The sequence below is a fragment of the Vitis riparia genome, chromosome 10, assembly GCF_004353265.1.
Source record: "Vitis riparia cultivar Riparia Gloire de Montpellier isolate 1030 chromosome 10, EGFV_Vit.rip_1.0, whole genome shotgun sequence".
In the NCBI taxonomy this organism is placed as follows: Eukaryota; Viridiplantae; Streptophyta; class Magnoliopsida; order Vitales; family Vitaceae; genus Vitis; species Vitis riparia.
In genome coordinates this window covers 14044522-14116610 of record NC_048440.1, presented here as the reverse complement: position 1 = coordinate 14116610, position 72089 = coordinate 14044522, and the positions used below count along the sequence as shown (strand labels likewise).

Sequence of the window (72089 nt, the reverse complement as noted above, 5' to 3'; positions counted from 1 at the left end):
ATATATATATATATGATTCATTTTCCCTTTTCAACTGTTGAATAGTCAATGGATTATTAAAGAAGCTTGAGTACCAATAATTTGACTTTATTAAACATTAATTATATAAATTTAATGTTGCATGCTAACCCTTTACCAGGCCGATTTAAGAATGTCTGCTTGATATTTATATAATATAAATATTTTTCTTACTTTCTAGACCGTTCATTCCTTGGTCTTCAAGTTCCAAAGCTCAATTTCGATAATGCAAGGTTCAATGCATTTCAAAGCAACCAAAATTCTTGACATTAAGAAACTACGTTCAAAGCAACTAAAATTGTATCAATAGTAACGGGACGGATTTATTCCATTTATCATAAATTAATTAATTTTCATCCCCTAGCAATGAAAAAGTAAAATGAGATGAGGTCGGACGAGAAATCATATTCCCACTCAAAATATTAAAACAAAAAAATACACTTATGGTCAATTATTATCCCTTAATAATGACAATTCCAGATCATTGGATTAAAACCCGTAATTGTTTCAAGGGTGACCCCTAAACTAAACTGTCGGCTTCGTTATTGCGAGAAAGTATCTCGTATAATTTTTTTAATTACATTAAAAATAAATATATTTTATATATAAATAAATATTATAATTTTTTATGACCATTTTTTTTAAATGTAGCTTTTTTATTATTTAATCGTATTTAGTATACTATTGCCACTAACAATGGATAAATATTGAGAATGTTTTAAAAAAATTTATATTATATATAAATCTTGTTGTAAATAAACCCATAAAATTGTTTTTCATATTTAAGTTCTTAAATAATGTTTCATTTCAGAAAGTAATTAACAACGGTTTTTAAAGACTATCTTTTGAGAATTATTTTTAAGACATTTCTCATCAAGTCTAAAATTTTTAAAATTATTTATTAAACAATTGAAGTTACTATTTTCAATTTTTCAATAACAACACGGATTATTTGATGAAAATGGTGAGCCACGTTTAAAAAGAGTAATATTCTTACTTTTTTTATGTTGTGGTTGTCATATTTATTAAAATACATATAAAACGATAAATTGTTTAATTAAAATGATATTTCTAATTTAAAATCAATTATTTAATGGTCAAATTTTTTAAAGATGTTATAAAATTTTATTTCGAAGATTATTATAACTTATTTTTCAATCGAATTCGTAGGTATAGAAAAAAAAACTGGTGAGTCACAATGTGGCATCCAGAACTTAGAAATTTCAGTTTTCCTTAAGATAATGAAACTAAAATTAATGGGGGCAGGAGGGTCTGAACTCTGAAGGGCCCAATGCCATTAATATAGAGGACGGAAGTTGATATGAATGACACCTATGTAACCACGAAAAAATAAGAATGTGGTCGGTGGGCCAACCTTAGTTGTCATTTGAGAAATGGGAATTATGTGACTTAGGTAAGGATGCGACTAGACTTATGCCCAATCTGAGTTTTAGACCATTATTTTTAATGCTCGGATGAGTTTGGCTTATCTTATCCGATTTTAGTTTAATTTAAATCTGATTTAATATTTTTATAATATTAATAATTCTTATTATCTTATATAATATATTTATTTTTAAATAATATTTATGTACTAGTTCAATTTAATGGGGAAAAAATGAATTTATTTATTTATTTTTTAATTGTTATTTTAAAATATATTATAAATATATAGGTAGGATGTCAATGGGGTGGGATTTTCGGTATCCATCCCACCCTGTCCCTTATGAAATGTGTTTGAAATTTAAATAAACGAGTTATGGCAGGTTTAAGACTTTTTTAAAAACCCAAGAAGGGTTTGGGATAGTTCGGATATTGCTTTATTTTGTCTAATTATATATGAAATTAATTTAATTTTTTAAAATATAACAATAATAATGAAAATAATAAAATACTTTTCTAAAAAAAAATTATAACATTTTAATTATTTATACAATTTTAATATAATTTTTTTTAAAATTAAATAATTTTTTAAAATTATTATTATTATTAATTTTTTTTTAATAAAAAGAGTTAAATGAGGTGAGATGAGGCAAACATAGGAAATTAGCATACCCACCTTTTCCCACTCCGTCTTATTTAATATTTTTAATGAGATGGTGATAAGAATTATTTTGAATAAATAAAGTAAGATTGAGATCAAAGTCATCGGTCCCAAACCTGTCTCATTACCATCCATGGTAAGACTAAATTTTAAAAATATAATAAATAAATTTAACATAATCCAATACCATTTAACCTAATTTTCATCCACATAACCTAATCAATCTAATAAATCTAAATTTAATTAGAAGTCAATTATGTCCAAATACATTTCCAAATGAAATAATTTACTTTTTGAAGAAGAGTATAGGCCCCTGTAGAAAATGTTTTTCACGTTCAATTTATAACATTATAATGATATTTACTTGGAAAAATAATTATTGAAGATGTTACACTCGTCCCACATGGAATCCACTTTTGTGGAAAAAAAAATAGAAAAAGGAAAAATATGAAAAACGTGGCAACAAAATTATTTCTAAAATTGAGGAAATGTCATTTTATTGAATACAGATCTTAAATGTTCTCTAGAAAATAAATACAATTTCACATCATTTGCCTGTACAATTAAATACGGAAAGTTGGGTCAATTCATAAAAATGGGAGTTATGGTTTCATATAAAATAAAATTAATTTTACAAAAAATGTAACATGTATGACAATGAGATGGGTTTTTTCGTCTTACGAGTTTGAAATTTAAATAAATTGTTAAAGGTGGATTTAAGATATTTTTTTTTAAATACGATATGAGTTCGGGTATTGTCTTGTCTTACTCTTATATATAAAATTAATTTAATTCAATTTTTATTTTTTTATTTTTAATATATAATAATATATATATATATATATATATATATATATATTTTTTACTAAAATAATTTATAAAAAATTATAATATTTTAATTATTTATAACATATAATTAAAAAGTTTAATATATATATATATATATATATATATATATATATATATATATTTTTAAATATTTAAATCAGTCAAGATAAGTATGATAAATTTGCATACCCATGTTTATTTTTTTAAATGGAACGAAGATAAAAATTATTTTGAATAAACAGTATAAAAACAACCTATCCCAACCCCCCTCATTGTCATTCCTATTCAATATCTTATATTATATTTGACTAACATAATTTGGTTTAATGGATACAAAACTTGCTTGTGTCATATAAGTTTTGTTCATTTTATAATATTCAATAATAATAATAATAATTATTATTATAATTATTATTATTATTGTAAATTATCTTATAAAATAAGTTAAGATAACATGCCAAAGAGTTAGTGATAAATTAAAAGGTTAGTGGCGGCTAACTATAAATACATCCAATGAGAGTTGTTTGATAAGCATGTGATATAGGTCATATGATTATATCACCTACAATAAACAAGGAACCCTACACCCAAGGGAAACCGCCAGTTAGTATTTGTCCTTCTTGCAATGCCTAAATCTTTAAAAGCAAATGAGGGTCCTTCAAATGGCGATGGCATCACATCAACCAACTAAATCTTTTCAAAGTAAACAAGTCGGCAATAAGTTGGTATATTTTGAAAAATAAGCCCATTTCCAACGTAAAATGGCGATCACTGTTTCTTTTTTGGAAGCCGCCCATCCGTTTTACCAGTCGCTGTGTCTCTCTTATGAGTTATGAGTTATGACCCTGCTTACTTCCGGTTCCAGCCGAAACGAGGAAGGAAATTTAGTGGATTGTGGAGGACGGAGTTAAAGTAACGACCATGTTTATAACCAGCTGTCACAGTCAGACTCCCGATCAAAATGAATATACCGATATTATTTATTCCACTTTGGTTAAAGTTTGAGGTTATTTGAAAGTAAAAATTTATGCACATCACATCACAAATTAATAAAGCTCTTAAGAGATTACGTGATTTACATGTGCATCAACTCCTCATTATAAAATAAATGTGTTTTAAAGTCGTTACTAATGGTATTAAAACTGATGTGAGTTCTTCAATCTTAAACGTGTAGTAATCTATAAGGGTCCATATTACTTTTTCTAAAATAGGACTCTCACACCATAAAGAGCTTTAAATGATTAGATGAATCTTGCATCAAGCAATTTCTTAAGTTGTTTTCATAACTCTTCTAGTGTGCACATCACAAATTAATAAAGCTCTTAAGAGATTACGTAATTTACATGTGCATCAACTCCTCATTATAAAATAAATGTGTTTTAAAGTCGTTACTAATGGTATTAAAACTGATGCGAGTTCTTCAATCTTAAACGTGTAGTAATCTATAAGGATCCATATTACTTTTTCTAAAATAGGACTCTCACACCATAAAGAGCTTTAAATGATTAGATGAATCTTGCATCAAGCAATTTCTTTGTTTTCATAACTCTTCTAGTGTGCACATCACAAATTAATAAAGCTCTTAAGAGATTACGTAATTTACATGTGCATCAACTCCTCATTATAAAATAAATGTGTTTTAAAATCGTTACTAATGGTATTAAAACTGATGTGAGTTCTTCAATCTTAAACGTGTAGTAATCTATAAGGGGTCCATATTACTTTTTTCTAAAATAGGACTCTCACACCATAAAGAGCTTTAAATGATTAGATGAATCTTGCATCAAGCAATTTCTTAAGTTGTTTTCATAACTCTTCTAGCTTAAGTTGTGCCATCTTGTAGGGCCCCATGGCAAAGGGCTTAACTCTTAACTTTAACTTAATCTTGTGAGATATTCTTCTCTCATTAGTGGGAGTTTCTTTGGTTGCTTCAATGTTATGATGCCCTTGAACTCTTCAAAGACTTCCTTAATCGCCTTAGGCATGGGTTCCCTTATGGTGTCTTACTTTTCCTTTCTTAGAGTAGTTAAGTAGTTCACTTATACCTTCTTTGATCCCATCTTTATCTGCATAGTTGATAGCAAAAGAGTATTGGGCATCCCTTCGATGATTGTAAGGACTACATATGGTTTTTCCTTTTCCAAGATAGCCATTTAGTGCAAGAAAGATAATTTGACTACACACGGTTTTTCCTTTTCCAAGATAACCATTTAGTGCAAGAAAGATAGTGATACAACTTTGACATTTCATAAGAAATCTATTTTAAGAACTACCTTAAAGTCATCCATGTTAGGATAAAGCCCTCAAAAGTAAGAGTGGTAAAGTTTAACACGATTCGTCAACATGTTTTTAAGTTTGAGTTGAGTATAAATAAGTTTAGGTCAAATTTGTGTCAACCAATATAACCCGTTTAATAAATAGGTAATTTTTTAGTCAACCTACATAACACGAATTTGATCAACATTGACTAATTTAATAATCTTGCTATTAACCCAATTATATTTTTAAATCATTTAACTCATATTTGACTCATTTTAAATTTGTTTTTAGATAAATAGGTCAAACTTGTTTAGTTGAGATATTAATCATATAGATATATAATACCTATTTCAACTTGATTATTAAATAAGAGGACCTGATTATTAAATAGGTTAAATAGGTTACACAACGTATTACCTGTTTAATAATTAGGTAATATTTGAGTTTATGTTTTTGACACAATTATTATTCATGTCGGATTGAGGTTGAGCTATATAGTAGAATACCTAGGCTTTAACATGACATGAACATGACCTACCAACACGAATTACTCTTTTTACTCAAAAATAAGACATGATGAACCAAAGTTAAATATGAGCTTCCACTTGTCTATCAGTTGTTTATATTAATATTAATTTACATTGTACATGATTTCGATGTATTAGGAATTGCTTAGTAGATTAAAGTCATGAGTTCCTTATAAGATAATAAGTAGTTCATAGTCAATTCATAGATTTGAGCAATCCAACAGAAACTATAGTGCACTATTTCTTAATTAGAGGGATGACTTTGTCTTGATCGTCAATATGAGATTCCTATGGTGAGTACATTAGTATGTATGGTTGTACAATAGACTAGATCTACGATGAATCCTGATGTAAAGCTATCAGGTTATCATGATTAACCAGACTACTATATTGCATATACTCTTAACTTTGAGATGATATTGAATCTATATCGAAATCAATAAAAGAATTTGAACTACAAGTGAAACCTTAAAGTGGTCATATATTCCCTACGGATTGGGTCACTATTCATGGAAGCTAATGACAATAAGTATTCTCAATAAAGACACCATGATATTTCATAAGATCAAGAGAATGTATTCTTTTGTGTGATCCTAATGACATGTGATTATGAAATCTCTAGTTGTAGTAATTCCTTAAATGAAATTTGACATATACTCTTTATGAGCTAGAGTATGTCACTTGATCATATAATAGAAGAATCTACAACTTAAGGATTGAAGAGGTAATCTTGATGAGTTGATAACATTATCTTGTTAGGTTATGTACACTAGTTCATGAGGAGTTTACATGCAATAAATAGTAGGTTACAAACCAAAGCTTTGGCTCGTTGTAATTTCATAGGATACTGAAATGAAGTTGACTTTCTTTAGTGGAGTTTGAGTCCACTTCAAAATTGGATTATGAGGGGGTCATTATTCTCCTATGGGTTGTAATGGTCACCACTCGAGTTCCTAGCTCATGGTGGCACATTTTATGTGAGAGATTTGGGTTTATAGTTCATAAGTGTGCATAAAAGCATTTTGGTAAAAATGCAAGGTCGTACTATATCTTATTAATGGTTTTTCTAGATTGATGGTTTGAGCTAATGAATTAATTAAAGTACATTAGGACTAATTAATTAATTAGGACCTAAGTGAACTAGATTAGGCGACGCAAGCCCAATTTGGGCTTAAGTGACTTAAGCCCACAAGGAACTCCATATAAATCCCCTTAGGGGTTTAAGGTTTAGGCTTTTTGGCATTTTCACCATTATTTTCTAGAAAAAAGTAAGAGAAACCCTAGCCACCCTTAAGAGAGAAAGATAAGTCTACTATTCTCTTGTGTTAGGATCCGTGAAGGAAGGGATTAAGTGGAAGATCATTAGGTAGACGAGCTCTACAATGCCCACAATATCTTATTCCAATTAAATTTAATCTAAGAATATCCAAATCATAGGTATGGTTCTCATAATCTTTAAATATACTATTTGTATTGAATTTTATATCATATATTTCCATTGCATTAGATCTAGAGAAGCATAGGAATAATATTGCATGCATTCTATATGATCTAGGGTTAAGGAATGAAGCAATCCAGGATTTCTCAACAATCCATTTGTGCTACCATGAAGTCAATCTTTCTTTCCCATATGCCAATGCATAGAGTCATCCTATTTGCCATATCTTGTAAAGGTTCAACATTAGAGTTTACTATCTTAAGCTATCCTCATTCCTTAGATTTTTGAAGTTCAAGTCTCTTTGCCTACTCTAAAGAAACGAAGTTGTGCATGACACTTGTTCACAACATGATTTTTGTGAGCTTCCCATTTATATAGGTTTTTTTTATATTTACATCAGTCATTTGTTTTAGGGCGTGTTAGGCACTGATTTGGCTTTGAGGGCTTCTAAGATTTGTATTAGCCTCACTTATGCATCACCTTCATTTTTCTTTTCATTTATCGTAGCATTAAGGGCCTTTCTTTTAGGGCAATCCATGCCTAGTGTGATTCGTCACATAGGAATGATTGGGTTCTAAGCATGAACTCCTTTTGTTTATCCTTGCCCTTACCTTCCTTGCCATTAACCATCTTATTTGATCATTCTTTACGAACATAGTAGGCCTTTTGACATTTTCTCTTCCCCACATTTGGTGTGGTTTCCCTTTAAGGAGGTTTGACTTCGAGGAGTATCCTCTCTTATACATGACTAGGGACTTTTCTACTACCATGGCCATGCCAAGTTCTTGGATATTACGACACCTCAACTCTTGCTTAACCTAACTTTATAAGGTGTTCATGAATTTGACTAGTAGTTCCTCATTGGTCATTGTTGGCAGATCAGAGGGTTAACTGCATCCATCAACTCTCCTTATGTTCACCGTGGGCGCTTGGGTGAATGCACTATAAGGTTAGGGTATGCGCCTTTCCTAACAGCAATTGCTTTTATGAGAATTGGTAGCATCTAAGGTCCTACAAGTGGTATCAGAGTTAGAACTCTTGCTTAAAACTTAATCCTCTAAGAGGAAATGACTATTCCATCAAGCTCATCTCAAACTGAAAATTTTACAAAACATAGAGTTCCATTTTTTACGGGAATCGACTATCCCTATTGGAAAACTAGAATGACTTGATATTTACAATCAACCGATTTAGACGTATGGGATGTCATTGAAGATAGCCCAACTTTTCCTACTAAACTAGTTGATGGAGTCTTGGTTCCAAAACCCAAACAAGAATGGAATGAGCTTGATAGAAGAAATTTTCAATTAAATGCTAAGGTTGTTTTTACTTTGCAATGTGCTATGGATAGAAATGAATATAATAGAATATGTCAATGCAAATCAGCTAAAGAAATTTGGAGATTACATGAGATAACTCATGAAAGAACAAATTAAGTGAAAGAGTCAAAAAATAATTTACTTGTTCATAACTATGAATTGTTTTCAATGAAAGAAAATGAAACTATTATCGAGATGATTACTAGGTTCACCGGCATTATCAATGGTCTTGAAGTTTTGGGAAAAACCTACAAGGAATTCAAGAAGGTGATGAAGATATTGATGTCACTCCCATCAAAGTGGCATACTAAGGTCACCGCAATTCAAAAAGCAAAAGACTTGACTAAGCTACCTATGGAAGATCTCACAGGGTCATTGATGACATATGAGATTAACTTGGCAAAGAAACTACAAGAGGGTGAAGACAAAAAGAAGAAGAGCATAGCTCTCAAAGCTACAACCAAGAAAGAAGAAGATGTTGAAGAAGAAAAATCAAGTGAGGAAGATGATGATTTAGCCCTCATCACAAGAAAGCTTAACAAATGCATGATGAGTGAAAGGTTTAGAGGAAGAAAGTTTACCTCTAGAAGAGACCTTTTTAAAAAGGAATCCCCATCTCATGGTAACAAGGAGAAATGGGAAGAGAAAAGAGATTTGGTGTGTTTCAAATGCAAAAAACGGGACACATCAAATATGATTGTCCTCTCTACAAAAGTGAAGCCAAGAGAAGAATGAAAAAGACAATGATGACCACTTGGAGTGAAAGTGAAGAATCTTCCGAAGAAGAAAATGAGAAAGAAGTGGCAAACATGTGCTTCATGGCAATAGATGATCTTGATGAGGTAAACTCTAACTTTAGTGATGAAGATATGCATGATGTTTTTGAAGAATTATATGAGGATTTTGAAAAACTTAGTTTGAAAAATAATTCTCTTAAAAAGAAAATTCAAGAACTTGAAGAAGTGAAAGAAAAATTTTCAATTTTTGAAATATCTAAAACTCATTTTGAAAAAGAAAATGAGATTTTGAGAAGTGAAAATGAGATTTTGAAAAAGAAAAATGAATGGTTGACCTCTTCTCTTTCAATTTTTTCTTGTGGACAAAAATCTTTTGAAATAATCTTAGAAAGCCAAAAATGTGTTTTTAACAAATAAGGGCTAGGTTTCAAATCCTCAAAAAATCAAAAGTATTTTAAAAACTATTTTGTAAAAGAATCTTTAAGTGCAAGTCCTTCTACTACTTGCAACTTTTGTGGAAGAGGATGACACATTACTAGCACATGTACCTTAAGAAATGGATCTCAAAAGAATTCAAATGCTAAAGTTAAAAAGGTTTGGATTGAGAAATCCAAGGTCACTAACCCTCAAGGACCCAAAAAGATATGGGTATCTAAATCAACTTGAATTTTATTTTGTAGGGTTCAAAGAAGAATAAGTGGTTCTTGGATAGTAGATGCTCAAGACACATGACCGGGGATGAATCCAAGTTTGCTTTCCTTACAAAGAGAAAGAGAGGATACATTACCTTTGGAGACAATGCAAAAGGAAGGATCATTGGTCAAGGCAACATTGGTAATGACACATCCTCTCTTATTGAAATTGTTTTATTAGTGGATGATTTAAAACATAATCTTTTAAGCATTAGTCAACTTTGTGACAAAGGTTTTAAAGTAATTTTTGAAGCATCTCATTGCATTATCAAAGATATTCAAAATGATAAAACCATTTTCATGGGCCATAGATGTGATAATGTTTATGTTATAAATATTTCAAAATATGATGGCCATGATAGATGTTTTTCAAGCATGCATGATCAAAGTTGATTGTGGCATAGGAGGTTGGGACATGCTAACATGGACCTCATTTCCCAACTCAACAAAGATGAACTTGTTAGAAGCCTTCCCAAAATAAATTTTCAAAAAGACAAAGTTTGTGAAGCTTATCAAATGAGAAAGCAAATAAAAAATTCTTTTATAAACAAAAATTTCATTTCAACAACTAGGCCTCTTGAGTTGTTGCATATGGATTTATTTGGTCTCTCTAGGACACCAAGCCTTGAAGGAAAATCTTATGCATATGTTATTGTGGATGACTTCTCTAGATACACTTGGGTCTTGTTTTTAAGTCAAAAGAATGAAGCCTTTTATGAGTTTTCAAAGTTTTGCAATAAGGTTCAAAATGAAAAAGGTTTTACAATTACTTGTATAAGAAGTGATCATGGGAGAGAATTTGAAAATATAGATTTTGAAGACTATTGCAATGAGCATGGTATTAACCACAATTTTTCGGCTCCTAGAACTCCTCAACAAAATGAGGCAGTTGAAAGGAAAAAAAGAACTCTTCAAGAAATGACTAGAACCATGCTAAATGAAAACAATTTACCAAAATATTTTTGGCCCGAAGTGGTTAACATTTCTTGTTATGTTTTAAATAGAATATTATTGAGGCCCATTTTTAAGAAAACTCCCTATCAGCTTTGGAAAAACAAGAAATCCAACATTAGCTAGTTCAAAGTCTTTGGGTGCAAATGTTTTATATTAAACACTAAAGACAATCTTGGAAAATTTTTGCAAAATCGGATATTGGAATTTTTCTTGGTTACTCAACTTCAAGTAAAACCTTTAGAGTTTTTAACAAAAGAACCATGGTTGTAGAGGAGTCCATCCATGTTATTTTTTTATGAATCTAACAATTCTCTCCAAGAAAGAGAGAGTTTTGATGATGATTTAGGCTTGGAGACCTTCATGGGAAAATTACAAATTGAAGATAGAAGGCAACGAGAAGAAATTGGAGAGGATCCCAAGAAAGAAGAATCACCATTGGCACTACCCCCTCCTCAACAAGTGCAAGGTGAATCAAGCCAAGACCTTCCTAAAGATTGGAAGTTTGTCATCAACCACCCACAAGATCAAATTATAGGTGATCCATCTAGTTGGGTAAGAACTAGATCATCTCTAAGAAATATTTGCAATAATCTTACTTTTATATCTCAAATTGAACCTAAAAATATAAATGATGCTGTAGTTGATGAAAATTAGATGATTGCTATGCAAGAAGAGCTAAATCAATTTGAAAGAAGTGAAGTATGAGAATTAGTGCCAAGACCTTCAAATCAAAGTGTTATTAGAACTAGATGGGTCTTTAGAAATAAAATGGATGAAAATGACATAATTGTTAGAAATAAAGCAAGATGGGTAGCCCAAGGTTTTAATCAAGAAGAAGGGATAAATTATGAAGAAACCTTTGCTCCTGTAGTTAGATTGGAAGCCATTAAGATGCTACTTGCCTTTGCATGTTTTAAAGACTTTATTTTATATCAAATGGATGTGAAAAGTGATTTCTTAAATGACTTTATAAATGAAGAAGTATATGTTGAACAACCACCCGGGTTTCAAAGTTTTAACTTTCCTAATCATGTTTTTAAACTTAAAAATACACTTTATGGTTTGAAACAAGCACCTAGAGCATAGTATGAAATATTGAGTAAATTTCTTTTGAAAAAGGGTTTTAAAATGGGAAAAATTGACACAACTCTTTTCATAAAGACCAAAGAAAATGACATGCTCTTAGTGTAAATATATGTTGATGATATCATTTTTGGAGCTACTAATGTCTCTCTTTGTGAAAAATTTTCTAAATGCATGCATAGTGAGTTCGAAATGAGCATGATGGGATAACTCCACTTCTTCCTTGGACTTTAAATCAAGCAACTAAAAGAAAAAACCTTCATCAATCAAGCAAAGTATATAAGAGATCCTCTCAAAAGGTTCAACATGGAAGAAGCCAAAATAATGAAGACTCCAATGAGCTCATCCATCATGATTGATAAGGATGAGAAAGGTAAATCAATTGACTCAACTATGTATAGAGGCATGATAGGTTCTTTGCTATATTTGACCACTAGTAGACCTGACATCGTGTATAGTGTATGCTTGTGTGCTAGATTTCAATCTTGTCCTAAATAATCTCACTTAAGTGCCGTAAAACGAATTCTTAAATATTTGAAAGAGACAATGGACATAGGCCTATGGTATCCTAAGGGTGATTAACTTTGAATTAATTGGATTCTCGGATGCCGACTTTTTCGGTTGTAAAGTTGAAAGGAAAAGCACTAGTGACACTTGTCATTTCCTAGGACACTCACTTGTTTCATGGCATAGTAAGAAGCAAATTTCGATGGCTTTGTCAACGGCGGAAGTCGAATACATAGAAGCCAGTTTGTGTTGTGCGCAAATTCTTTGGATGAAACAAACACTTAGTGATTTTAATTTGTCCCTTAAGCATGTTCCTATTAAATGTGATAACACTAGTGCCATAAACATTTCAAAAAATCCAGTGCAATACTTTAGGACTAAGCATATAGAGATTAGACACCATTTTCTTAGAGACCATGCACAAAAGGGTGACATTACGCTTGAATTTGTAAGCACAAAAGATCATTTGTCGATATATTTACAAAACCTCTAAGTGAAGAACAATTTGTTGATATTAGAAGACAACTAGGGGTGATTTCTTTATGATCAAATGATTGCTTGATGAATTCTTGTTGAATATACCTTATGATTGCATGAATTTCATATCATATGCATCATATAGAAATACACTTAGGAAAATGGTCAAATTTTGACCAAAAATCAAAATTCTCTTGGCATTGGACATAAAAAATTAGGGATTTCAACTGAAAAGGGTAGAGGAAGGATCACAAGACGAGAAAATTCACAAAAATCAAAGCGTTGACCGTTGACCAGGTTTATCATGGTGTCGTTTTAAAAACCCTTCCTATGCCTCATTTTTTCACGATTTTCCTTTGGTTCTTCAAGGGTTGTGTCGTTTCAACTGCCCAGAAGTGATTTTTGATGCCATTATAGCATTTTGAGGGGTTCGAATTGATTTTTGGAGGATAAGGCTTTGGATTTATGACATAGGGCTTCAGATTTGATTGGGTTCGTTTTCACTTGGTTGTGCTCATTTCTCTCTCTACCAACCTCGTTTCCTTCTTTTATGTTATTTTGATGGCTCATAGGAGGGAGACGACAACCTCTAGGGCTTAGGGCAAGCACCTTGCTAAGCCATCTCAGCCTAATTAGACGGAGGCTCGCCGAAAGGCGAGGTATGACATGACCCTCTTCAGTTCAGTAGAGGACTATCAGAGATACAAGCAGAAGTTCGCTCAGATGAAAGTAGTTCCAGGGAGAAGTATCAATTTCTCCCAACTTCAATATTTCGGGTTTGAGGGACTTTTCAGACGGATGGGATGGCTACCAATAGTGACGATTTCCGAGCCGATTTTCCCGACTTTGGTGCGTGCATTCTATTCACGAGTGACCTATGGACTTGGTGGACCGATCACTTCCAAAATTAGAGGTGTTGAGATCAAGCTGAGCCAGAAGAGCATTTGCCACATTTTCGACATCCCTTCAGTTGGACTCAGGGTGTATAAGTCCAAAGCTTGGCCCACTGTGCCGAGTTTCGAGCCTAGAAAGGCTATTTAGAGGATGTGCGACCTTGCAGATGCCTAGGGGATGGCCAAACCCTCGACACATAGCCCGACAGTGATCAACTGAGTCCTTCACCACAGGATTTGCTCCATCTTATTGCCACGAGGTAGACACCGAGATGAGGTTTCTTACCTTGAGGCATTCCTTATAGACTCGATTTTAACGGGGAGACAGATTCACGTGGGGTATCTGATGATGATGCACATGATATCGTGCTGCGAGAGCACGACCCAAGTACTCCTCTACGACCGCTTTCTTACTAGTGTATTCAAGGATGCTGGGGTTGATTTGAGCAGAGAGACAAACTTCAAGGCCCCTACCATTTATGACACTTATGATGAGCAGTCCTTAGGGCGGATGAAGTTTGAAAAGGCCTTCTATGGCTCCTGGATTAGGAGAGCTGAGCGACTACCAGCACAGGTCCGGGGACAGGGACAGATGTATCCTGGAGTAGAAGAAGAGGCCGAGATCCAAGATATGGAGGGTGGGTTAGACCATCAGAGAGACTTTGAGTAGAGAGGACTCGAGCTTGATATTCCTCCTCCACCCCAGTCAGAGGGTATTCAGTTTGAGACCACATTCTCTGAGCCTATGATGTCTGAGCCGACTTACACAACGGGACCATCCTCTCAACCATCATTCACCGAGCTTCCTCGTATATAGATACCATCTCAGGCACCTCACGCTCCTCATCATGCGCCTTTGATGGATATATTTGCTCAGATCAATTCACTTGGCACTCGTATGGAGGAGCTCGTAGTAGTCAATGATACTCGATTCTATTCTATGGAGGATCGCAGGGATCAGTATCAAATTGGCTTCAGCTCTCAGTTTGAGCATCTGCAGCAGAGATTTGAGCGTATGGATCAACAACAGACTATATTTAAGCATCTCCAATAAAGTTTAGAGCGCATTGAGAGTTGCTAGGAGAGTTAGTATGAGGAGATGATGGCTCACATCCGCTCCGTGTTTCCACCACCTCAGCCTTGATTTCATCAAGACCCCATTCGTTTCTTTTTTATGTTGCCTAAGGGGGAGAGATATTTAGGATCTAGGAGACCTATACATGCATATCATTATCATATCATTATCATATCATCTGTTTGGATTAGCTTTGTTTCGTGTACATTTGACTTTACTATATATGATATGCTATTTTCATGATTTACATTGTTTCCTATTGAAAATTCGCATGTTCTAATTATCTCGGTTTTAAATTCATAAATTTTGGATTGATTGATCCATGATTGGTTTGAGGGGGAGATTTCTTTTTCTCCTAGATAACCGAGGTTTGTCATCATCAAAAAGAGGAAGATTGTTAGCCCAAGGGTTCTCTTAATCGGGTTTTGATGATAATAAACCATAGTTAAGTGACTAATTGGTTTGAATGGTAAAGAATCTCATGTATAAATTCAGAAATTCATCAAAGAACCAAATAGATACAAGATCGAGACTTTTGGAAGTATTTTGATCATAGAAAATGAAGTCAGATGAATGCATGGGTGCACTTCGGTTTTTCATACCGTTTCATGCATATTTGAAAACTCGGTTTATCCTTTAAAATTTTGATTTCATTAAAACCCGAGTTTTATCAAATGTACTTTAGGCAAAATGTTTTAAAATTGACATATTAATTCACCTAAAGACCTTGCCTAAGTGTTAGAAAAGAAAGGAATTGAAAATGATAGGTTTTTCGGGGCCAAAAGACTGAACCGGTCGAGGCTCTGGCCAACCGGCTCAACCGGTTGGGGAACTGGTCGACCGGTTTCCTTTGTTCGATCAAGGAGTGCCAAAAACACTCTTTCTCATCTAGTAGCTTCCTCTTCCAGGTTGAGGTTCACCCCTTCCCAGTCAAGGTTTGGTCGACCTCCGGTTGAGGCAACGGTAACCTGCCAAAGTATTAAATGCTCTAACGGCTAGTGAATCGGTCAACCTTTAGCTCGATCCGTCGAGGCTGCCTTTTGCAGTCTTTGGCTCCCGAGCTTAGAAACCTATAAATTGAGAGCTCCACTTCATTTATGATACAGAGAACACTTACAATCAATTGTCTATCTACCTGTTTTTGGCCTAAAAGCTCTCATTTCTTTTTTAGTGCATTAAATCATCACTTGCATATCCTTTAGTGCACATTTGTGAGTCATTCTAACTTTGTTTTGTATTTGAGCTATCTTTAAGCTAGGTTGAGAGATTCATTCTTGTAAAAACTGAGTGTTAAAGCCTTCAAGAGGTTTGAATCTTGAAGAGATTGTGTAAGAGCCCATTGGAGCCAGAATCCAAGTGTAAGGAGATTGGAAGCTTGGTTGAACCTTCAAGTTAGTGGAACCCTCACTCAGTTAGGAAATTGAGGAGAGTGGACATAGGCAAGGAAGTGTCGAACCGCTATAAAACCCGAGTTTGAATTCTCTAACTCTATCTCTTTAATTTTTTATTATATTGTGCTTGAACTTGTTGTATTGAAAAAGTTTTTTTTAAAAAAAACCAATTCACCCACCATTTTGGGTGTTTTTCTTAATTAAGCATAACTTTTATTTTCTCAACTGGTATCTGAGCCAAGGTCATAGGTTCGAACCCCAGGGGTATTGCTGGGGGAGGAGATTGTTGGCAGATCGGAGGGTTGGCCGCGTCCATCAACTCCCCTTGTGTTCACCATGGGTGCTTGGGTGAATGCACTATAAGGTTAGGGTATGCATCTTCCCTAACAACAATTGCTTTTAGGAGAGTTGGTAGCACCTGAGGTCCTACAGTCATGTTAGGAATATCAAGCATAAGTGTAGAGAATTCTCTAATGTACTAATGGATTAAGCCTATGTGCTTAAGACATTTTATGTTTTTCCTATCCAGATAAGCCACGTTCTTAAGATAAAGTTGCTTCTTGATTTCCATCTTAAAGTCTTATTAGAGTCATAATTTATGCTCTAATGCCACATATAAGGAATGAATTATGCAAATATAAATGGTCAACTCATACAACTTAACTCGAATTGTTGCTAAGACCCTAGTTTTGGATCTAACTTCTTGGTTTAAGAGATGAAAAGAATGTTAAGTGCAAATGTCATTGTCAACCAAGGAAGTAGAAGAAGTTAAATATGCTTAAATGAGAGAGTCAAGGCTCATGAAACATGAGGAAAGGCAAGATAAAGGTATCACGAGCTTAAGAGATGATGAATGGCCATTATGAAGTAAGAAAAAAAGGCACACAAATATGGGAAATGATGCATGAAGCAAATTCATCAAGTTCACATGAAACTTTGGAACTAAAAAAATTTGGTAGCAACTTGTACTCGAAATTTGAGGTGAAATCTAAAGCACTTCCTAAGGTTAATTTTGGGCAAGCTATATATTTTTTGAAGTTCGTGAAGTCAGGAATCCAATACTTTAAACGGTGCATAAATCAAAGCTAAAACAAGGAAGTTATGCGTGTTAAAGTGAACTAGTAGTGGATGAGTTCGAAATTCACAATGAATTTCAAACTCATCACCTTGATTTTGAATTGAGCCTATTCTTCTACTTAAGAGTTAAAAATTGATTTCAAACTCACTCCAATTTCAAACTCAACCACTGTTGATTGAGTTTTGATTTATGAAACACATTGAAACGAGTTGTAAATGCATTCATCCAATTCAAAATGCATCACTCATTTAAAACTCGTAATATTTGGAGTTTTTTTTAGGTTGTTTATGATTTTTTTTTTTTTGTAGTAAGTGACCAATGAAAGTGTGTCACATGTTAGGTTATTGAATTTACTATATAAACTCTTTTAGTTCCAAAGTTTAGGGGTTCTCTTCTCGAAGTTAGACGTTTGTGGTGGAAAAAGACAACAACTTTGGTTTGTTTCATTTTTTCTTTATTTAATACATTGTTTTTAGTTTCTTTTGATTCAAGATATGAATTTTTACTCTATTATGGATTCTGAATGTGACATCACCCTTATAAGAGGTTAGAAAACCAATTTGGGGCTTGAAACATGAAAACTTAAGGGCTAGAAACTTAGAGGAATAATGAGTAAACAATTATAACAATGGGATTACTGAATGGTTGAATTATAATTTATGAATTTTTTATCCTATCCTTATGAGTTATATTAGGAAATGACATAGTAGGTTATTACCCAATACTAGTGATTTTTGGTGACTCTTGATCATTAGTTATCCTGGTCTTTCTTGCCGTTATCTACCATAAAACAAAGCTACAAAGAATAAGAAGAGTTAAAAAGTAGACCTTGAACAAATAATCAATCTCATTCATTTGATGATTTTAAGAATTGACTTAAAAAAGGAAAAATTAAGTTTCGAATGCAATTTTGAAGATTGATCATGAGCAACTAAGAATCCCAAAGCCCTAAGATCACCCTGCTTAAGAAACCCTTGTTCTCTCTAGTTTCTATACTTGAAGTTAGATTGTAGAAAACCCTAGACTTGAATCATTTGAATTAAAAATCAATATCCGCATTGTTATTAATTTTGTTTTCTTTATTTAACTTCATTTCATAAAAATCATTTTATATATTATTTTTCTTGTAAGACTTAAGTAAAAACAACTCATTTGACTTAGTATTAACAATTTTCATAAGCAGTCCCTGAGAGCGATACCCTTAATACTACAAAACTGTAGTAGTTCTTTCTTTGGTTTTTCTTGGCCATTAAGTATTTTTGTACAACAAAGAAAATTGATCAAAGTCCTCCCAGGTGTTCATGAGTGTTTTTTTCTACATCAGTAAACCTTCAATGCCACCATAGGTAGCAATATCAAACCTTGATAGTCCTATCGATCAATGTTATAGCCTCAAAGTACTATTCCATGCGCCATAGAAAATTATCTATCTCTTTACCGTACATGTGGCTTTGGCACCTTCACCATAGGTACGTTACGAGTGGTCATGACTCAAGGAAAAACCATAGTCTTGCAAATAGCTATCTCTTGATAAATCTCTTAGTCATGAGTCTCCATACATGTGGCTAAGGTCTTCATCCCTAATTTTAGGTGAGCAAGCATGTCCATTACCCTAGCTTGGAAAGACATGAACTCCTCATGTGACATTGGTTGGACTTGTGAATATATGTTCCCTAAGATCCTTTAGACCATTTTCCATGTTTTACTTAATCAAATCCATACCCTCCTAAGTGTTGGTTATGGCCAACTTCACCTTGGCTAGCCTTGCCCTGATGTTAGCAAAATCATCACAAGATTTCCCTTTCCTTTCCCCATATGTGGTAAGGCTAGTATATGTTCCATAGATTTGATAATTAATCATCTCTTTAATGTTAGAGCCCGACACACTTCTTTGTAATTATACCTGCCTTGCAACTCAAATTTTTATTTTTATTTTTTATTTTTTTTATAGACCTCAAAATATTTGAAATTGCTGAGTTAACCTTTCTGCAAACTTAGCTTACTTTGCTAAGCAATGCTACACAACACAAAAGCTAAGTGAATAAAGTAAGTAACATTTGGAAAGTTTGAAAGAATGGAAGCGTGTATCACATAAGAATGATATGCAAAGTTTGGAAGCACTCAAGTGCTTAGTGCTTTGGTTAAATGAGGTCATCACCTATTTATAGGCCTCATTGGAACTCTTTAGATCCCTTGATGATTCTTTATAATTCTAGAATACCCAAGAAACTACTACATACAAGTTGTTGAGATCCTAACTATATCAACCTAAGGTAATTACCCAAGATGAGGAGTGAATAAGGTAATGATGATCACTTTTTACTGTTGAGATTAAATCCTTAAAAACAAGATATGATGTAATAAATGAGGGAGAGAGAGAAAGCGAGAACGCGACGACGAGAGGGATGAAGATAGCGAGGTGTTTCGAAAAAGAAGAAAGGGGAGCAGATTCGTAGTGGAGTCCAAGGTGTTTGAGCTCGCATTAGTAGAGAGAATAGGAAAATCCCAAATCTACATAGTGGAGAGAAAGAAAGGAGTCTCGTCTTGGGTCCGAGTGGGAGTGGAAAGCTTAAGGTTTCTCCTGGAGGGTTTAAACCACTGCATTAAGGATAAGAAAGAAGGCAGATGGGAAAGGGAATGGAAAGAACAGGGGAAATCTTACTCTATGTTGCAAAGCGCGAATAAAGCGGGGTGTTTCCTCCGACTAGGGGTAATCGACTCGGAACGGAAGCAATACAACATCTACATTCCAAAAGGCAGAGGTGAAAAAGGGGGATGGGCGTCTATGGCTGAAAATCTACAACTAATGGGATGATCAATCGGCAGAAATGACAACATACAAGAAGAAAAGGTTGGTGGGAACTTTGCTTTGGAGCGAACGTACACGGAAGTGGTGAAGAGACCGATATGTAGAGATAAAAATTCAGTCAAAATGGAGGTACGACGGGAGGAAATCCATAGAAATTTACGGAAATTGGAACATTGCATCGTTGGGAGCTGGAACCCTAGGTCAGGTGGAGGAGATGATTTAGAGAAATTAGGGAGATTATTAGCGAATTCTTGGGGGCTGAAAGAAAAATTAAGGCTGGCAAGATTGGAGAGGAATAGGGTTTTGCTAAAGTTTGAACTATTGGATGAAGCCCAACGCGCTTTCTACTCAGGGAAGCGAACGATGGGAGAACTTCATTTGAGATTTGAGCAATGGAGTCCTAAGACTAGTTGTCGGGAAAATGAAGAACTAAGTAACGAAGTTTGGGTTAGAATTGTTGGGCTACCAGTCTCGCTATGGGACCCGACCTTTTTTAGAAGGGTGGAAATGAGTGTGGCGGCTTCATTACCATCGACCCTTAGACGGAAAAGCTGGAAGAGCTCCAATGGGCTCGGATCTTGGTAAAGACGGATAGAGAATTTATGTCAAGCATGCTGTAGATAGGGGTTGAGGAGGACGTTTACTCTCTTGTCCTCTAGTGGGAGCTTAGACCGTCCTTGAAAAATGCCAGGGTAGATGGTCGTGAAACAATCGGTCAAAAAAATGGGGAGGTCAGGGGTGACGACTACTCATGCGTTGGCTCACGCGTGGAGGAAGAATCGGTTTTCGAACAGCCCAAGGCGCTGCTTTTGTCAGATGAGGGAATGGGCGTGCAGGAGAGGGGCTTGGGCCGTTGATTGAAGCCAAAATATGTGCTCTAATGGCACATATTCGATATGATTTGTGCACCAAAGGACATTCAAATCACCCAACTTGACCTAAATCAATGCTAAGGCCCTAGCCATGAGTTTAATCTATACTTTGGAGATTTATCTTAGGTTCAAGGAAAGAAAATTGTGCAAATTGAATGACTTTAGATTTTGAAAGATCAAGAAAGAGCTAAATGAAGAAATAAGTGAGTCAAGACTCATTGAATGTAAGGAAAGGCAAAACAAGGATATCATGAGGTTGGAGGATGATAAATGACCATTATGGAGTAAGAAAGAAGGCAAGAAAGCATGGGAAATGAGGCATAAAGCAAGATTGAGCTGCATGGAAATTTAGAACTCAAAAATCTGATGGCATTATATACTCTGACTTTGAGGACAAATTTGGAGCACTTTCTGGAGTCCATTATATACATACTACATATCGTTTCGAAGCTCGGGAAGTCAGAAGTCCAATGCTTCAAACGGTTTGCAAATCAGAGCTGAAATGAAGAAGTTATGACCATTTGAAGACAACTGCACCAAGCTGGAGGGTCATTTCGAAATGATTTCGAAATTCAACTTATGATTTCGAAATTCAACTTATGAATTCGAAATCCACTTCGAAATGACACCAATTTTGAATTCACCAACTGCCACTTTGATGTTCCACCTCCTTTACCTCGGGAATTGCATCTAAAGCACTCCATCCGCCCTAGGTGGACCCCACACGACTAGAAATCACCATTTTATTATTTTTTAATCATTTTTAGGAAATTATTTTGTAATAAGTGGCCAATGAGAGTGTGCCACATGTTAGGTAATTGAGGATATTATATAAACTCTCTCAATTCTAGGTTTTAAGGATATTGGATTTTTTTCTGGAGAGTTTGACATTGAAGGTGGAAGAAGACGAGAACCTTGGTTTGTTTTCTTTTTCTTCTTTATTGAATATATCGTTTTTAGTTTCTTTTGATTCAAATTATGGATTTTTACCCTATTATGGATTTTGAATGTGACATCACCCCCATGAGAGGCTAAGAGCCAACTTAGGGCTTGAAGCATGAAAACCTAAGGGCTAGGAAACCTATAGGGACAATGGGTAAATTATTATAACAATGAGATTAATTATTGGTTGGGTGACAATTTATTATTTTTTTTTATCCTATCCTTGTGAGTTCGTTTAGGGAATGATACGGTAGGTTATTACTTGATACTAGTGATTCTTGATAATTCTTGATCATTAGTTATCCTCGCCTTACCTACCGTTATTTGCCCCTAAACAAAGCTATAAGGAGTAGGAAGGGTTAAAAAGCCAAATCTTAAATTGATAATCAATCTCATTCATTTGATGGTTTTAGGAATCTGTTTGAAAAAGGAAAAATTAGGTTTCAGATGCAATTTTGAGTTATAGAACCCAACTTGATCGCGAGTGGCCAAGGATCCCAAAACCCTAAGATCATATTAGTTAAAATACCCTTGTTTTCTATAATTTCTATACCCTATGTTGGATTGTGGAAAACCCCAAACTTGAATCAATTGAATTTAAAATCAATATTCATTTTCTCTTATTAATTGAATTTCTTTTACTTGGTTTCACATTATTCACATATTGTTTTTCACTTAAGGATTTAAACAAAAACAATTCATTTATTCTAGTATTGACAATTTTCATAAGCCGGTCCTTGAGAACGATACCCGGAATACTACAAAAGCCGTAGTGACTCTTTCTCTAGTTTTCTTGACCAGAGTTACTACGTAAAAAGGCTAAGTATTTTGGTACAATAGAGAATTTTCGGTCAACAGTGAGGTGATAGCAGACCGGGCCCAAAGATCAGCGACCACGGGCTCATTGAAGATGGCCTGTGGGCCTCATTTGCAAAGCCAATCAATGGGCCTAAAGCTAAAAGGAGTGGTGGCTGATGTTACTGGGTCAGAGGCTGGACCGTCCAAGAGATGGGTTGTTGATGAGGCTGGCCCAATGCCTGATCTAAATGGGGCTAGACCAGACAAGCCCATGGCCCAAGCCAAAGTTAGAAGCCCCCAGAAGAAGGATTGTCTCCTGGACTGCAGAATAGTTAGAAACGGGAGCGTTACAGAGGTAGAGCACTTAGTTTACTGGGAGAAAGAGGAACTAAGGAAGCAACAAGCGAAAACTATTCTCTCAGCAACAGACAAGGCTCTAGTAGAGGAAGCCATGAGGTATGCTTCTGGTCTAAAAATAAAGGGAAAAATGGTATATGGGTCTCTTCATCTTATCCCTTATTCTTTTGATCAGGCTCCGGAGAAGGAGTATTACGATCGCTCTGGGGTGCTATGGAAGGTAACTGAAGTTGGGCCCGGAGAGTATGGCAATGGCTGTTGGGACTTGGTAGAATTCACTAATGCTAGTAACATGGTTAGGGGTGTGGAGTGGGATTTAGATATGTCTAAGCCTCAAGACATCAGGAGTGAGAAAGATGACAAATGAGAGGAAAGTAGTTTGGCAAAGTTTAGTCACTTCTTGGGTTTTTCGATATAAGGTCTCGAAAAGGAAATTCTGAGACGGGAAAAGATTCATAGCAAAGAGTTGTTGGAGAAGTCAAAATTCGAAAGGGAATTAAAGAGACTAGAGTGCTCAGTTAATTATGAGAATGAGAATAAGCAAAAAGACCCATCACAGGGCAAAAGAGATTAGATTGCAGTAGATCGATGAAGCTAAAGTTGTTAAGCTGGAATGTGAGGGGGGCAAATGACAGGTCCAAAAGGAAAATCATCAAGACATTCATAAGGAATCAAAAAGTTGACTTACTGTGTATTCAGGAGACAAAAATCCAACCAATGTCGGAGTGTGTGGTGAGAAGTTTAGGTTCGAGGAGATTCTTAAATTGGAAGGCTTTGGATGCGAATGGGGTAACAGGAGGCCTATTGATTTGTTGGGATAAAAGGTCGTTGGAAATATTGGATTGGGAGGAGGGTCATTTCTCTCTATCCTGCAGATTCAAGAATGTGGAAGATGGGGTTGTCTGGGTGTTCACGGGAGTCTATGATCCTTTCACCAAAGAGGAAAAAGAATGCTTGTGGGAAAAGATTGGGGCCATTAGAGGAATTTGGGAAGATCCTTGGTGCTTAGGGAGTGATTTTAATATTACCTTCTTTCAAAGAGAAAGAAGCAAACAAGGGAGAATAACCCCGACCATGAGGAGGTTTGCTTATATTATTGATGATTTAGGACTGGTGGATCTTCCACTGCAAGGGGGAGTGTTTACTTAGAGCGAGGGCCTTAACAACCAGTCCTGGGCTAGATTGGAAAGGTTTCTTGTGTCTCCTAGTTGGTTAGATCAGTTCAGTGGTGTGCTCCAAAGAAGATTGCCTCGACCTATCTCCGATCACTTCCCTCTTCTCCTAGAGGGTGGCGGGCTAAGAAGGAGTCCTTCTCCTTTCAGGTTCGAAAACATGTGGCTAAAGGTTGAGGGCTTTTTAGATCTTATCCAAAATTGGTGGAGGGAGATTGGGGTCATAGGCACTGCTAGCTATAGATTGGCAGCAAAGATGAAGTGAATCAAACAGAAACTAAAAGTTTTGAATAGAGAGGTTTTTGAGAGTTTGGAATGCAGTAAAGTTTCAACTTTGCAGCAGGTGGAATTCTGGGCGAGGATGGAAAGTGAGAAAATTCTGTCATCGGAGAAAACAGAATTAAAAAAGGAAGTAAAGGAAAGTTATAAAAAATGGGTCATCATGGAAGAAACCTACTGGAGACAACTCTCAAGGGAGATATGGCTAAAAGAAGGGGATAAAAATACGGGTTTTTTCCATCGTATGGCAAACGCCCATCGTAGCAATAAATCCCTAGACATAATTAAAATTAATGGGGTATGGCTTTCAGAGGAGTAGGAAGTGAGGGAATGGGTTGCTAATGCCTATCAGCAGATGTTTTCTGAATATTCGAGGTAGAAGGGGGATATTGGGAGGCTTTAATTAGAACAAATCAGCCAGCAAGAAGTAGAGAATCTAGAGATTCATTTTTCTGAAAATGAGGTCCAATCGGCCTTGATGGAGATGAATGGGGACAAAGCCCCTAGGCCGAATGGTTTTACTATGGCGTTTTGGTAAAATTGTAGGGAATTTGTTAAAGAGGAGATTTTGAAAATGTTTAAGGAGTTCCATGAGCAAAGCTCATTTCTCAAGAGTCTCAATAATACTTTCCTGATTTTGATTCCTATGAAAGGTGAGGTTGATGATCTTTGGGTCTTTAGACTCATTAGCCTTTTGGGGGGGCTATAAAAGCTGCTGGCTAAAGTGTTAGCTAGCAGACTCAAAAGAGTGTTAGGCAAAGTGGTAGCCCCAACCCAGAATGCCTTTGTAATAGGAAGACAAATTCTTGATGCTTCTTTAATTACGAATAAGGTGATAGACTCGTGGCAGAAAAGAAAAGAGAAAGGCTCATATGCAAATTGGATATTGAGAAAGCGTATGACAGCATTAACTGGCAGTTCTTGTTGAAGGCCTTACAAAAAATGGGATTTGGATCAAAGTGGTTGGGTTGGATATGTAGTTGTTTATCTTCAGCCAAGTTCTCAGTATTGGTTAATGGGGTACCAACTGGCTTCTTCCCCAGTACTAAGGGGCTACGCTTAGGAGATCATTTATCTCCTTACCTCTTTGTTTTGGGAATGGAAGTGCTAGATGCTCTTATTAGGAGGACTGTTGCTGGGGGTTTCCTTTCAAGGTGTAGTATTCGGGGTGGTAGAAGGCCTAACCTAAAAATATCTCATCTATTATTTGTTGATGATACATTTGTGTTATGTGAGGCTAATAAAGAGCACCTAACTCATTTAAGCTGGATTTTATTCTGGTTTGAAGCTGCTTCAGGTCTAAGGATTAATTTGGCCAAAAGTGAAATCATCACACTTGGTGTGGTGAAAGAGATTAATGAGCTGGCAGCGGAGTTAGGGTGTAGGGTGGGTTCGTTGCCTTCACAGTATTTGGGCTTGCCATTATGGGCTCTTAACAAGGCTCATTCTGTGTGCAATGGGGTGGAAGAGAAAATAAGGAGGAGACTTGCGCTGTGGAAATGACAATATATTTCCAAATGTGGGAGAATCACTCTCATAAAGAGCACCTTGGCTAGCATGCCAATTTATCATATGTCTCTTTTCCGGAAGACTAAGACAATTGCTAGAAGATTAGAAAAAGTACAAAGATATTTTCTTTGGAGAGGGGGAAACTTGGAAATGAAAGCTTATCTAGTTAAGTGGGAGGTGGTTTGTGCGGACAAGAATAAGGGTGGGCTAGGCTTAAGGAAGCTAGCGCTTTTGAACAAAGCTTTGCTTAGTAAATGGATTTAGAGGTTTGCTTGTGATAAAGACAATCTTTAGAAACAAGTGATAATGGAGAAATACGGACAAGAAGGTCATGGTTGGAGGACAAAGAAGACTTATGGAGCGTTCGGGGTAGGGGTTTGGAAAGAAATTTTGAAGGAAACTGATTGGTGTTGGGATAACATGGCGTTCATAGTTGAGAAGAGTAGCAAAATCAGTTTTTGGACTGATGTTTGGTGCACTAGTACAGCGTTGTCCCAAAACTTCCCTCATCTATTTGCTCTGGCTTCCCATAGGAATGCTACGGTGGAAGAGATGTGGGATAAGAATTTTGGCCAAGGGGGTTGGAATCTAAGATTTCTGAGGAATTTTAATGATTGGGAGTTGGATATGATAGGGGACTTGCTCTATGTTCTAAGGGGTTACAAGCCCTCTTTGGAGGAAGACTCAATTTTTTGGAAGGGAGGAAGAAACGGACAGTTTAGGGTCAAAGAAGAGTACAACTTGTTGGTCAATCCCAATGACATTGTTTTTCCGTCAAGTTGTATTTGGGTGGATAAAGTTCCAACCAAGGTTACGTTCTTTTCTTGGGAGGCTACGTGGGGGAGAGTGCTTACTCTTGATATGCTTTAGAAAAAATGATGGCAGCTCCCTAATTGTTGCTTTTTGTGTGGGTGTGAAGACGAAACTGTAAATCATATCAAGATAGGTTTTCCGTGATGAGTGCACTAATGTATATGATGCACACTGGACAGGACTTACGGTATATCATGACACAAGGCTATCGATTGTCATGATTCATCAAGCTACTATATTGAATGGACCCTCAACTTTGAAAGGATATTGAATATGTGTCAAAGTCAATAGAAGACTTTGACTTATAGGTGAGACCCTATAGTGGTCATATATCCTTAAAGATTGAGTCACTATTAATGGAAATTGGTGGCAAAAGGTATTCTCAATAGAGCCACCATAATATCTTATAAGATTGAGATAGTGTGTCCCCTTGGGTAATCCAAAGAATACGTGGTCATGGAATCTATAGTCATAATAATTTTTTTAGTGGAATTTGACATATACTATTTAGAGCTAGAGTATGCTAGTTGATCACATAATAAATGGAATCTATAACTCAGGAGATGTAATCTTGATAGGTGATAATATTACTTTGCTATTACAAACACTAGTTCATAGGGAGTTCGCATGCAGTGAATAGTAAATCATGGACTCAAACTTTATCTTGTTGTTATTTACATAGGATGTTGGAATGCAGTTAATTCTTTGTGGTAAGATGTTGAATCAACTTCAAAATTAGATTATAAGGGATTTAGTACTCCTATGGGTTCCCATGGTCCCCACTCTGAGCTCATATGTCATGTTGACACGATTTATGAGAGTTAAACTGACTCTAGGTTCATTTTTGTACATAAGAGTATTTTAATATTTATGTAAAGTTATATAGGGGATAATGAACAAAGTCTTTGGATTAGGCTAATTTGTTAATTAGATGATCTTGTGTGGTTAATTAATCAATTATGAGATAATGAAAATGATTTGTATGGTGCTATAAGAATTGTTTTGTGATAATGAAGTAGAGGAAAAAGATGGGCAACGTATGCTTTCATACACACATATAAAATAAGCACAAAATGAGAACCCTAAAAATAAATTTTCATGCACTATAAAGTCAAATGTAATAACTATGATAGTCAAAAATAATATTTATATCATTAAAAGGTAGTGACTATGCGATAATTAAAGGTAATACATTTGATTGAAAAATGTATAAGATTTTAATTATTTTTAAATAAATGTATTAAACTTAGATTTTCCAAACTTGGGTACTTATTTTGTAATTTTTTTTCCCAAGGATATGTTGAAAACACACTTTTCTCAAAAAAAAAAACCGAAAACAAAAAAAAAAACATGACACTGAAAACACCTTTATTAACTTAGAAAAATATTTTCTAAATGGACAATTTTGAGAAAATGTATTTGATATTAAAAATGATAAATGCAATCTTGTTTGCAACTTATTATATGAAATGCAACCAAGATTCTTTTTTTAAGGTGTTGCTATTCTTGTGAAAAAAAAAGTATATTAACTTTCAATTTTAGAGGAAAATACTTATCTATGACAAATATCTCAAATGTTGGAGTTGCATTTGAAAATATAATAAGCAAATGTACATATTTGTGATGTTAACGCATTTATAGAAATTGGAGAATACTTGATACTTCCATAGGTAATGTCCTATTAATTTGTTCTTGAATGTGTAGAAAGCCATGCCACATTTAGAGGTAATCCACCCTTTGTGATTAGAGACTCTTGAAGAAGGTTCAATGGGGAAATAATCCATCCTATCTGACTCATAAGAAGCACTAAGTAGAGTTGTCATGAGGTCACAACTAGGGGATTAGCCTCATGTGATTCAAGATATCAAGGCATAGCCATTAATAGCTAACCTGAACCAAGTCTCACATCAACACTAGGTGTGTGACATCCTGAAGTTTGGTTCAAGGACCTAATTCAAGATATAGCTCAATCTAGATCCTCAAATGAAAACTATCTACACTATATATAGGTTCAAGTCTAAGATATATTTGTACTGATTGCATAATATAAAGTTCATCAACCTTGGTTAACTTTCAAGCAATCTCTTGAGTCTCCATGTGACCAAGGCTGAGTTAATCCCATACTTGTTGCTTTCAAGCACTCAAATCATTCTAAGCATCTCCTTTTCAATCAACTGGCCTTTAAATTAGCTTCCTACTAAATTGTAGCAACCTCCAAGGAGAAACCGTTAGGGAAGATAATTCAAACAAAGCATAGCCACAAGTTAAGAAACAAAGAACTGATTCCAATGGTTCACTAGAGTGAATCTTCGCTATACTTAGTCAGTTAGTCCACCTTACCCCCATATCCTACTAATGATCCAATCCATCCAAGGTTTCTAATGGCCATAGCCCCATGAGAAGAGATTTAAAGTCGATTTTGTGAGCACCATCGAAGAATACTTCATTCAACCCCAACAACCTACAGTCTGCCCAAACCCATCAACTAGTGGAGACGATTAGACTGCCATAACCTTCAATGCCTGCCATAGAACCCACTGGCCCATACCACACATGCAGGTCACTGGAGAACTATCACAAATGCGGAGAATGCGGAAAATAGATGTCTGGCGATGGGCAACAAGGGGTAATATTCACAACAAAATGCCCTTACAATGAAGGTGGTAAATTATGATTAGAATCAAGGTAATAAGTGCTAATAATGGCAAGTGGTGATGGTGATGCAACGGGCACGGCAGCATGCATTGATGCAGAAAAATTGAATCCTTATACTTTTCAGCTATGAGTTTTCAATTAAAAAACACATGAATTGAGTGGTTTCTTCATGCATAAACCACACACACATTAGTCTTGCCATGCATGCACAAACCACATCTTGGGTCACTAATAAAACTGAATCCACTGTCACAGCACAGATTAATAATCCAATCCATGGAGGTTTAAAATAAAATAAAACAAAATCTTTAAAAAAAATTCAAAAGACAGCTTCTAGAGTAGTTTCACAACTTGGTCTCTAAAGGAGCTTAAAATAAATCTATGGCCAATGCAATGTCAAAAACTACAAATTAAGTTCAACAATAAGAACTCCAGCAAAACTTCAAGGTACCATCAATCCATTATCAATAACAGTCACTGTGAAAACGAAGGCAGGACGTGATGGGATGAGAATGGCAAGCTTACAGCCTTCTCCCTCTTCTACCACCCTTTCTCCTAGTGCTGTCAGTTGGGATTGGGGTCACATCCTCTGAAACAAAATATCAAATTAGAATAAGTACCAGGAAGCTTAAGTTTCATGAGATAATGGAACATTTATCTTCAAAAACTAAAAGAGATGACATAACCATACACATGAGAAGCATTTTAAATTGTTGATTCATCACCAAAGATAGCTTAGAACCAATTGATCATTAAGTAACGGATCTTTCCATTCGAATACTCCATCTGAGAGCTAACAGTATTTATCAAATTCTTATCTATAAGAAGGCTGTATTCCTAAGGTCAAACGTAAATAAAAACTATCGGAGTAAAATTCTTGTAGATTCTCCAAATAAACAAATTGATGGCATGTAACACTAGACCATACATACACTAGTTATAGTCCAGCATTAGTCAATAATATAAGAGAACTAAGAATTTAATAGGCACAAAAGAGACAAACTGAGCAAGGAAACTATGTTTCATGAATTTATTTCGCTAAAATTTTTAGCCAAGTGCAAAACAATATGGTAAATTAATAACTTAGTGAATTTTCCCTTTTTCTGGATACACAACCCAACAATTCAGCCACATATTTGATAGAATGATCAAAAGAATCTTGAGATCTTGAGCTTATAAAACAAAACAACTTTGGATACTCGGTAACACCAATACTTTAAGCCATCATCTCATAAAGACATCGTTGCAGCAAGGATTAGCAACTCTGATATCTTCACATTGGTTGTGTTTCAACAAATTTCTTGATTTGTGTCATCTAAGGGAAAATTTTAAAAAGGCAGACATGAAGAGAAGCACATGGTAGGCAATTCTGTATCACAACTAATTTTGAGAGAGCAAGAACCTTACCTATACGACCAATTCTCATTCCAGAACGAGCAAGAGCCCTGAGTGCAGACTGGGCACCCGGACCAGGTGTTTTTGTTTTATTACCACCTGTAGCACGGAGCTTAATGTGAAGAGCAGTGATTCCAAGTTCCTGCACCATAGAAACTAATGATCAGTCCTAGCTTTGCAATTAAGAAAGGGGAATTAAACATATTAATTATGATAAATTAAAAGCATAAATTTCATCAAAGAAACATTTGAATCACCAGTCCACAGGCATTTGGTTTTAAAATCTTGGTAAAGTAGATAAAAACTTTGAAAAATGCTTAACTTAAATAAACATGGAAAAGACATTTCTTTGCTACTGGAAATCAACTAATCAAAAAATTTTAAAATCAAGGCATTATTGAAGACATTAAATAAAAACTGACTAGACACCTTGCATCTTTGGGCAACATCCTGAGCTGCAAGCATGGCTGCATATGGGGATGACTCATCCCTGTCAGCTTTCACCTTCATACCACCTGTGTTTAGAAAGACAGGTGAGATTACATGATATGTTATAAGGGATTTTGTGGTATGCAAATTTCTATATATGATATATAGAAATCAAAAAAAAAAAAAAAAGGTGCAATATGCAAGTGTATAAATATTTCCAGTCCAACCCATAGGCCCAACCACCCTCCCATCTATTTGTACGTATGATTCCACTCGGTCAAACATTGATATATGTGTCAGACCCCAATCCAATAAACATATATTGTTTCTTAGCATTGTTGTTCTGACAATGCATTTTATTTTGCAAAATGCCCCATCCCCAACACTATGCAAGGAGTTATAGTGTATATAGATTTAGCCTTTAAAGTAAAATTGGCCCTCATACCACCAGTAATGCGAACAAGAGTTTCTCTTCCTGACAAGTCAGTCACATGCTGCAATTGAAACGAAAGGCATACATTACCGGGCTTTGGAGAGGAAATTGGAAAAAGAAGAAAAGCAGAAGCTTTTATACTTACAATGAAAGTATCATTAAATGATGCAAATATATGGGCAACACCGAAAACATGCTCTCCATCTCTTACAGTGGGTCCAAGTGTCACATTTTCTTCCTTGGGTTCTCTAACCTTCCTCCTCGACTATAGAACCCCACAACATAATTTAAATTTAAATTGTCAACCTCCTTGAAATTCCAATAATGATAATAAAAATAAATCACATAGAAATATACAAAAAGTGACTATTTGAAGATTTATTATTCACCCAAACTAGAGTTACCATTTATGTTTCTATGGTTATTCCTTGTTGCATGGGTTATGCGTTAAGAGTTTTGTTTGGACTTTGTTGTAATTAGGCAACCTTGTGATTTTCTAAAAAAATTTATTTTTATTTTGTTAAAAAGTTCACCATGGATTTGTCTATATTGTCACATTTATTCGTAAAAAATATTAAATTTTAAAATCTTAGAATGGCCCTCTACATGTATCATCACCCCTCCCTAGTTATTTGAAACATTTTAGTAGCAAGTAAAATGTCATAAAGCTCCTTTAGTAATCACAAGGATGCCACCTCAATTTTATTTGCATTATAACATGTTCCAGAAAGCAACTTACCACTACCAGATAGAATCATCAAAACTTAAATTGGAGTAGTGAATTTAAAACTGTGTATTTTCATTTGACAGATGATAGATTTGAGCCTGTTTAATAAGCCATGACCTCTTGAAATTTAAGGACAACCTTGAAGCTCGATGTGACCTTGGGAAAAAAACTGGTATTGTCGATTACTTAAAAATTTCACAATCCATGTCACAAGCTTAAATAGCATTGAACTCTACCCACCAATTGGCTGAACAATCCCCGCCTAATTGACCCTGTTTGGAGCCAAAACCAAGTAGCTTGGCTTATCTTAGAGTGGTAAGACAATCATTCTTAGTAAACCACTTGGATGTGGATTTAGAACGAAAAGTTCACAGGCTCCAAATTAGGTAGAACTTAGCTCATATCACTGAAAGAATAATCTGAAGAAAACCATCTATTAAAGCTACGCTTGAGTAGACTGGTTCATCAGACATCCCCAATTGTCAAGCCACAGATATTTATATTATATAACAGTCAATTGCTGCATTTAAACAACATTGTTCTTAGTAGGAAAAGCTTTCATTCCACGCCACAAAAACATTCTGAAAAATACTAAATGCATTTTTTAGAAAATAAATAATTTGATTTAAAGGTGCCTTTTTACGACAAATCGAATAGAGCACGAAACACACTCAAACAGATGCGGAATCCAATCAAATTGAACTACTATTTTACTTCCAAAAGACCTAACAAAATGCTACGCAATTGCTAATCCTGAAGCTAGGATTGATTCAGATAAAGCTCCTAACGGTACACACACAAAAAGAAATGAAACAAAATGAAAAGCTTCAGTATCTAGATCGGAAAATGAAATTAGATGCACTTCAAACCTAGGGTTGTCCATACATTATCATCATTCAAAAACAAAAACTTCAAAGATTATGGTATCTTCATGGAACTGAGAGAGTAGGGAACGAGTTTGAAGATCTGCTTACCATGACTTCGACGAATGAGAAAGAGCTTGGGCTTTTGGGGAAGCTGTTCTGCCGAAACCCTAGAGTTGAAGGAGGAGAACACGGCTGCTCTTGGCTGCTTATTTATCCCATTGATGGATTAGGGTATTTGAATTTGTAAAAAGGTCCCTGCTTTTCTCGGAATTTCATTTAGGACCTGCAATGTGAATCGGGCTGGGCCAGCACGCTCTGGGCCAATATTAGGAGACTTGGACTGGCTCAACGGCTGAGACTTGAGCCCAAATACAGTTATACGTGTGAGCTTAACAGTTGTACGGGTGGAACTTGTACAACTAAAAACCACGGGTGGAACTTGTACGGGTCAATCCGACTCAACCTAAACTTAACTCGAACTTTGGCCAGGCTTAGGTAATCAATGCCAATATTCAGGTTGGAGTTGAGTTAAACTTCTTCAGCCGAGTTTGGCTGAGTCAAAATTCAAAATTTATTATTTTTATCATATTTATTATCTTATATAATAATACTTTTAAAAAAAAAAAAAACATCAAATTATAATATATCATATCCTTTTCATTTTTTTTTAAGAAAATTATTTAACTTTTTTTAACCTTTAAAAATTTTCATATATCTATAAGTTTTATATATATATAAATGAATTTTAAATTACACAACTTAATCAACCTGACTAACTTGAATCTAATCCGACTAATTCACACTTAATCTGACTTTAAAAAGATAAGGTTAAGTACTTGGAGTTAGAGGTCAGGTTAGATTGAGATCAAGTTGATTGTTTTTTAATTTTGGTTAAACTCAAATAAAGCATTAAATCATCTAAATTGCAACCCTACTAAAAACAAATTAATATTTAATATGAATTTTTAAAGTTTAAGATTATTTTATAAAATTTGATATTGTCTTCAATTTATTGAAAAGTTTATAAAATTTTGAATATTTTTAAGTTTAATATATAAAAATTACTTTTTGAAAGGTTTTTACATTTTAAATATTTTTATGTTAAATATTCATTTGCCTGGATCTTGAGATAGAATTTTTAACTAATAAAAAACTAAATGTTAAGGATGTAGCTCAAATGCTACAACCTTAATCACAACTTTCATAACATTTAAGATATTTCACTTTGTTTATTTTTCATTTATTCTTTTATATTTTTAATTAGATATAATATTAATGATGAAAATATAAAAAATTAACGGTATTGAATTTTATGGAAGTATAAGATAAAAAATTAGGGGAAAACATCAATGGAATAAAAATTGATAAAAATCTTGGAAATATTGGAAAAAAGAAAATGTAAGAGGTGATAAAATAAGTAATAATATATATATATTAAAATTATTTTAAAAACAATATATATATATATATATATATATATATATATATATATATATATATATATATATAAAATAAATTTTTTGATAATAGATAATAACATAAGGTGTGCTAATAATAAATAGGAATTTTGAAAATATATTTTCAATATATTAATATAGTTATAACAATTTTATTTGAATTTAATATATTCAACTAACGCATCCAACAAATACATTCTAAATCACAACATCGCAAGACTCAATCCATAGGATGGCAATCATGGAGGCGCAACTCAAGTCCAGGAATACAGGATTCCATGCAGGAATTGGAGAACCAGACGACACAACTATAAGATTAACAAGGAGCTAAGCATCCAAAGTAAGCCACAATAGTTGATGAATACCATCAAGAGTCTCTGTAGAATTTGATGAAGAAAGAAGAACTTGGTCTAATGAATTCATTCTCTACTAGTTCTGCTCTCCAGGGGCTATCATAGATCAAAAAGAGAATATTACACAGCATTTTCATTGACTGAAGAGTGTCTAGTGTGACTTAATTATTTCACTCAACCCACCTAGTGAATCTTCCATAGTTGCAACACATTTATCATGTTAACGTATGTATCCAAAATATCAGTAATTATAGATATATCGGTACTTCAATTTATGAATACATCGGATATATCAAAAATATACCTACGGATATTTTGATACAAAATTTCGGTGAGTTTAAAATTAATCAAAATTCATGGAAATATTAAGAAAATTTCTAAAAATGATATAATAAATAATAATAAATATTTTAAAGTTGGTTTTTTTTTATAAAAAATGATATATGCATATGATATAATTAATTATATTTGATAATAATATCTTATACGTTCATAAAAAACTATGAATTTTATAAGTTTATATTTATTATTAAATTACATCAAATATTATTTGAATAATATTGTGATATTTGATTATGATGTATTTAATTTTAAAATGTATTTAATATTAAAATTATGATTCATTTTAATTTAATTGTATTAAATGATATAAAATAAATAATGATATATGAATAAATTTTTTAATATTTATATTTTTTATATTTAATTAATATACAAATTTTATAAAAAAAAATTGTTAAGAAAATTATCACAATAATTTTTTATATTTTTAGTGATCAATTAAATGAAATTTAAAAATAAAAAAAATTAGAATTAATTTGTTTATTAATTTTTTTTTTTAATATTTTGTTTTATGAAGGTTTTAGTATATGTTTAGTCTGGTGCATATAATATGATAAGGAAGCAATTTGGCCCAGTGGTGAACCCAGAAAGTTTGCAATAAACACATCTAAGTGGTTACAGCTGGAAGTAATTATTACTACATATTGCAATAGAAAAGATACTTTTGTACTTATGCTTGGAGTTTCATACAATTGGTATAACTTCTGGTCAAAAATGGCATAAACACCAGTTATTTACATGAATTTTATTGCCTCTCTTGCACATCATCTAAAGCAACTAATAAAGAATATTAGCTGGAAAAAGAATAATTTTTAGATCAAAAGTAAGAAAGGAAAGTATAAAACTATAGCCTATGTGGTCCTAAAAGAAGGAGAAGAGTATACATGCTTCTGGAAGTTAGGCTGAAATAAGACCCACATATCCAGCAACTACGGCCAACCAACATGATATAACATATGCCCCTGCAACAATGATTGGTTCTTTGAGTCCACATAATTCAAGGTGGTGATGAAACGGCGCCATCCGGAACAAGCGGCGGCCAGCTCCCTGGAAGAATTTGGTGGTCTTGAAGTAGGATACCTAGGGCGTTAAGACAATCAGTAATCACATATAGGAAAATTGCCCCACCACTGTTCATTTCTTACTTGCAGTAACAAAATATGGGAAGTGAACTTAATCAAATAATAAATAAGAATCAAGTCATCAATGGAGAAATGCGATCTACTTCCTCAATATGTATATATGAAAAAGCAGAGCAGTACAGGTAACATTATGAATAAAACAGTGCATTGTCCAGTATCCATTTCAAGCATGTTCTTCCAGAAAAGCTCAATTTAGATCAAAGAAAGAGTATGCTCAACCTAGAATCTAGTCAAAGTAGCATCAAACAAAAGGGTAACAAGTGAATGTTCTATGTTTATTTTCATCAATGCATGGTTAAAATAGTAATCGAGAAAGGGATAAAAGGGCAGGAAGGAGAACAAAGAAAGAAAAAGATGGAACCAATCCAAACTACATAAGGTGGCAAAATTTGCAGCCATATCATGCAGGCTTTGTGGCAATAAAATAAGAAAGGTCAATGCCAAACCAGAGCAGGAAGAATGATAAGGGGGAAAAAAGATTTCAAAACTGCAGAAACTTCCAGAATGAGGCAGTCTGAACTTCATAGGTAGTTTTTGCAGCAAAAAATAAGTTCTCCCATGGAAAAAATGAAATAAAATGAATACCTGCATGATAACTGATACTGTTTCCAGGACAAAGATTCCAGATGAAATGAATAATGGAAAGAACATTCCTGTACAAGCAGCCATTGCTGCTAATGCTCCACCTAGTGCCAAGGATCCAGTATCACCCATAAAAACAGATGCCTTGTAGCGGTTGTGCAAAAGGAAACCAAAACAGGCTCCTGCCATTGATGCTCCAAATACAGCAAGGTCTGGTTTAGAATGAAAAACAATAAGTGAGTACTCAAAATATACCCAGGATGGTGAAGCTTAAATTTATTTAGGTAATACAGAGACTCAAAATAACAACTTACTATAATGATATAACTTCTAATCACCAAAAATTGAAAACAAAAGCAGCTAAAATTTTAACCAGGCATATTCCCTTGTATACTGCAATTGCCTTTTTTTGAACCATCATGATCAACATATAGGTGCAACTCCTTGGTTGGAGCATTGTGGTTATGATGCCTCCCAGATCTCAATAATTGATAGCAAAGTCTTCCTTAAAGATGAAGTCTTTAAATTATTTCAAATATCATGCAAATTTGCAAGTCCAAGTTGCATGGTTTACCAAGTTGAGCACAAGTTAAATTATTTGACAGTCTTAATATATGTTATTGTACAAGTAAAAAGGTTGTAAAGTTTACCGTCGCCTAAAACAGTAGCACCTTTATATCCAAGATATGAGTCGAATGTTGACAAGAATCCAATTCTGTCCTTCCACACATTATAACATTTGACACTGACTATAATTTTAGAGGAATTGCACCAAATTAAGCTACAATTTACTGTAAGAGGATCCATACTGACCAGGACATATTGGAAGCACTGAGATAGACATTCCTATAAAAGCCAATGCAGCAGTCCCTCCAGCCAGCCCATCAAGGCCATCTGTTAAGTTAACTCCATTTCCCATGGAAACAAAACAAAATGTAGTCAAGAAAAGATAACATTTTCCCAGGCACACAAGGCCCAGTGGAGCAGGCAGAGGAATCAACATTTTCCTGCATTACAAACCAACAACGGATCTCAGTAACAGCATATGTAAAACAGCTACAGAATACAGTCTTTATAGAGGATCATTTCCACAACAGATAAAAAATCCTGCTGTTAAATATACAAACACTTGAACAGAAGTTATATGTTTATGGCATCACTTCCGAACAAAAGTTTTGTGGTTATTAGGATCATAACAACATTGAATATCAACTTGAAAAGGATGCTTTCCAATAGTAAACAATTAATTCAAAAAGTATGAACATCTGGAGAAATGTTTCAGTTAAGAACAAAGTTTGCCAATCTATTAGAAAATGATAGAACTCTGGTAATGAAGGATAAAGTGATAATGCACGATAGAATAATTGTGCAAATCACACTTTTTCCCAAAGTTTCTGAACAAACCTAAACAATACTTGGAATTTTCACTTAGCAGATATATCAAAATTTTATAGCATATACTCCAAATACTTCACTTAGTAACTTTTAACGACTTACTTATGTTAGCATCTTGATAAATTTGCAGACTCAAATTATTTACTGAATTTAGTTTTTCTTAAATCTCGAATTTGATACTATGATTTTACACACCTAATTCACAAATGTCAACACATCACACATAATAAGTATACAAGTTTCTAGCTCAAGAAAAAGGATATAATAGGTAAAAGAGGTTCAAGATTAGACTTACAAGTTGATGTATATATACGAGTTGTTTAGTAAGCAAAAAAACTAAACTATCAGAACACTTCCATATCCCTCATTTTCAGAATATTGTGTGATTTGCTCAAAATGGATGTATTCATTAATAGTGTTTAAAGAGTTTTAAATTCTTATGTAGTTTTTCTTTCAATGCACGTGTGAAACAATTTCTTATGAATCAAATAGGTAAGTTCTCAATTTTTGCCTTGGTTAACTTGTATTTGACGAAATTTGTTTTTTTTTTATGGAGTGAAATATCCAATTATATCGAACAGAGAAAATATCAGGCATAGAAGTCACACACCAGTCATGTGAATTCTTGAACCATGCTACCTGCATTGGGGTTTTCTTTCTATCTTTCTTTCTTTTTTCCTATTTTTCTTTTCATTTTCATTCATTCTTATTTTTTTTTTCCCTTTTTTTTTTGTTTAGGGGTGGAGTGGAGGAGGTCAAGAAAGACAAAATGCCAATTACTTATTTTCACACGTGCTTAGCCATCAAACAAAATTGTTTTACCAGATTAATTAAGTTCCAATTGTTTAGTGAAAATTTGTCGTTATGAGAATAGATATGTGAGTTACCATCAGACAAATGTTGATCAGATTAGTTACAAGAAGGTATACATGCAGTAGGGTGATGACATATTTGTGGTATCCAACCAGAATGAAAACCATGTCCCAGCAGCTACCTATAAAGCACAACAAGTTAAGGTTATTGATGACTCATAACAATCCATTTTGAAGACAAAATAACTGAAAGCATTAAAAAATACAGGAAAATAACAAACAATAAAAGAAGCTTACCTCTAGCAAAATTCTTATCCATGCGGATAAACCACTATTGTGATTCTTGACATGGCTTAAGACGTCATCGAATAGGCCAATTGCAGCAAATGCCAGAGTAGCAGTTGCCACCCCGGAAACTTCAATAGAAGAAAAGCACATGCTCTTTGCAACAACTATACCAATTGGAACAAAAAACAAGCCACCCATCGTGGGTGTTCTTCTTTTAGAGGAATGCCTAACAGGCCCTTCTTTCCTAAGGAGTTGGTGCATCTTTAAACCATGAAGTAGTGGCACACAAATATAGCCCACACCAGACACTAAAACTGTGGATATAAAAAAGGGGCGGGTCAAGTAAAATGGTTCTAAAGGTAGTCTAACAATACGCCATGCACAAGAATCCACAAGTAAAAGAAGCATCGTCAAGAAGGTTATCAGTCCAGCATTTACTAAAATTCCATACTTAATCCTGCACATAGATAGTGAAAAAAAAGAAGAGGTTAAAATAAAGTCTGTAGATAGCAAAGAAACTCATGGTAATTTCAAACCCATATTGAGAAAATAATATCTGAAAGTAAGATGTCATGGTAAATTCAAGCCATGTTAAGCCCTATAACAGGATAATTGCGTATAATCATTTGGAGGGGAGAGATGTGACCTCCTTACATGAAAACTTGATAGAATCAAAAGCCATAAAACGAAGTATTGAACTGAGGGGTCTAAAGTCTAATGCAAGGTAAATTACCTCAGGAAGCTAAATACATTGTTATGTAGAAAGTAGACTGTCTACATGTGAACCTAATGGGGATGAATCTCCAAATCTGCTCAAGAAGTGAGGGAAAGAATTAAAAAATAAAAAATCCTAAATTACTTAATTAAGGGTGTTTAGGTAATTTTGTAGTTTTTTAGTTATCAATAATTAGTTAGTAATTGGTAGTTGAGTTTTATTTAGAATTTGGAAGGTTTTGAATTCTTTTTAAAAAAAATTCTAAACTTACTATTTTCTAAAATAAAAATTTTATTCTAAAATTTTTATTTTGAGTCATTTAGAAGTCTGGCCTCAATGAAATTCTAAGATTCTATCTCTTCTTCTTTATCTTTCTTTCCTCATATTTTATTTTATTTTTCTTCATTGCTATATATTTTTAATCTTTGTTCCTCTCTCCTTAAACCCTAAAGATTGAAACCCAAGCCCATTTATTTTATTGTAAACAATCATTCTAGGGTTGTCTTACATTAGTTTTGGCATCAAAGCAAAAGTTGTTGGCTTGAAGATACTACTAGAGGAGTAAAGCAACTTAAGCAACCATGATTGAAGAACACAATTTTTTTACACAACCATTAGTAAACATACCAAAGACAAATGAATGGGAAAATTGACAACATACTAGCATCTTCCAAACTCATGTTGTTTGCCAAGGGGGACTTCACACTATGATTCTTGATGCAAGTAGTAGTTCTAACTTAGCTTCACAAGATATTGTTGAGAAGCTTAATCTAAAGATAGAGAAGCATCCAAATCCTTATTAGATATCATGGGTAGATGACAACCCTATTTCAATGAGTTCTCATTGTTTAGTAACATTTAATTTTTCTAATAATTTTGAATTATCAGTATGGTGTGACATTCTATCGATGAAAGTTGCTTATATTATGCTTGGAAGATCATCACTTTTTTATAAAAGAGTACAACATGATGGAGAATACTTATACGCTTATGCATGATAGGCATAAGAAGATTCTCTATCCAATGAAGGAAATTTCACAATCTAACAACAATCGGAGAACTCAATAGTCTTTCAACCAAAATAACCATCAAATACTCCAAGTAAGAAGCAATTCGAAGTTACGAGTAAGGAGAAAGAAGTTGTCAATGATGACTCAAGAATGCAAGATATAATGGAACTAATCTCAAAATAGCCTGTAAGAGAGCCTAAAGAAGCAAAATAGATGCAAGTAGAGTCTACTAACTCGATTCTCATTATACAAAAGAATGTTTCAGCACTAATGCAAAATCCAAAGCATGGTATTGATCTACTTCTAGATTCTTCTCTACCAAATTTACTTGCCTAATATACACATCACAAGGAGTGCATTGATTATAAAATGCAAGTTAATAAGTTGTCTACTAAAGACTTTATTCAAGCAAAATTGAACCTTTATAGAATTTCTTGTCTATCAACTCCTAAAAAAATGAGTTATATGAATGGTTAATCATAATCTTTGGATTGACCAATGTACCAAGTAGATTTATGCAAGTCTTGACAAGTGCTAGTATTGAATAGAATATATTATACACTTATAGGTGGTCCTTTAGGGTTCATTTGAGCAATAGGAAAGGTAATGGTTGAATCTCCAAAGAGATTGTTACAACCAATTTGGAAATTCAAGAATCTTGCATTATTGTGATAAGGAATATCAAAGGACTATTTCTACAATTTCCTTGTTTAATGGAAGGCTTGATTGTCATGTTTTGAAAAGATTAATTAACAAGTTCCAACATCATATTTCAATCAGAGAGATTTTGAAATCCTCTATTACATTACCAAAAAATAAACTTGAAGAACACTTACAAGATCTCAATTAGTGGTTGCATCTAATAAAGAGTTTAAAAGGGTCTATTTAAGAGTTTTTTTGTTTTGCATTATCAATTCATTTGTGTAGGTTGACAAAGAAAGAAAGAAAGAAAGAAAGAAAGAATGGAAGACATTTTCTTGGGATTTCCATTGACCTTGTAGTCACTAAAACTCAAGGATGAGTTTTTTTCTTAGTTGGAAGGATTTTGTTTTTTTATTTTATTTTTTGATCGGTAAAATAAATAGAGAGACTAAAAAGTGCTTGGAAGAGGCACACAAAGTATACAAATAGTGCTGAAAGGCAAGCAAAGGGAAAAGAGAAACAACAAACCACGATCCAATACAAAAATATAACCCTAAAGATCTAGAAAAAAAAAAAATAGAGTCCCCAGATGAGCTTCTTACAAGCAAACCAAGACTGTTTACTACTAACTAACCAAACCCTTGAAATTCTGGTGCATGACACTGACAATAGCCCCTCAAAGATGCTAAGGGATAGATCCTAACATCTTCTACCTACTTCACTGATTTCCCACTCTCCCTTCCCACCCACTCTTTGCTTACCCCACACACAAGTTGGCCCAATCCACTCCTACCTACCATACTCTGCAAATGTTGTGACCACCTCCCTCTTAGCAAGAAACTTTTGCCCCCAGTCCAACATGTAATCTTCATCCTTTTCAAGTTACTCTCCATCCAAGCCCACACTCCTTCCAAAGCATGGAGACCTCACAACATTGTCCCTAACTTCTTGTCCTTTGGAATTCCTCTTAGGATCTCCCAAAATCACCCGTAGCAGAGCTGCCCACCACAATTAAATGGTTTGAAAGCCCCATCACTACTTGAATGGTAGAAGGAAACTTTCTCCCGTTGGATTTAACCAAGATTCTAGCTCATAGCTACAAGGAAAGGTTGTGTCTTCGTCTATAGCCACAAATTTCCATAAGTGTCCCCAACATTTAAAAAAAAAATAAAATGCTTTCCTCACAAGTGGAGAGGCAACTCAACATCCCTCACCCACACTTCTAAGGCACAAGCCCCACTCCTAAAGCAACCAACTTCTAAAGACCACCTCTCCAAATGCAACAACTTCCTTTTGTAATTTCTCACCATCAATCGCAAAATAAATGCTTCAAAATCAAATAGAATGCGTGAGCCTTCTTAAAACACCATATGAATGGTCCCCTTTAAGCGTAAATGGAACACTACCCATGATTTCAACAAAATAATGTTGGGAACCTTATTTGAGGAACCACCCTACACACCATTTGAGTCATTCCATATTTTTGTTGATTTCCTCCATTCTCATTTGAACCCACATTGTGTCTGCCACCTCACCCCTTCCCTTATCATTTCTACATAAGAAGAACTTTTACTAAGAATCCACTCCTCCTTCCCGATTTCAAGGGCAGGTAGCTTAAACCACATGCTTAATCCTTTGAGAAGGAGATACAACTTCCACCCCCCTTAAAATCAAGGTGAATCACTTTGCTTCTACCGAAACAATAGAGCATTGGAAGAATGTCCCTGCTCCATTGCTTCGCAATTCCAACTTGTAATCCCTCTTACCCTCCTTTCAATCTATCCTATAGAACTTCTAATTCTTCACAACAAACCTCTATACCATCTAACAAGAAGACAAAGTCTTTCTCACTGAACCTAATGTTGGAACACTGCCTATCATTTCAGTGAAATAATGTTGGGAACCTTATCAAAGGAATCACCCTACACACCTATAAGACACCATGTGAGTCATTCCATATTTTTGTTGATATCCTCCATACCATATGAACCCACATTGTATCTGCCACCACCTCACCCCTTCCCTTACTCACCATTTCTACATATGAAGAACCTTTACCAAGGAAGTCCAACCCTCCTTCCCAATTTCAAGGGTAGGCAACTTAAACCACATGCTTAATCCTTTGAGAAGGAGATACACCTTCCACCCCCCTTACAATCAAGGTGAATTTCTTTGCTTCTGCTAAAACAATAGAGCATTGCAAGAACCTCCCTACTCTATTATTATGCAATTCTAACTTGTAATCCCTCTTACTCTCCTTCCAATCTATCCTATAGAACTTCCAATTCTTCACAGCAAACCTCTACACCATCTAACAAGAAGATAAGCCCTTTTTCACCAAACCTAATCCTAGAAGAAACACCATGACTCCTCTTCAACATTTTTCCACCCACCTTGCCTTTGACCTCAAAATTTAGAACCAAAACCAAACCAACATCTTCCTTTGAATTCAACAACCTCCAAATTCAACAACCATTCTATCCACCATACTACTATTATGGAAGAAATTGTTGAGGATGAATCTTTAAGATCAACTCAAGAAATGAATTAAAGAATAAAAAATCTTAAATTAATTAAGGGTATTTAGGTAATTTTTCAGTTTTTTAGGCACCATGATTAGTTAGTAATTGGTATTTAAATTTTATTTAGAACTTGAGAAATTTTTTAATTCTCTTTTAAAGAAGTTTTAAAATTTCTATATTCCAAAATAAAATCTCTATTTTGAGTCCTTAGAATTTAGAAGTTTTCTTTATTAAAAACTTCATAACAAGAAGTTTATATAAAGTAAGTTTTTAATTCAAAAGAGGGAGGTTCTGATTTTTTATTTTTTATTTTTAAATTTTAGAAGATTTAATAGTTTTAAGAAAGAAATATGAATCCTAATTAGTTACTACATAGGTTGGGTTTACTCTTTCATAGTTTTATTCAAATTATTGTGTTTTCTAAAGTTTATAAATAAAGATAATTGACATGAAATGGGATCAAATGTTGAGAATCGATAATATTAAGTTTTTCTTAATGATGTTGAACAATTCAACCAAGCAATCAAATTCGATTTTATATATACTTTTGTGAATTAGGTTAAGGTGTATATAGAGGACAACACAACAACTATGATAGATTTCATAGATTAGTTGAGCTTAAAGTAAGGAGAGGGTTTTTTTTTGTTTTTGTCCCTCTTGTCTACATTGGGTGTTTATGTATACTTCATGTGCACTATGCTAAGCCTCCTATTAGGCGCTTTTAATATATCTTTTCATTTGCCTATCAAACAAAAAACACATTTAAGTTTTTCTTCACATACTTTGCAATTTTCAATGGTGAGACTCCATTGATTTTCTTCTAAGTGAAATTCCTTGACAAACTTACTTTTTTTTTTTTCTTTTTGATAGGTAAAGAAAAGATCTATTGAAAAGAGGTGCCACAAGAGTGACTCAAGGTATGCAATACCTATTCACCCACAGCCAAACTGGCCAATAAGTACAAGTAAACAAGCACCTAGTCTAGTCGAAAAACAACCTTAACTAGAGGCCTACTACCAAACCAGCCAATAAGTACAAGTAAACAAGCACCCATTCGGGTAAAAAAAAAAAAACCTTAACAAGTGCCCAATTGACTTAATATGAAATTCCTTGACGAACTTAGTGAGATTCTAAGATTCCATCTCTTTTTCTTTTATCTTTCTTTTTTTATATTTTATTTTATTTTTCTCCGTTGTTATAAAACTTTTATTCCTTGTTCCTTTTCTTAAACCCTAAAAAGTTGAAATCCTAGCCCACCTATTTGATTATAGACAACCATTCTAGGGTTGCCCTACATCATAACCAACAAACTAATTAAAAGGAAAAGTGGTCTAGAAATAGGAACCAAACTTGAACATTTTATATTAAAGAGCTTTCAGGCATGGGTAAAGTAAAAGGAAAGAATATTGAAGCATTTTAGCATTAGAACTCTCAAGTGCAGGAGTCCACTCACTTCCACTTCAAATTTTGACAATATTATTGAACTATACAAGCCAGCAATTAAGGGCCCCCAATATCATATGCACTATGAGGTTTGAATCATTAGGTGAGTCATAACTTGCAACTGTCAAGCCTTTCAGATGCAGTAAAAACCTTAAGCAATAACTCCACAAATAAATTGAGAGATTGGCAAGCAGTAAAATTCACAGCCTAGTTAAAGGAACATCATATGTTAATATAGTGTTTAACTAAGATCTACTTCAAGCTATATACATAGTGTTGAATAATGGAATAGTTCACCCTCCCAACATTTATTTTATTAGTTCTCAGCTTCAAATGAACCCTATCAACTTCATAATGTATATCAATGCAGGAAGATAAAGACCTTAGAAGATTTAAGCAAAAGAATAGAAGAACCACCATCAAATAAAGTTCAATTCATTTGAACTCTTATCAGTTTTTTTTCCCTTTTTTGATAGGCAACTCTTTCTTTTCTTTTGCCCTATTGAGACTTGAACCTAGATCCTCCCATATCCCCATCCAATGCCCTTGGCACATGAGCAAGGCCATAAGAACACATGAACTCTATCAATTTTGTAATTCATGACAATAAAGTAAGGCAAAGGACTTAAACGATTTAAGCAAAAGAAGGAAAGAACCACTCTTAAATAGAATTTGGTACAATACCTAACTAAAAGAAAGACAATTCTTAACATGAGCATCAAAAAATATCTGGTAATTAAAATGTGCATCAGTAATTAAATGATCAAGAGGTGTTCTTGCCTGTTTTTCTTGCGTCCTTTCCCAATCATTGCGAACCGGTGAGCAGCCATTGTTAAGGCATCATTAGATGAAACCAACCGCTCATTACTGGTAGCCAAATCAATATCAGAAACTGGATTTATTATGATTTCTCCATCACTATCTTCACTGTCACTTGATGGTAACATGTTCCCAGCAATCCCCTCATTGTCTCCCCAATCATCAAGTGAAGAAATATCCATAAAACCCTATTAGATGGCCAAATGCAGTAAGCGCAATAAGAAAAAATGGAACTTCAAATGCAGTGGGTGTTTATAAGTTGCTAAAGGTAATCATCTCAAAATACAATATTACATTGCATTTGTTTAAGGATATGTAAAAATGTGATGTGATATCCACCAGCCTACAAAGGGAAAGTTGCATTTCCAAATGGCAACCTAGCTTTCAATGATGAAGATGTGATCAGAGAGAGAATTTGCCTTCTATCTATCATAATTTTGGTGACATTTAAAGCATGTCTGGTTGTCCCTATGAACCAAGTGGCTTGACAGCATTTTACATAGCATTTGAAAATCCAACACAGACAATGGGGCCAACAATGAAAATTGGGGCCATTTCTATAATTAATGATCTAGTGTCTGCTTTTGAGAATCCCTTAGATGTCTACATAAAAGTTTGGAATAAAACACAATGGAGCAGTTTAATTTCTTCACTTTGTACTTTGTTACCGCAGCACGACAAAAAACCTGTAATTACCTCATAACAATTTTATGTCACAAAAAATCAGCATTATATTAGGATGAGAGTAACAAGGTAATAGTTGTTTTTTGGAACCTAAAGTTGTTACTGAAATAACTTTTTGAACTGAAGATCTTCTCTAGAGATAAGCTAGCATAAGAAGTATTGTTAAATCTTAACAACAGTTATATCATTCTTCAGGGTATGCATTAGGTTGTTGGGAATGGAGAGGATATTTTTTTCTGCAAAATCATAATTCATTTGCTAATATTATCTCATTAATTTCTTTTTATAAGTAAGCAAGAAAATATTATTAACAATAAGGAAGGAAGCCATACATCAAGGTGTACACAGGACATACACAATAGGTACCACAAGGCAAAAACAAAAAAGGGGGACAACACAAAAGATCACAGCTCCCTCTCTCATCTAGAGCTCACCCAATCTACAAAATCAATTAAAGGTATTGAGCCTTCCTCTATGTACAAGCTAACCCAAGATACAAGATTACCAAGAAAAGTGTGTTTTACCTCTTGAACCATCTGTTCCTTACTTTCAAACACCCAAGATACAAGAACTCATTTAATATATTTCCTGATAAAGGAAAATTGACTGGAACCTCAAGCTAATTGACTTTATCAAGGATTAGCTGAGTTAGAATTTGATAAATTAGAAAAAAAAACCTAGATTATATATTGACCACACCTTCTATTAGACCAAATCATATTTCCCTGGCCATGGCTGCAACAAGTTTAAGAAGAAAGTCCAATATATTGTGGTTTGTCAACTATTTGGTCCCTACCCGGATATGAATCACTTGACTAGGCCGAATTGTGACATAAATTGAAGTCACCATGATTTTTAAAAAAAAAATGAAAGAAACCCTGCATTTGATGGATATTGCCTACATCAATCAAGGAAAAATGACCAATCTTCAAGCTATTATTGACTTATTAGTAATGACAATTTTTTATTATTGTCATTTTTTTAAGTAAAAAATAATTCTTGTTTAGCAAGCTACATTTCCAATATGCTTTGATATACCAAGTATCAAAAATTAGCAACAGAGAAAAATGATTTTTCTTTCCTTGGTGCTTTCCTTTCGAGGGAAAAAAATAGAGACCAAAAACAGATACAAGAGAAAGGTAAAGAAAATTTATAAAACATTTTTCTTGCTTAATTATCCATGGAAAAGTTGAAAGAAACAAAATTAAATCGTCCAAGAATGCATTTCCTCAAACTTCTCCCTCTCTTTCTAAAGGAAAGTGGGGAGGAAAATCTTTTAACATTTTCTTTTCTTTCCTTTTTTTGCCCCTTAGTTTTTATGTCCCTAAGCATTTTTTACCCATAAAAAAAAATGTCCCTCAGCATTATTCCATACTATCCAAGCATAAGAAAATTATCTTGATATTGTTCTCAGTATTTCACAACTGCCTGAAAGCCACCTAATCATCCAAACAGGAATGTTAATTTTGATTCATTGGTTTGTGATACAGATATGTACCAGCTGACCAGGCAACTGGAACAGGCTTTACTCAAGCCTTAGAGAGATGCCAAAGCTAAAAAATTATTACCATTCCAGCAATTTCAAGCATGATATACGTATAAGCAAAGAAATACCTCGTCCATGGCCCTAATTCGGAGAAGCCTCCGCCGCGACTCGTGTCCATTTATTCGAACATTTAATAACTACACGTAAACAGCCAACTGAGCAGATCTACATTTAAATCGAAAATAATCTATTGAAAAAAAGACCAGAAAGAATGCAGAGAATGTGCAGAAAAGAGACAAATAGCAAAAAATTGAATATCAGATTTTCCATCAATTGAACCGATTCTAAACACAACTATATCAAACAAAAGATTCAGAAACCCTTTTTATTTTCTTTTTACTCGGTTTTTTTCGGGAATCAAACAGATGCAAATACCTTGAGAGAGCAGGAGCGGAAGCGGCGAGAATCAGATGGAAAGCGGAATGGTGACGAAAAAGAGAGGCGGTGGCGGGGGAGAAGAAAACTAAGGGTAGAGAGAGAGTAAGATTGCATGACTGTGATGGATGATGAATATGCAGCGATCAGATCGTGGATTCGTGGGAGAAGAAGCAGAGTGAGAACGACGCCGTTTAAATGCACCGAAAGGCGCTTTGCCGGAAGGAAAGTGGATTGAGCCATTGAAGACTTCGAAAATTTCAGTAGCATGAGCCTTTAGTCACGCGCGCGTTATAGCGCGTGTAAGATTGTTGTGTTGGTTAGGTGGCGCGGGGTTGACCCGTGGGCCTTTGTTTCTTCACAACTTCGACTCTGCATGACACGATGGTAACGGCTTTCGAAATGCATTTTTCCATTGGTTTTTTTTTATAAAAAAAAAAAAAGACGAAAAAAAACAACTTGGAAAAAGGTGCAAAAAAAAAATTTTGTATATACATTTTTTCCGTTTCAATTTCAACACGCGGAAAATGATACTGAAGGTAGCGGGGTGGGGCAGACGTGCTGTGTGCGGGTGGCGGAGGGGATGACTTTGTCTCTTTTCTCGATTTAAGACAACGTGATGTCTCTTTCTCATCCTTTTAAGCCATAGGAAAGGCAGGTCACACTTCAATGTAAAGTAGCACTTGTCACGTTGATTTAGTAATTTTCTTCAGGCGAGGTTAGCCGTCAACTTCAAATCAATCAGCTGTTATAATTATGAGTCTTGCGACCCCTGCTCCGTTTTCCACCTTGCATTTCAAATTTGAATTTTAAGCCACGTTAAAGAAAAAAAAATCAAAAGCCAATTCCATTATCGTTAGTTAATAATGTTCATCCATTAACATTTTCAAACACACTAAAATAAAAAAATAAAAAATAAATAAATAAATTGATTTCATCCTCGTTGATTCATAAAATTATGTTTGAAAATGAAAATAAAAATAAAAAATGGGAAAGAAAATAAAAATAACAATTAAACCAAATCTTACTAATATTTTGATTTCTCTTTTCTTACCTTCATTACTATCCATTCCATTCCTATTGTGAAGTTCCAAAGGCACCATAAACCGTCGAGGCAAGGGACTTCATGAATACAATTCAGCAAGTATATTACACATTTAACAAACTATAATCCACAAGCAAACCCAAAACTTGGTGTCTAACACTAGAATTCCTTTGCAAACCGAAAACACCACAAACATCAGACATCCCAATACAGCTCACATTTGGATCAGTGCACACATAAACACACTTTCCCTTCATACTGATCACTGACGGTTTGGGAGAACTAGTTGAAATATTAGGACTGCCCAGGCTCTGGTGATTCGAGTACTTGCTAGTTTTGGCTGGAAACAGGAGGTCGCCCACGCCCCATTGTGAAACCTCTGGTCCCATCCGGCATTTTTGGGCCGGGAGGTGGCTTTGAGCCTTCAGCACCATAACTAGATGAGAGAGTTCCATGACCTAAAAATTTTAAAATAATAACAATCAGTACTGAAGATATTGAATTTGATGGAACTAATGATTTAAAAGGGCAAGGAACCGAAAGCAAGAGCAGTGGCCTGTTTAAATACCCTGTCCATTCATACACCGGTATTTCTGTCCCCTTGATCGCCCTCGGTTCCGGCCCCTTGGGCCATTTTTCTCTTTCGTCAAATGCTCTCCATCCTGAGACAAAAGAGAAGCAGCACACATGACTGCATGCTGGTAGTTGATTCGAGTAGTTGACCTATAAAGCTAAGTACAATAACATTTCATGATGCATCAGCTGCATGGGAGGAAACAAGTTCTTTGAATATAACTTCATAAAATGAAACAAACAACAGTTTCCTTGGCACTACCCTACAGTCACTGAGAAAAGAGATTGATGGAGGAAAATGATGCTAGGAATACAATCATATGGTGAAAATTCATGTCAGTGGAAATACTACTGATGTGTACATGATGCAATAGTAAGAAGACAATTCCATATCAAAATGTCATACGTAAGGTAAGCATTCTTCCAAAATAGTAAGTGTGAAATATCTTAACATTATGCACTTGATGAACAATTTGGATAGCCTCCTTAAGGGCCCAAAAGGAAATATCAGTAACTGGCTAAAAGGAGTAACAAGACTACTCACTTCTTCATCAGGTGTTTCATCATGACGCTCACTTGAGTTATTCTCCTCATCTCCTGCTGGATGAGCTGCTCCAACACTGCTATTTTTCTCCATATCAGATCCCTTCCAGCCTTTTCTTCTCTGTCCATACTTGCCCTAAAGCAATAATAGAAAATTAATGTTTGTGCTCGTTACCGAGACTTAAGGGTAGAAAAGACGTGACAGAACCAAGTACCATTTGCTTGTGAAGAAGCTTGACCCGCATTCCATTTCTCCAGTCTTGTTCATTATTTAAAGTAGCCACCTGTTAAAATTACAAGAAAAGCACCAAGTCTTGACAATTAATCATCCACAGATCATAAGTCAAATATCTAATAGATGTCTAGACTAGTGAAAACTTGGATACTCACAGCTCTCTCAGCAGCCTCCACAGTCTCATAATCCACAATAGCATGTAACTACAGAAAGAAACCAGAAGGATAAATAAAGTTATAAATGAAATTAATACACCATTCAGTAAATAGGATGCAAACTACAAAAGCAGTAGACAAGAAAATTCCCACTCCCCCTTTTCTTGTTGAAGTGTATTTCTGGTTACTGGTTTTGCTACTAAAAAAGGGCTTCTAACTTGGACAGTTGGAACAAAAAATGGCAGTGTTCGCAATTTTAGAAAGATGCTACCTTTTAATCAAATCAAGATTCATACATTAACATCTCTTATAGGGGTGTGTGTGTGTTTGTGTGTATGAGGCCCACATATCTACTACATATTCATCTTTATGGCACAGGCCTTGGGGCATCTCCAGAAATTAACAACTCAATTTAGTGCTCATTTGAATACACTTCATGTTTTCTATTTTTAAAAAATAGAAAATAGTTGTAACCTTTATATAAAATACAGTAACTCTCATATAAAAAGTATGAACTTACCTCATGTCTTTAAAACTACTATATATTTTTTGAAATTTGAGGTAGTAGAAATATTTTTAATGCCTTGGGTTTTTTCAAACAGTTTTTAAAAATCATCAATTTTTTTTTTTTAAGTCTCAAAAAGCTATTCTACCATATATGCAAGTTACTACCATTTTCTGTTTTTGAAAACAAAAAATAAGAAGTAGAAACAACACCTTAGCAATTTCATTTTCTTTTCTATAAAAGTCTTTCCCAGAAACATTGAGAACAGAGTGTCACATTAATCTTTGTGACAGGCAAAAACATTTCACATTATGACAAAAGTCAATGATGCTTCATATGTTGATAAGGTTAAAGATTGCATAGAAATATGCTTTCAATGAGCTTCACAGGATTAGTGTTTTCTATTTGACAGTATTAAGTATATAACCTTGAGTTTTTTTGGCTTAGCTTCCTTTACAGTTTCACCATAAAATTTTATAATATTCAGCCTTCATTTCATTGTGGGTCAGTCTTCCACCTTATGCTTATAGAAATTTTATCAAGTCTCTTCTGATGGATCTTGGGAAAAGCAAATCATATTCAACTCCATACCTTACCACTTATCAGCTTCTCCACCCTGCTGTCTTTTGTTGACTCTTCTGTGGCATATGGGTCATGAATGCAAATTTTTTTTATGCTGTACATTTACAAAGCATCAATAGTTGTTAAACATTAAATGCAGAAAGCAGAAACCAAGGAATAAAAGAAGAAAAGGGTGGAAAACGACGTACTTTCCAGCTGCCCCAAATATTCTCTGAATGTTCTCGGTTGAGTGGTCTTCTGGTAAATTTTCTATCAAAACAGTGCATATCTAGGGTTGCACAAATTAGATGCTACAAAATTGCTTGAATAAAAATATCACAGTGAAAAATGAATGTCCACAAGTTAAATACCTTTGAATCCTTGACCTCAGTGAGTGAAAGAGGATGAAGTCGCTTTACCTTCTTCCCATCTGAACTCACAACCTACAGTTTCCAAGGAAATAAATTCATGGTTATGACTTGTGTAAGGGTAAAAAAAGAGAGCTTAAATCCCTAAATGGTAAAATAAGTTTCCACGCTTTCTATGGCCCTTACATACCTCACAGAGGAAACACAAAAACAGGAGTTTAATCAGGTTCAAATGGAGAATAATCTTTTTTAGTTAACAAAGAAGTAGCTTACAAGCTGAGAAGATTCCCTGAGCGCAGCAACTATTAATTGAATGTCTTGGGTGAGCTTTTTCATCTTCCTAAAGGAAGCAATAACTGCAATCGGAACTGCAAGAGCAATATGCCATAGATTTGCAGTGCCATTTCAATTAAAGAAAAAGTATGAACAAATATCAAATATGGACACATAATTGGTACTTCTATGCATAATAAATAGTAGGACTGAAAAAGCCATCAGGACTATATAGAAAAAGCTACAAAGCAAAGAAAATCCAATACTTTAACAATCGCAGACCAAAATTCTTGACCAAAAATTGAAGGGAAAAAAAAGGAAAAGAAAAATAAAATAGGTTTCACAATGCTTTCATATCAAGTCCAGTAAAAATTCCCACGTTTAACAACACTTAACTTCCTCCATAACTCAATTAAACAATACTTGAGGCTACATTCCTTCCACTTGCATGTTCATCTTCTGTTTCAGAGGGTTCTCTATAAAGGGCATTAGTTATTACACGCATATGAAGGGAAGAAGCTGATTAGCAGGCATTCCACCATATACCATCAACTCATTTTACATAGCATCACCATCAATCTACCCTTGTACACTACAGAAAAAACCAAAGCACTTTCCAATATTCACTAACAAGCAGCACCACAAAGATATTTCATATAATTTTGGAACCAAACAGAATAAAAAAAGGCATAAAATTTAAATTGTGGTTAATCATCACAATGTTTGGTAAAAAAGTTGTGAAGAGATTCCTGTTTCTCGCCTTTTGGTGATCTCTATATGCTTCCTGTGTACTCAGGTTCAACCCCCCTTTTTTATTGGAGTTTTTAATAAATTGTTCATTTGCCTATCAAAATAAAAGTTCTATAGAGATCCAGTTACAATAATTTAGAAACAAAAAAACGAATGCAGAAAAAAAAAAGGGCAAATGAATACTAATGTGAAATTGCTAGTAACTGCAAATCTATCATGAGGTTAACTGAGAAACAAACACCACAAACATATCATGAATACAAAATATGGGGACGAGAGAGGAAGAGAGAGACTGAAGATAATAGTTTTTTGTTCAGTTTTGTAATTATGATATTCTGATTACAAAATTGTTTGAGGGTTCTAACATGATCGTTCCATCAGTTGAATTATTGTGCAGTTTTAAAATCAAATTTGAACTAAAAGGTTTTTTGGCCACAGGTTAAAAAGAGGGGCATTTCCAAGCCAATAAAGAGTTAAGCAACCAGAGAGGAATCAGTCAGCAGTTTTCATTCAGACCAATCCCAGACGCTCAGCACAGCTACAATTGACTGCACCAGGAGAACATCCAGGGTAGGTTACATGTCAGAAGTACCTGCTTTACTTCATCACCTTCATAATCTCTGTTCTTTTCATGAAAACTTTCGTTGGTGATAACTAAATGCCATTAACCCCATGTAGAGGTAAGCCACTCAATTATCAGGCATGGTCTGTTCAATGTCCTCTATTCAGACAAATGACAGCAAGCAACAGTCTTGGCATGGCACTGTTGTTTTCAGTTTAATAATTGTTTAGGCAGCAACCCTCATTTATAATGATAATCAGATTAACAACACTGATTAGTTATTGTACTACAAGCACACTACCCAAGTTATCTTGTTCTTCATATTTCTTGCATTCACAAGGAGGAACATAGAAGGTGTGAACATCCTCATCACTTATCTCCCAGAAGGTCATACTTCTTGCTTTAAGGAACAGCCAACCTGAACCAATTTAGAGTTTGGTAAACCATAACATGTTTCCTTTAGAAATTATATTCATCCAAATAGGATGCTTGCCATATAGATTAAAACATTGTTCTGAAATTGTTTCCAGAACTAGGAAATTAGAAAATTTTAAGAATTCTTTGAAAATTTCGCAGTTTTTGGGCCAAAAGTAAATTGTTAGTGAGGAATTGCTTGTGATGTAATTGTCAGTCAGGTATTTCTTCAACAAAATCTAAAAATGTACATTTAAAGAAAAACCTTAAATAACAATGACATACACCAGTAGAGGACACAATGTGCACATGAGAAAATTTAAAAAATGAAATAAAAGGCTCTAAGAAACTTTTTTTTTTTTTTTTAATAGACAACAAGAGCATGTATTAATAAATACCAAAAAAGGAGGTGGTGCGCCCTACGTATACAGGTTGTATACACAGAAACAAGCCAAACACACCTCAACCAAAGAAAGACCACAAACAAACAAAGCAAAGTTAACCACAAAAAAGAGTATCAAGGGAAATCAACATAGAGGGGAATCCGGCTCCAAAGGATCCCTAGTCCACTCAAAAAGAGTCCGAAAGAAGAGATCCTTTAAACCCTGGTCGGAGAGATCTTCATCTTTGAAGGTTCTTCGATTACGCTCTTTCCAAACACACCAAAATAAACAAATGGGAGCCAAGCGCCACACTGCTCTAATCTTCTTTGGCAACCCCTTAACTTTCCATTGAAGAAGGAGATTTCTTACTAAATCTGGAAATACCCAAGTCACTCCAAAGAGGCTAATAAAAAGGTCCAAAGCTCTCTTGTCTTGATGCAATGAATTAGAATGTGATTGGCTGATTCTTCATTCTCTTTACATAGATTACATCTATTGACCATTTGTCATCCCCTCTTCATTAAGGTGTTTATAGTTAGGATCTTCCCCCAAACAGCTTCCCAAGCAAAAAAGCAAGTTCTGAGAGGAGCACAGGATCTCCAAACCTCCTTCTCCGGAAAAACAAAATTATTCTCCCCACTTAGAGAACAATAATAAGACTTGACACTAAAAATTCCTCTCCTATCTTCTTTCCAACGTAAAGTGTCCTCACCTTCTTGCACTTTTAACGGGTCAAGAGAACCCAAAAAGCGGGTCACCTCCTCTACCTCCCAATCTTGGAAGGGTCTTCTAAAATGAACCTCCCAACACCTTCATCACCTTCTCTTTTCCAAGATTCTGCAACTGTAGCATTTTTATGGGAAGCTATCCTAAAAATAGTAGGGTAAACATCTTTTAGCTTGAAGGCCCCCACCCACATGTCCCACCAAAAGCTTGTACGGCGACCATTTCCTATGCGGATAGAAGTTCTAGCAATAAACTCTTTCCAGCCTTTTCAATGTCCTTCCAAGGGCTCATCCCAAATGACTCCCTCCACACTCTAGTAGTCTAACCCCCCTCCACCTCCCCAAAATTTCCACAAATGATCTTCCTCCACAAACTTTCACACTCAACAAAGAATCTCCATAGCCATTTGCCTAGCAAAGCTTGATTGAGACTCTGCAATCTTCTTATCCCCAAGCCTCCAAAATTTTTAGCCTTACAAACATCTGACCCTTTTACCAAATGGATCTTGCTCCTATCTCTAAGACCTCTCTGTCCGTTGAGTCAATGCTCTTGAAGTTGAAAAGCATTTGAGTAGCCACCCTATGTAGCTAGGATAAGGCTTTGTCAACTTGAGTAGTAAAAAAGATAGAGAAGTATTTTTTCACACTAAGCATAAAGAAGCTTCTCCAACCCCCCCTTCCTTCTCTCTTCCACCCCAATAGGCAAATTAGACAAAATATATGAAAAGTGCCAAAAAAAACTAGCGCACCAAAGTACATGGGACGAGAACCAAAAGGCAAACCAAAAAAAAACAAAAAAAAAAAAACTACTCCCTCCCTCAACAAAAACCCAACCAATCTACAAAATCAAATAAAGGCATAGAGCTTTCATCTATGTACACCTTGAGCCACAAGAGGAGATTACTAAGGAAAGTGCATCAAACCATCTTTGGTTACTTCCCTTCCAAATAGTCTAGAAAATGCATGAGGGCTCTCCACACCTTCTTTCACCTTTTTCCCACAAAAGAACCATGACACTCTAGTAGAGTCTCCTTGCTACAATGAAGAAAACTGTGGTCATTAGATTCTCCCTTAACTTTGCGGAGCACATTTGCTGACTAACGACCAACCTCTTCTTTGAAGATGGTCTAAAGTCAACAGCTTACCCCTACAAGCCTCCCGGGCAAAAAAGATCAACTAAGACAGAATCCAAGGGTCCCAATATCCCTAACGGAAAAGGAATGACACAATTTGGCTCCAATATGGAATAAAAGCTTTCACATAAAAAATTCCATTGCTATAATCCATCTATACTACCCTATCCTCCTCCCTCTTCATCGACTTTCCTTGGAGTTAAAAAAGAAATTGCTCCAGGATATCCAACTCCCAATCATTTGAATTCCTCCACTAAGCAGAAAGAAGTATTGAATATTAACGCAGCCACATCCCATTTCCAGGACCAACACCTTGCAATAGTGTCTAATAGCAACACCCTGTAAGTTTCCTTATGAAAAAACATGAAAATCAGAAAAGCTATAATTGTGCCAGAACAAAAAGAACTTACTTGACAAGGACAAACAGAAAGACAACCAACTGGCAAGGGAAAAAAATTAAAAACTAGATATTAGAAGAGTAGGGACATAAACACCTTATTCATTTGAACCGTTACCATTACTAGTTATCATCATCAGAAACAGCAGCTCAATCATCTATAAGGAAGAAAAGTAGTGAAAAGGACATCATAATGAAACCCAAGGTTGGTCATATACCCACCCACCAAAACTATATGATCACCCACCATTTTTTTTTCTTTTTTTCTTTTTTAATTCAAAGCTTGATGTGAAAGAGTAAAAATGGCTCATCTTCTTCACCCACTATACCCAACCAGAACTCTAACCTAACTCCTTTTCCTCTTTCTTCCCTTTTCACTTTCTTTCCCTTTCTTTTCCATTCCCCTATCCTTCCCCTTCATTCCGTCTTCAATGTTTTTTTAACTGAAATATAAAATAAAAATAAATAAATAAATAAGAAAAGAAAAGAAAAATCAGGGAGAGCTCACTGTGTAGCCATACAGCGCCTTGCTGGTGTCAGCAAGGCATGCATGCCATGGTCACGCAATGAGCTATCCACCTTTTCCCTTTTTTTCTTTCAGTTTAAAGAAATATTAAAGAAGAAGATAAATGGAAAGGTGAAGGAAGGAAAGGGAAAGGAGAAAAGAAGCGGAAGGGTGGTTAGTTAGGGTTTAGGGCGGGTGATGAAGAAAATGATGGCGTGTTTTCCCTTTTACATCAAATCTTGAATTTCTTTTGAAAAAAAAAAAAAAAATGAAGTGGGTAAAGAGATGGTGAGTTGGGATGTAGTTTCCCAAAATCAAATCCAAGCAACTAGATGGATGGAAGGGAATTTTACTCTGAATTAATATGTTTTCTCTGTAACTTTTGCTGTTTGACCTTTACTTTTTGTGTCTGTATTGCCTTGAAGAACATTACATCCCTCTAGTTTTTATCAATAAAAGAAAAGCTTTTCTAAATTCTCAAAAAGTACAGAAAAAAGTCCAAACACCAAAGCCTTCTGCCATGCTGCAGATAAAGAGGCTCTCTGTGTCACTTGTTGCCTTTCTGATTATGCTGTCCTGATTATTTGGTGCTATTCCCAACTTTCCATATCAGACTTACAGTATTATTTTCTCATAGGTAATTTTCAGACAAAGAATCACATCAAGAACCTCCCTCATCCACATCTCAATCCCTTGCCATATGAGATATGCCTCATGGGCATATCAAACTTCTACAGTTTGTATAACTGATAATACACTGGAGGTGTAAACTTTGCTCTTCACATTCTTCAATTCAATAAAATATTTATAATTTCTCCAAAAACATCTGAAATGATGATAATTTGATACATAATCAAATCTTAGAAATTGAATGTAGAAAGGAGCAATATCTTCTCAATACACAAAAACTGCACACTTACCAAATCCATTTTTGTCCTTCTTCAACAAATTCATCAAATACTTGTCTGTGGGCAAATTTTCATCGCTAAAATAATATTCTACCTGCATAAAAGGAATTCATTTAGTGACATTTAAGAATGAAACAGCTTAAATTTTTAATCAGTGAAATTGTCAAAGGAGTTCTGACTTATAAGGCATAAACAAACCTAAGGCCATAGTTCCTACAAGACCAGTCATTTAAGAAGTTCAATCTAGAATAGATTAATTCATTTAAGTTTAATCTAGCAATAGATTAATTATAGTTTTGTTCATAGATAGGCAAATCCATGATACACAACACCGCCTTAGGTTGTAATGTTGCAATCATGTGTGAAAGAAAGAATCGATTTTTCAAATTATTTAAGAAACCAACCATAAAAATTCTCATAAGTTTCAGTCACACAATAATATAAGAAGTATTTAATGGAGGTGAGTGCATCTAAAACTCTGAAGTGCATATACTGCATTTTTAACAATTGTGCATGCCAGAAAACGTGTTTAATGAAGTACATGATAAATAATAAAATAAAAATTGAATGTACAATTAACTATAAAATAGCACACAACAATAAAAATTAGATGTAAAATAGCCAAATTAATGCCTTTTTCACTTCCCAAAATGATGCAAAACAGTTTATAAAAATGTATTGATTCAAACTCATTTCATCTTATAAACTTGCCCCTTCACATGCTGATAACTGATAAAACATTACCAAAATTCAGCCATTGATTCCTATATGAAAAATCTACACAGTGAAAACTAGGTGTTTAAATGATGCTTACCTATCTGTTTTCCTTATTCGTTTAGACAACTAAGATAGTAAAATAACAGTACTAAGCAAACCCTGTGTTTGACCAGAAATAAGAAGCATCAAATATTCCCTAGCTTTTAGCTGTCCTTGGGCAGCCAACACTGAAAATTTCATGTGGCATCAGACACTTGGATGCTTAATGTCATAATCTGATCCCTTTACTAGAGGCAGTGACTGAAGACTATGTAGAGGCAGAGCCACGACTAATCTATAGCCAAGGACAGATAAACTTGCTCCAGTCTTGAGAAAGACAATCTCAAGTCAAAGAGATTTGTCAAGAAGAACTAGAAGCGCAACTTTTCAGGTGCAACCTAAGCCCAAGCAAATTTTACCATCTTGGTTAGGTTTGGCTTGCTTTTTTGAGATATCATGTGTGATGGACCTGTATTGGGCTTAATCTTGTACATAGTCCTTGAAAAGATGTTAACCAAACACTTGCTACATGGCAGCTTCTTTGAGCCCAGATATCAAGCTTTAACCAATACATCCTGCTAACCTGTTGCCCTACTTTACATGGTCAAACTGAGAGTGAACCCTCCCCATGCAACTCACTGATTGAAGCTGAATAGGACAGCATATGTGCATCTGCAAGCCACATCATGATTTGACCATGGAGGATGATCAGATTAAGGGCATGGTCAGTTATTCAGGATGAATCCCCCCTCAATCACAATGACTTGCCCAGAGGATAAATAGCACACCAACAATGGCCCTACTTTGAGAAATCATGTGGCTTGTATAAAGGGCTAGTCCACTGTACGAAGGTCTGGCCTCTACAAGCATTTCTAGAAATTGGGTAAGTAACCAAGCACCATATTGGTATGAATGCCAAGAAATCTGCACCCTAGATGTGTACAGTGAACTCAGATAGTGGATGGTGGTAACTCAACTCTAGTAGATCCAACCATAGTTGAACTAAAAGGGAAATCAAACAAATCCTAGCCATCAGGAGTAGTCTCTTCAACTAAGAGCATTCCTCACTCATAATCCATCATTTGCCACTCACCATACAAGGAAAACCTTCATAGAAGAGCACACCAAGAAAAATCTTTTTGTCCCCCCACTCACTTGACCATTGGAGGAGCTTTACTAAAGTCCTAACCAGTGAGCTTGTTGCAGGTGCAGGAGGAGCTGCAGGAGCCTCGGGAGTTTAATCACATGCATATCCACCCAAAGCCTATCCTCTGCTCCAGAAGGCTCACCCACTTTAGTCCGCGCTTGGTTCTCTATTCCAACTATCTTGGTTGATGTGATCCTGGTCAAAGGGTCAGATAAATGAAGCCAACCCCAGACACCTGCTTTAGGTAATGCACGCAATTGTATCAGGCAAGTAAGGCACCTTAGCTATGGATGAGGGATGGAGTTAAACTCCTACCAAGGTGGAAAGACTAAAAGCTTCCCAATAGGATTATCGCTTGTGATGGCATCATTCACATGAATCAGAACTTTCTAAATCAAATTTAGAGAAGTATTGAATTTAGTAGAGCTTCTTTGCTTGAAATTCTCCATATGAACAGGGTAAGTTTACTATATAGCATCATTTGCAAAGGAATAACATGATTTCTCTATTAATAATTCTACTCATGTTTTCTTAAAACAATGAAAGAAAAAAAATAGAAACCAAATCAAACCAGCCTAATAAGTGTTACTCTGGTAATTTGGCTTGATGGAGATACATGGTGCATTTGGCATCAGATTCAGCACAACAACCTTCAAGTTAACATATCAAATCAATAAAATCACAGAAGTCACATCCTTCCAGAAGCAAATTTTGACCCCACAAACACCAAAAGCCATGAAAAATGAATTCCAAGCCATTTAGAGCCAAAAAAAGGAAAAAAAATGAACATGAGATTTCACATAAAAGCATTCCGAACCCAAAAACAATAAGAAAACAAACCACTGGTTAGTTGCCGAGAAAAAAAAAACTATGAATTGAATGATAACAGAAAGGAAATTTTCTAGATATCATGCTTTCAGTTACATTAATTCCTAAAATTTAAAAATCATAAGAAAAACAAACATAGCAATCAAGCTAAAAGAACTTATCCACCCAAACAAACAAAACCTAATATTCAAATTTTAAATCTATCTCATTCCACGCATTCCTCAGCAACCAAACGCAGAGTCAAGCGTTCTACAATCCAAAATCCAAAGCCAACACACTGGAAACAGAACACCAAAAATTACCTGCTTGATAATCTTGCCTCGGATATCATCAGCAAGAAGGGCGTCGTTTGCAGACAAGTGAGTGTCATCTGAAGGCGGAGGGGATCCGGGGGCAGAGAAATGAGGATCATGAGGAGGAGATGAGATCTCATAGGATTCCATCTGGAGAGGAGAGAGGAGGGGAGGAGGAAGAGGCAAATGAGAAAACCTCCCGCCCGTTTCTTCTTCTTCTTCTCTCTCTCTCTCTCTCTCTCTTCAGTCTGCGTTTTGGCAAGGGCGTTTTATAGCGGTCGATGCCCCTTGCTCGGGTCATTTCTGTCATTTTCTGGGTCTAACGATGAACTAAACTTTCACTTTGACTGGACCTCTGGTACTTAAGACTTTGGATGTATGTGCTGCCTTGTAAATTAAATTAAATTACCCTTTTGCCTAAAAGCAAGGGTAGTAAAGTAGGCTAAGGTCTACCAAAATTACTTGATACTTGAATATTCATGTGCATCTTTTTTTATATTGACAAAAAGATTCTATTAAGAGACTCCAAATAAAGGACACACCTCACACTAGTATACACCAAAAAGCCAAAGAAAAAGCTTAGACAAGAGTAGGGTTAGCCACACTAAAGAGCCTCCAAAAAATTTGGAAGAGAGAGAATTTCCAAATTCAAAAACTGTTGGGACCACTCCACGAGGAAACGGAAAAAGAGTCACTCAGCCTTTGGTATGACAATTCTTTATTTTCCAATTTCCTTTAATTGCATTTTCTCCAAATACATCAAAATAAATAAATTAGAGTCAACTATCAAATTGCTTTTTTTTCTTCCCTGATCCCTTAAATTTCCATTTTAGGATAAGATTTTTCACTGAAACGAAGAACACCCGAACCAAATCAAAAGTTCTTAACAATAATGCCCAAAACTTTCATATCTTATCACAATGAATCAAAATATGATTAGTTAACTTTTCACCATCTTTATAGATATTACATCAATTAACTAAAGATCATCCCATCTTCATCAACATATTCCCGAGCAAAAAAACAAGTTCATTCATGTGCATTTTTATAACCCATTTTAAATTTATTTTTAAATAAATATGTCAATTGAATTATAGACACGTTTAATTGAAACATTAATAATACATATATATATATATATATATAATTTAACTCAATTTGATTATTAAATATCAGAATTCGATTATTAAATGAGTTAAATGTATTACACAATATATTGCTTGTTTAATAATTAAATAATATTTGAATTCATATTTTTTACATGATTATTATTTGTGTCGGGTTCAGATTGACCTATATAATAAAATACATAAATTTTAACATGTACGAACATAACCTATTAAGACGAATGTAGTATTTTATAAAAATAAATTACAAATTATGGGAAACTCAGAAGTAATTGGATGTTTTCGATAAATAAAAAAAAAAAAAGTAGTTGCGTCATTATATTTAAAATTAAAAGTAAATATTTTTTAATTCTATTTAGAAAAACAATGTGGAAAAACTTGCAAAAGATTCCTTAAGGAACACTATTCTCTCAATATTAACGCAATCCCCCTGTTAGTAAAGATGGCAAATCCAAATTTGTCGAATGCTTCAGGAAAGGCAACTTTGAAAATGAAGTTACAAATGAAAGAAATAATAAAAAATAAAAATGGATTTGAATTTAATTAATTTATTTATTTATTTTTTGGCCCCTGTAAAGCTCACACGCAACCTGTGATCCTGGGTGGACGGCCTAGCTTTGAACATGATTGTCTAGTAGTAAAGTTTTGGCAGTTTTTGCCATGGCTCATATTTCCGTTTTGGTCATGCCTTCAACTATATTTTAAGATCTTTTCCCATCTGTGTCACGTGGCTGGGATACGAAATGGGTCAAGACACGTCACCTGGAAGCTGGAATCAGATCGTTTAGCATAAGGGGCGGCTTCTTTGCGACTTTGCCTTCTATCGACTCTTCTCCTCTCTTCTTCAGTGTTGATCCGTTACGTGTTGGTTCGATTTAGGAGAAATCAAAAACCTTTTTTTGAACAAATAAAATTTTTTATACATATTTGATTAATTTTACACGAAGAATTTAATATAAAACCAAAAAAAAAAATTATTATTTTATGTTGAAGTTTTATTTTAAGTTGTATAATAAATTCTTATATGTTTAATAAAATTTTATAATATAAAATTATTTTTTAAAAATTGTGACTTTGATTGTGTGGGAAATTGTTGTAAAAAAAATTTGGCTTTCAATATGATGGATAAATTTATTAGAAACCCCACATGTTGTATTTTTAATAATTAGATAATTGAGTTTTACAAAGTTTGATGAAACGGAGGTTTGATTTGAAAGTCTTCATAAATGGATGAAATATATATTAATTTGTTCTTGAAATATCTCACTTACTTGATTCAGTAATTACTTGAATTAGTTAATTACTTGAGTTTTGAGAAAGCAAAAACTCATTTGTCTCTTAGTTATATTTTTATTATTTTTGTTATTTTTATTTTAGATTCTATAGTTAAGTGTGTTAATAAGATGATTTTTCTTGTTAAGGAACTCACCACACATGGTAATCCCATTCATGATAAATTGCAAATGTCTATCATTCTACGCAGTCTTCTTGATTCTTATGAACCTATTGTAGTTGTTTTAAACATTAGCAACACTTCTATTTTTGTGAAAAATCTTCCCAAGATTTAGTGAATCACTTTTAATATCGGGAAGGTCCATCTCAAGGACCCTCATTGTTTAATCCTAAACAAAATCAAAAACCCAATGAGAATGTTTTTAAAATATAAAGGTTTGAGAACCCATGTAAAACATAGCTGAAATCCTCAATAATTATTGAGGTAATTGTTTCTCATTATATAGAGTGTATATACAATTGAAAGATCCTACAAACTAGGAAAAGATAAACATACATAATAACAAATAATCTAAGATCAAGGAAATAATCAATCAGAGTGTATATACATTGAAAGATCCTACAAACTAGGAAAAGATAAATATATATAATAACAAATAATCTAAGATCAAGAAAAGAATCGATCAGGAGAGGATTCTACCTTATCACCCCCCTGCAAGCTAAGTGTGGGAGAAGGAATAACATGAAGCTTGTTATGAAAAAGTAGGAACTAAGGCTTGGAGACGTCCTTGGTAAAAGAATCAGCAAGCTGAAGATGGGAGGGAGTAAATGCGACTTTTAAAGAACCATTTGCAATCAATTCACGAACAAAATGATAATCAATCACAATGTGCTTAGATTGAAACCGAGTGCTGGATTGACTGCCATAAAAAGAGCACTTCTGTTGTCGCATAATATCTTCGGAGGGAAAGGCAAGGGAATACGTAAATCACAAAGGAGCTAAACAATCCAAGCAACTTCAGCAGTAGTAATGGCTAAGGATCTATACTAAGCTTCAGCACTGGAACGAGAAACAGTAGATTGTTTCTTAGAGCACCAAGAAACAAGATTAACGCCAAAGAATATAAGATAGCCACTGGTAGATCGTCGTGTATTAGGACAGCCAACCCAATCAACGTCAGAATAAGCAAACAACTCATGAGAGGAAGTGCGGTGAAGTTGAAGACCATGATGGACTGTGCCTTTAACATAATGAAATATGCGTTTGAGTGCTCGAAAATGATCTTCAGTTGGAGCATGCATGTATTGGCAAATAGAATTGACACTGAAAGAGAGATCAAGCCAAGTGATGGTCAAATATTGCAAGGCTCCTGCAAAAGACCGAAAAATAGTGGGATCCGAAAATAGCTTCCCTGTAGTGGAGAGATGTTGACCAACAACAAAAGGAGTAGAAATGGGTTTGGCCTCAATCATGTCAGCACGTTGTAGTAAATTAAGAGCATACTTGGTTTGGCTAAGAAATAAGCCTTGAGAGTTATGTTGGACTTCAACACCGAGAAAATAGTGTAGAGAACCCAAATCTTTCATTGCAAATTCTTTGGATAGTTGAGTGATAAGAGTCTTGATCAAAGCAGGATTGGTGCCAGTAAGCACCATATCGTCAACATAGAGCAAAAGATAAACAGTGCCTGTTGTGGTATGATGGACAAAGAGAGATGAATCAACCTGACTGAGAATAAAACCAAGTTTCATCGAAAAAAGAGCTGAATCGTTGGAACCAAGCACGAGGGGCTTGTTTGAGTCCATAGAGAGCACGTTTCAAACGACACACATGTTATGGAAATTGTGGATCAATGTAGCCGGGTGGTTGTTCCATGTATACTTCTTCAGAAAAATGACCATGAAGAAAGGCATTCTTAACATCTAATTGATGTAAGGGCCATCCAGAAGTGTCCACAATGGATAGAATAATCCAAATAGTAGCAGGACACACCACAGGACTAAACGTATCTTCAAAATCAAGGCCATGAATTTGAGAGAAGCCCTTGGCCACGAGATGAGCCTTATGACACTCAATGGAACCATTAGCATGGAGCTTGGTCTTAAAGATCCAACGACAACCAACCACATTACGATTGATAAGGCGAGGTATAAGATCCCAAGTATCATTCTTCTTCAAAGCTTGTATTTCATCATCCATAGCCGAGAGCCATTCAGGGTGTTTGGCCGCAGACTTGAAACCCCGAGGCTCTTGTATGGCAAGAAGGACCTGAAAAAATTGAGACGAAAATGAAAGTGTCAACGCATGATAGGCCTTAGGTTTAAATATACTAGCTTTTCCTCTAGTAACCATTGGGTGAGTGTTGGTAGAAGTCGTCGGTATGGAAACAGATGGTGACAGAGGACTAGAAGAAGGAATGGTAAATATGATTGGAGATGCATGAGAGGAAGCATGAAAGTCATCACTGCATGGCAAACAATTAGAATTCGAAACAGGAGAAGATAGCAACAAATCAGGAGACATATTATCGTGAGACTCGAAAGAATCAGAAAAAGTAATATAAGGTGTTGAATTATGAATTTGTTGCATATCATCACCCGCATAAGGAAAGATAGTTTCATAAAATTGGACATGTCGAGAGACATAAAGACGTTGTGTCTTGCGATCAAAATAGTGAAAACCCTTGTGAAAAGAGCTATAACCTAAAAAGACACAACATGAGGATTTGGGAGACAATTTGTTAGGAGCATAATCTCGCAAATAAGGAAAGCATAAACATCCAAAAGTACGAAGCATAGAGTAGTTTGGTTGTTTACCGAACAGGAGCTCATAGGGAGTTTTGCCATCAAGAGTTTGTGATGGGAGTCAGTTGATGAGATAAACAGCTGTTGAGAAGGCCTCAACCCAAAGAAATAATGGAACACAAGCATGAAACATAATGGTAAGACCCGTTTCAGTGACGTGTCGGTGTTTACGTTCAGCAATCCCATTTTGACTCAGTGTATAGGGGCAAGCAATGCGTAGCACAATACCACAAGATGTAAGGTGAGAGCGAAATTTATTATTTATAAATTCAGTTCCACCATCACATTGGAAGGACTTAATTTTAGAAGAAAATTGAGTCTCAATATAATGTTGAAAATTGATAAAGGTATCAAAAAAATCAGATTTGTGTTTTAATGGGAAAAACCAACTGAATTTGGTACAATCATCAATGAACACTGCATAATAACAAAAACCAGTAAGAGAACAAACAGGTGAAGGGCCCCATAAATCACAGTGTAAGCGATCAAAAAGCAAAGGACAACGATTATTATTAAGTGAAAATGGTAAACGATGGCTCTTGCCAAGGTTACATCCAACACATAAACTTGAATCCAAACCCATCAATTGATTACTACAAGAAATAAAACCAAACTTAGAAAGAGAGTTAATGGTATGAAAACTAGGGTGGCCTAGTCGAGCATGCCACAAGGGAATAGAGGCACACGACTTATTTGAAGAAACGATGGAAGCAAGGGTATGATGATTTTGATAGAGCACATACAAGCCATTCTCACATCTGCCGATCCCCAACACTACTCTTATGACCCGATCCTGTATGGTAAAACTAGAGGGAGAAAAAATGACACAACAATTATTATCCTTTGTAAGTTGACTAATGGAAATAAGATTTTTCTTAATGCCAGAAACAATTAAAACATTGGATAAAAATAAAGAGCTTTGGGGAACAAGAGTGGAAAGGGAACCAGTGTGAGAAATGGAAAGGGACTGACCATTACCAACCATCACCCGTTCATTACCAGAGTAGACAGTAGGAACATCTACACCCTCGGGATCATTTGTCAAGTGAGAGGTTGCACCAAAATCTGGATACCATGTGGAGTCGTTGGAGTCCGGAATTGAGCAAGTTGCAAAAGCCTCAGCAACGTTGGCAGATTGCTTTTTCTTAAGATTAAGGAACGTGCAACACCGTTTAGCCAGGTGGCCCTCTTTGTCGCAGATTGGACAATAAACAAGAGAAGAAGGGGATGATTTTGAGGCAGAGGCAGTGGAAGGTTTGGGCTTCCCACTCTTGTTGCTTTTCGGTCTAGTGGAATTATTTCGTTGAGCGTAGAACGCTGAGTTGATAGATTGTTGGTACATCGATCGTTCAAAGATCTCATGACTCAAAGCTTTTGGAATGATATTTGCAAAAGAAGGTAATGGAAGCTGAGAAAGCATTGTAGTTAAGAAAATTTTATAATCGGGACCTAAGGCTCTCAAGAACCAGTGGACTTTATCCAAGTCGTAAATGGGACGACCAATTGCCGCTAGTTGATTGTAGAGCCTTTTGAAGAGTCGAGAAAATTCTGCCACGGATTTCGAGCCTCGCTACATCAGTTGAAGCTCATCCTTGAGTTGGAGTTCTCGAGTCTTGGATCTGTGAGAAAAAAAAGGCTTCAAGAGTGGTCCAGGCCTCATGTGCATGACTCGGACCAAGTACCTCACTCATAGACTCCTCTGTAAGAGAAGACTGAGGAGAGTCTGATCAGTAGTCAACCAAGAGGTGTAGGCCAGATTCACCTGGGTGGTGCCATTAGAACCAGTAACCTTTGGAGAAGGAGCTGGGACACTACCATCCAGAAATCCAAGAAGATCTTGGTTGGTCAATAGAGGAATAAACTGATTTCTCCATAACAAATAATTAGAGGAGGTCAGTTTGATGGTGAGCATATGCACCATCGTGTTGAGTGGGAGTGGAGATGATGAGGATGACGATGCAATCATGAAAAGGATCGGAAAAAAAAATTTAGAACCTGCTCTGATACCATATAAAGGTTTGAGAACCCATGTAAAATATGGCTGAAATCCTCAATAATTATTGAGGTAATTGGTTCTCATTATATAAAATGTATATACAGTTGAGAGATCCTACAAACTAGGAAAATATAAATATACATAATAACAAATAATCTAAGATCAAGGAAAGAATCAATCAGGAGAGAATTCTGCCTTATCATAAAAGTGAGGTAAAAATTTCAAATCCTTTAATGGTAATTGCTACAATTGTGTAAAACCTGTACACCTCAAATTTAGTTGTCCAAAAAATAAAAATGACAATAACAATAATGGAAAAAGAACTCATGATCTGGTTCTTCAATAGTGACACTAGTGCTTAGTTTATTAATTCTAGATCTTCAAGACATGTGTCAAAGGGGAAAAACACTTTCTTAAACTCAAAGAGATGAAAGTCGACAATCATCATATTTACATGGGTAACAATACTTTTTGTGATGTTTAGGGAGTTGATTTGTGTGATATATGAGTCTTTACTTGCTCATAGTGACACTAACGCTTAGTTGATTAACTCTGGATCTTCAAGAAATGTGTCAAAAGGCAAAAAACACTTTTTAAACTCAAAGAGATGAAAGCCGACAATCATCATATTTACATGGGTAACAATACTTTTTGTGATGTTTTGGGAGTTGACATTATAAGACTCCACTTGCTTGAACAAAGAAATCTTCTCCTCATTGATGTGCTCTATACACCAAACATGAGAATAAATCTATTGTCTATGTCATGCCTTGATGAGAAAAGTTATGAAACTCAATTTAGGTCTAGAAAGGTGTCCATGGGACAACATGGAAGAATTTTGTTTCAAGGGGTTAAATGTGATGGTTTTTATCGTTTGATTGTTAATGATTTTGCTATGATTAATAATATTTCATCATCTTCTTCTTATATTGAGAATGTATATGATACAAAAGATGATAATGATATTTCTTTTTATGGCATGTGAGACTAAGTCATATAAGTAAAATTTATTTAAAAAGAATGAGTGATTTAGGTTTAATACCAAAAATTAATTTTAACTTTGATATTTGTGAATCCTGCCTTAGTGGAAAAATGACTAAAAAAACCTTTAGCAAACAACAAAGATATGAAAATTATTAAATATTATCCATTCTAATATATGTGGTCCATTAAATGTTAAGACCCATAGAGGCATGCATGAAATATTTGTTACATTTATAGATGATCACTTTAGATACAGATATATCTATCTAGTTAATAAAAAATCAAAGCCTTATATAAATTTAAAGAAAATAAATCTAAGATGGAAACTCATTTAGGAAGAAATATTAAAACTCTACGCACTAATAGAGGTGGTGAATATACATCACATATATTTAATTCTTTTTTGAATAAATCATGAAATAATACATTTAAAAATAAAAAATAAAAAAAACCTATAGCTTATACCTCACAAGAAAATGGAATTGTTGCAAGATGGAATGGGACTTTACTTAATATGGTAAGATCAATATGAAGTCATTCATTCAAATTTAGATACTATCTTTTGAGGAAAGGCATGTATATATTAAATAGGATAATATCTAAATCTATTAGTATGATTCCTTATGAACTTTGGACCAGTGGAAAACCAAACTTAGATTATTTTAAAATTTGGGGTTTTTCAGCCCATATATGGGTACCAAGTCATTAAAGAGGTATGCTAAAACTATTAAAGACACATTTATAGGATATTATGGGAATTCTATTAGATATAGATTTGCTATTTTTCATGATGGTGGTTCAGTGAGAGTTATAGAAAGTAGAGATGCTATGTTTTTAGAAGGTATGTTAGATATAAGAAAACTATGATATTAGTAGATTTATTTGAAATTCCTAAAGAAATGAAATTTATAAATAAAGAAGTAGAAGTATAATCTAATACTAACTCACATGACACTATAACTAGTATGAGGAGAGAAAGACAACTCTCAACTCATTTGATAGACCTTTTTACATTCATTAGTGATGAAGAATTAAATGATTCGTTAGCTTTTTCTCAAGCTATGTCCTCCCAAATTCAATTAAATGTAAATAACCTATAAAAGAAGAATTAGAATTAATAAATAAGAATGACATATGAGAATTAGTTAATTTACCAAAAGAAAGAAAATTTATAGGTTGTAAATGGAGTTTAAAAAAGAAATTCAAATTAAACAGAACATTAGATAAATATAAGGCAAGATTAGTAACAAAAGGTTTCACTCAAAAAGAAAACATGGATTATGAAGAAACTTAGTCACTAACTGCTAAATTTGCTTATATAAGAATTATAATGCTTATAGTTATATAGTCAGATCTAGAATTACGCCAAATTGATGTAAACA

General features: G+C 34.7%; 3 protein-coding genes across 6 annotated transcripts; all 3 read right to left on the bottom strand.

Annotated features, from left to right (window-relative positions):
• Positions 1-29731: 29731 nt before the first annotated feature.
• On the bottom strand, positions 29732-33591 carry LOC117922830 (40S ribosomal protein S14). The gene is made up of 6 exons (XM_034841014.1): positions 33485-33591; positions 31929-32048; positions 31799-31844; positions 31351-31436; positions 30934-31063; positions 29732-30115 (listed from the first exon to the last, which is right to left on the bottom strand). The coding sequence occupies exons 1-6, from the start codon at positions 33485-33487 to the stop codon at positions 30048-30050; spliced, it is 453 nt and encodes a 150-aa protein (XP_034696905.1). The 5' UTR covers positions 33488-33591; the 3' UTR covers positions 29732-30047.
• Positions 33592-36172: 2581 nt separating this feature from the next.
• On the bottom strand, positions 36173-49842 carry LOC117924189 (phospho-N-acetylmuramoyl-pentapeptide-transferase homolog). 2 transcript variants are annotated; one of them, XM_034842769.1, is made up of 8 exons: positions 49504-49842; positions 49197-49265; positions 46860-47086; positions 39757-40204; positions 39577-39641; positions 38066-38259; positions 37256-37464; positions 36173-36608 (listed from the first exon to the last, which is right to left on the bottom strand). In XM_034842769.1, exons 1-8 carry the CDS (start codon positions 49771-49773, stop codon positions 36426-36428), a joined length of 1665 nt encoding a protein of 554 aa, XP_034698660.1. In that variant the 5' UTR covers positions 49774-49842; the 3' UTR covers positions 36173-36425. The 2 variants fall into 2 exon arrangements, with proteins under 2 accessions (XP_034698660.1, XP_034698661.1); XM_034842770.1 differs by having other exon boundaries at positions 49197-49293; positions 49504-49595.
• A 685-nt stretch (positions 49843-50527) lies between these two features.
• On the bottom strand, positions 50528-62799 carry LOC117923684 (la-related protein 6A). Of its 3 annotated transcripts, none has more exons than XM_034842093.1 (12): positions 62572-62799; positions 59551-59632; positions 55375-55491; positions 53762-53856; positions 53492-53563; positions 53330-53409; positions 53151-53235; positions 52055-52102; positions 51880-51948; positions 51666-51800; positions 51117-51279; positions 50528-51006 (listed from the first exon to the last, which is right to left on the bottom strand). In XM_034842093.1, the coding sequence occupies exons 1-12, from the start codon at positions 62710-62712 to the stop codon at positions 50879-50881; spliced, it is 1215 nt and encodes a 404-aa protein (XP_034697984.1). In that variant the 5' UTR covers positions 62713-62799; the 3' UTR covers positions 50528-50878. The 3 variants fall into 3 exon arrangements, with proteins under 3 accessions (XP_034697984.1, XP_034697985.1, XP_034697986.1); XM_034842094.1 differs by having other exon boundaries at positions 51117-51210; XM_034842095.1 differs by lacking the exon at positions 55375-55491.
• Positions 62800-72089: the final 9290 nt, after the last annotated feature.

Coding starts and splice junctions, on each gene's coding strand:
- LOC117922830 (XM_034841014.1), bottom strand. Junction 31,845..31,928: donor CATTTAATGATACTTTCATT/GTAAGTATAAAA, acceptor TTTCAATTGCAG/CATGTGACTGACTTGTCAGG. Junction 30,116..30,933: donor AATGAGAATTGGTCGTATAG/GTAAGGTTCTTG, acceptor ATTTTGTTTCAG/AGGATGTGACCCCAATCCCA.
- LOC117924189 (XM_034842769.1), bottom strand. CDS start 49,773: ATGCTACTGAAATTTTCGAAGTCTTCAATGGCTCAATCCACTTTCCTT. Junction 40,205..46,859: donor AAAGGACGCAAGAAAAACAG/GCAAGAACACCT, acceptor ATCTATGTGCAG/GATTAAGTATGGAATTTTAG. Junction 37,465..38,065: donor AGTGCTTCCAATATGTCCTG/GTCAGTATGGAT, acceptor ATTCTAAACCAG/ACCTTGCTGTATTTGGAGCA.
- LOC117923684 (XM_034842093.1), bottom strand. CDS start 62,712: ATGGAATCCTATGAGATCTCATCTCCTCCTCATGATCCTCATTTCTCT. Junction 59,633..62,571: donor GAGGCAAGATTATCAAGCAG/GTAATTTTTGGT, acceptor CCTTTTATGCAG/GTAGAATATTATTTTAGCGA. Junction 53,564..53,761: donor TCAGGGAATCTTCTCAGCTT/GTAAGCTACTTC, acceptor TGGAAACTGTAG/GTTGTGAGTTCAGATGGGAA.